The 63,170-nt window shown below is 29.1% G+C and overlaps 3 protein-coding genes and 1 pseudogene across 3 annotated transcripts in view; 1 reads left to right on the forward strand and 3 right to left on the reverse strand.

Moving 5' to 3' along the window:
* The window catches only part of LOC129314099 (receptor-like protein 19), a 6,259-nt gene extending 6,215 nt beyond the window's left edge, over positions 1 to 44 (reverse strand). Inside the window, exon 1 of the mRNA XM_054957499.1 lies at positions 1 to 44. This exon is cut by the window's left edge and continues 54 nt beyond it. Within this exon, the coding sequence (XP_054813474.1) occupies positions 1 to 44 (44 nt within the window).
* Positions 45 to 36,486: 36,442 nt separating this feature from the next.
* Positions 36,487 to 46,617, reverse strand: LOC129314194 (receptor-like protein 43). Its single transcript, XM_054957587.1, has 3 exons — positions 46,550 to 46,617; positions 37,202 to 37,297; positions 36,487 to 37,144 (listed from the first exon to the last, which is right to left on the reverse strand). The coding sequence occupies exons 1-3, from the start codon at positions 46,615 to 46,617 to the stop codon at positions 36,487 to 36,489; spliced, it is 822 nt and encodes a 273-aa protein (XP_054813562.1).
* A 114-nt stretch (positions 46,618 to 46,731) lies between these two features.
* LOC129314276 (receptor-like protein EIX2) lies at positions 46,732 to 49,743 on the reverse strand. The gene is made up of 3 exons (XM_054957705.1): positions 49,629 to 49,743; positions 48,828 to 49,586; positions 46,732 to 47,930 (listed from the first exon to the last, which is right to left on the reverse strand). The coding sequence occupies exons 1-3, from the start codon at positions 49,741 to 49,743 to the stop codon at positions 46,732 to 46,734; spliced, it is 2,073 nt and encodes a 690-aa protein (XP_054813680.1).
* A 5,961-nt stretch (positions 49,744 to 55,704) lies between these two features.
* LOC129314356 (uncharacterized) lies at positions 55,705 to 56,902 on the forward strand (annotated as a pseudogene).
* The last annotated feature ends 6,268 nt before the right edge of the window (positions 56,903 to 63,170 follow it).

The following is a 63,170-nucleotide window of genomic DNA, read 5'->3' on the forward strand; positions in this document are numbered from 1 at the left end:
AATTTTGTGTCTATATCAATGATGACAAACAATTTCAGAGACATGATTTATATCTTAACCCCCAAAAACCCACTCACACAAACTATTTGATAGCAAAATCAAAGTTCTTCATGGTGAAATTAAAAACAAAATAGATCATTGAGATTGGTAGATATTTACGTACGGCAAAAATAGGAAGGTAAAGGCAAGATAATATGGGAAGAAGATGGAAATAAGAGAATGATTTGGAAAGACGCTTATGTATTTTATAAGTAAATATAAAGATTTTTTTAATTAATTAATGACCAGGATATGATGGTCCATTTTTTTTTCAGTAAAATGAGGTAAATACTAATATACTATTATTCAAAGTAGGATTACAAAACAACATTGGACAACAATAACAAAAAGGGCACGCACCAGGCCGGCAATATAGTTACACATAAATATATAATATATAAATTAAGATAAGAATAAGAAAGAAAATATGAAAGAATCAAATTAGTTTTTTTTGAAGTCACATGATCATTAATTCATTATTATATTGTGCATTAGTTATTAGAATAATGACTATTCAACACGGCATTTTTATTAAAAGTTTTGTCAACTAATGAATATGAGAAATAAAAATTAGAACATAATAAATGTTATTTATACAAATTTTTACGCAAACAAGAGGAAATTTATGTTTAAGGTGGGGTCATTCTATACATGTTTGTATTCAAGAGGTTGATCAAAGACTAATTCACAGCCTCATAATTAGTCACAACGTGTGGAATGGGCTTTCCAACTTTTTTTCCCCTATTATTTTTGTCATATATCTCCATCCATGTGCTATTTCTTTTGTCCTAACATTTAAAATGTCTCCACAACTCCACAAAAATTGTTAATGAAAGATACTACTTACTATTATTTGGAAAAAAGAAATTGTTAAATTACGTTTTGTAGAAAACTATTTTGTTGTCACAATCTCATATTGTAATGTCTTTCATAATAGACTCATTATGGTCATGCGCATTAAAAACGGCAAAATTAATTACAAACAAGATTTTTTAAGGTCATAAATAAATTGTTTTTGAAGTCTTTTCTCATTGACTTATTACTCTTGCACACGTCAATAAGGGCAAACATATACTCCTTCCATTTCTATATATACATCAAAGAAAGCAATTGTATTAACAGTTTAAAAAAATTAGTTAATTATAATAATTATGTCTACAAATAAAAAAGTTTATACTAAAATACTCTTGTATTTAATCAAAATATATAAGGCTACATTAATTGTTTCTTGTTAATAAAAATTTTGAGTTTATGAGGAGTAATTTAGGAAAACTGTAATAAAATCTTATTCAATTATGTGATTTTGCTCATAAAAAAACAAGTAGAAACAGAGGGAATATATACACACAGTCATAGAATTCAATGATAGTTACATTCATGCACTGAGAGTTTTTAAAAATTTGTGATAAAAGAACTTTAAAAACTCATCAAACAACTCAGAATTGTTATCATTAATTCTAGTAAAAAGAATACATAAGTTATAATGTGAGAAAGTTAAACCACAAGGTTTTTTTTAAGGTATATCAACTTTAACTCACAAGAATTATTAAGATCTTTAATTATGAATGTAGTAAAATTATAATATATGAATGTAATTTTCCCTCAATTTCTTGTCATGGACAACAGTCAAATAACTGAACCAATTCTAGAGAATGTTGAGCGATACATCAAAAGGCCCAAGTCAAAGTATGTTAATATATAAATTTTAGAAAATGGATCATGATGTATAAAGTTTAGGAAGTATCTAATCAAATGGCTTAAGCTATTTTGGTAGAGTATACTATCCTTAAGCATACTTAATATAATAAATCTAATACGGTATCATGAGCCATTCGATTGGGGGACAAAAAAATGAAAAAAATGAAAGAAATGAAAGATGAAAAAAATACAAGAAGAAGTTTAAAAAAAAAAGAAAAGAAAAGAGAGAAAAAGAAGAAGAAAGGAAAAGAAATTGAATAGACCTGAGCCTCTAAGACTAAAAAAGTACAAGCCCAGGCAAAAAAATGAAAAAAAAAACAGAAAGAAAAAAAAAAGTAGTAGAGAGAATATTAGAGTATAAAAAGAAGTCTCACATCTAAAAAATTAGAAAATGGATCATGATATATAAAGCTTAAGAAGTATCTAATTAAATGGCTTAAGCTATTTTGATAGAATATACTATCTTTAAGCATACTTAATATAATAAATTTAGCAAGGCTTATTTTTCAAGATTGGCTAACTGAGCTCATATTTAATGCCCAATATGAATCCATGTACAAGGGAGAATATAAAGAAGAAGCCTAATTCCTATGCGAGTCATTGTTTCTTTTCTTTTCTTTTTGGGCCAAACATTTTTTGTTTTACTTGTATGTAATTCTTTCTTTTGAGTTTTGAACTATACATATGAAGCTTTAAAACGCACTATCGTAATATCCCAAAATCCTCGTTTCTTCACTGTTGTTATATATTCATTGCAAGAAAATTGATGATTGAATCATATTTGCACTTTGGTGGCAAAATATTGGTATCCAAAACCATATTGGATTATAACTAATATGAAATTATTGAGCCAAATCGGTTTTCTAACAGAGGTATCGATTCCAAAGATTTTTTCTACATTCACATATACTTGAATATCAGATTTCATACTTTAATGACCATAATTGTTTCTACTAGGACCAATATGAATTGATGATAATAGGAGTTATATTGTTAATGAATTTTAAGCTTATGAATTTATTAAAATCACATGAGGTTGCTTATTTTTTTTAAACAAATGAAGCAAATAATTTGAAGAATGCATAATTCATATATTTTTAAAAATATCACTTCAATAAATAGTGAAAAAAATTAGTTTTATAATACCAATATTATTATATAGATAAATAAAAATAATAGCACTAAATTATTCTAATTTTACATGATATCTGATATTTTAAATAAATTGGCCCTGGGAATTGCTTGGACTGATCACACCGATCGTGAACCTACCAATTATATCAAGAAGTCAAGAACTACTATTTAGCTTTTCTTGAGGACCGTAGATTGAATATCTTGGTTCTGTAAATCAATGAGTGTTATGCTATTTCAGCAGGTTTATCGACATGTTGTTAATGAATTTTTTTTTTAATTTTTTCCTAGCCAATAACTTTTTTCCGTTGTTTAGGTGCTAGAAGGTCATAAAACCTAAACCCATAGCATAAACTATTTATTCTTAAGTGATGATGCTTATTTAGGATTCCATTTAGTTGGCTTAAACTATAATTTGTAGCTAGGCATAAAAGCTAGTTAGGGGTACAAAAAAAGTATTTAATTTGGATAAGAGTAATTGATAAATGGAGCTTTTCTTTCCTAATTGTAGTTAGGCCAAAAGCTATATCTTGATTTTTGAAAGTTTTTAAATTAGTTACGTTGAAATCTAACTATTAGCAATATTTAATGCATTTCAAATTTATTGAATAACCTATTTGTCCTTCCATATTTCCTTCTGAAATTTGATTTTTTATTATTTATTAAAATTAAAATTTGATTTGTAATATATATATATATATATATTTATTCTTTAAATAGATCTAATTAAGTTTTTAAATATTTAAATATATTTTCTACATTAATACATTTTCTCTTTTAGTTTTATAATTTAATTTTAATTTTAATATTTTTCTTAAATGTATCAAATTGCATACTTGTGTGAGAGAGAGAGAGAGAGAGAGAGAGAGAGAGAGAGATACAACTCGTGCCCTTTTTAGTTTCTTTTTACTAGCCTATGTCCTTTTTAATTATTATATATTTAAACCTGTTTTTGAATTATATCATTCAGACAAGTTTTTTTTTTTAAAATTGACTTTTTTTTGAAAAAAATATCTAAATATAAATCACATTATAATAGCTAACTTTTATGTAAACTGTAGTTTATACAAAATGACCTTATAAAAAATTAATATTGATTAAGTCATTTAAATTTTTTAGGTCATTCTCTATAATTATTTTTTCAATTAATGGTCAAAGTAATGGATATTTAACAAAATAGGGATATTGCTTTATTTTTAATACATGAAGGAAGAGAATTTTTGAATTGAAGTGCAACTTGTTCAACTTTTTAACTTGACTAAAAATATATTAATTATAATATGTCTAGAGTAATTCATATTCATAAGGAGGAATGACATTTGGAAAAATCATTTTATTCTAGTAAAGTACTAACAAATTTTAAAATGTCTAGTTAGTCTCTTAAGTTCTTAATTGGTGCTATAAACTTATACAATCTTCCTTAAATTCCCTATGCATATGCTATAATATCTATGATGTGGATCCCCGCTTCTTCTTCTATTTGGGTCATGATAAGTATTGAAAAAGATTTATATTTTTAGATGAAAAAAAATAAAAATGAGTAAAAGCGAAGCTTTAAGAAATGACCAAATTTAAAGCAACTGAGCTTCTAGAAACTAGCGTACTTCTTAACCTTATTGATTAGGATTATTGTCAGGGGGTCAAAAGCCGGTTTTTTTTTAATTTTCTGAAAAAAAAATTCATGTTAAAACATTACATATATATTCAAGCTCAAAAATACAAATTAAAATATTTTCAAGTCCAAAATGAGTAATACAAATTCAATTTTTAGAGTACAAACGAATTTTTTAAAATATAAATTTAATTTTAAAATAAAAATTTACTTAATCATCCAAGGAAACAAATACTAGCTAAAACTATAGAAAACAGACACATGCTGAAACAAGGAGTTTCATCCTGAGCCACTTTTTTTTTTTCAAGCTTACATAGGCCGAGCCCAAAATCATTTTTATACAAAATCTCCCCAATTTTCAAAGCACTTTTCTATAAAAAAAAAGGAAGAATTTTAGTAAAGGACTAGAGATGTGACTTATCTTCAAATCACACATAATAAAATATGAAACTTCACTGTAGGACCCAAAGACTAAATTAAGATTATTTTAAAAAACATGACTAAAATGCACTTCATTTATTTAAAAAGAAAAAAAAGGAAAACCACCAACCACCGTCGCCAAAGCACCACCGTTGATGACTAGAGCCTCATTGGCAACGGCAGCCACTGGATCTCTGTCGTCGGAGCTCCAGCTGCCAGTTGAACGATTGATTGCGGTGTTGGAAAATTATGGAGAATTAAATTCTCTAAAGGTGTCCAAGGGTGGGTTTAGAACTCATGACCCCTTGATTCACCAAAAATATATAGACCACTAAGCCATTAAACCCATCTAATTATTTAATGCACATAATTATATATATAATAAACCTTATTTTCAAACCATTTGATTATTACATTATTAGTTAATCATGTAACTTTATTTGTTAATACCTTAACAAGATTTGTTAATTACTTAACTTTCATTGTTAAGTCCATAACTCCTGCAACAGAACTACATTACTTGTCTATCGCATAAATGTACTTTTTAATATCTTAATAGAACTTGTTAATTATTTAATTTTCCTTGTTAACTCCATGACTCCTACAACAGAACTACATTACTTGTTAATTCCTTAAAGGGACTTATTAATCACTTAACTTTTACTTGTTAAATTCGCAACCCCCACAGTAGAACCACATTATTTGTTAATTGCATAACTTTATTTGTTAATTCCGCAATAATATTTGTTAATTGCATAGCTTGACTTGTTAATACCTTAACAAGACTTGTTTAACCATTGTTCCAAAAAAAATAATTAAATTACTTATTAATTGCATAACTTTACTTGTTAATTCCTTAACAATACTTATTAATTGCCTATTGTCACTTGTTAAATGAACATATAATTTACAAGTCTTTTTCTTGTCATAATACTCAATTCTACTTCTTAATACCTTAACAAGTCTACCTCTTGTTAAAAGCCTAATACAGCTTGTCATTTCGTTAATTTTACTTGTTAATATTATATTTGTTTTTTTGGGTATTGCTCTCTCTCCCTCTCTCTCCCTCTCTCTCTATATATATATATAATTGAGTATCCAATGTAATGAATATTGATAAGGGAGACCTGACTGCCATTACTTTCATTATCTGACAAGCTCAATTTTTTTATGTAAGTTATATGTTCATTTAACCGACGGTGGTGCTCTAGCGACGGTATTTGGTGGTTTTTCTTTTTTCTTTTTAAATAAATGAAGGGATTTTTGTCATTTCATTTTAAAATTAATTTCAATTTATTTAGTCTTTGGATCCTACAGTAAAGTTTTAGATTTTATTGGATATGATTTGAAAATAAGTCACATCCTTGATCCTTTACTAAAATTCTCCCAAAAAAATGAGTGTAATTGCATAGCTCATTAGACTGGATCCATATTTCTGACTCTAACCTCTAGACTCCATTTCTTTTTCCTCAAGGCATTTAAAAATGTCCAATAAATGGGATCCAAAGTAATTTTTTTCCCATGAAAACCGTCCATGTGATATGGCTAACAAATCCCTGCCTATATTTGAGAATAAATTTTTTCTGTTATGAAAGATGTTGAAATTACATACTCAGTCCTTTAGTCTTATTTTAAAAGTATGCCATAATAAAAATCATTTCGTCATAGCATGTAAGTACCTGACCACAATAATTGTTTAATCCACTTAGGTACTATAAACACATTTATATTGATTTAATCGAAACGCATCTAATTGTATATGCTCGACGTCATTCAACTTGAGAAAGTTGGATGTTTATTATAAAAGTTTTCCATAGGATTCTTATCAATACTTCCATGGATAATTAAAAACAGGGCAAGGGAGGAAAAAAAATAAATTACTGATGAATTAGAAAAGGGGAGTCAGTACACACACACATATGTATATGTATGTATGTGTATGATCGTACTTAAATTTTATATGTATATGTCATTATATGTATGTATGTATATAGCATTACTTTTGTCCCAACATTTAAATTTTCCGCTCAAGAATTGCTAATGAAAGGGACTATTTATTATTCGGAGTAAAGACATTGTTAAGGTCTGTGTTGTGGTCTAGTGGACAATTCTTCAGTAGTCATAATTCAACTTTATGAAGTCTTTTGTGATTGACCCATTATTGCCATCCATATTAAGAATCGAACAAATACAAACAAGATTTTTCTAAGTCATTATTATATCCTTTTTTTTTTTGAGTCTTTCCTCATTTAAATACATTTAAATTCATCATATAAATTTAATTTAATTATTATTTTTTATTTTTTTATTTTTTCAATAAAACTTTAGGTCATTACAGCAATGTTCTCAGTGCCCTATGAGGATTGAGAATTTTGGAAAAAAATTACAAAAACTAAAAATAAAATTCAGTAAAATTATAAGAATTAATAATTTCATTTTTTCAAATATTTTCTCTTAACTATTTTCCTGCGAGAAGTTGCTTTGTAGATTGTGTACATCTGAAATTATTATCATTATACTTAAATTTTTTATCATACTAATTCTCATTAAAGTCAACTCCAATAAAAAACAACGCACAAGTTAAAATAAGAAAGTTGCGTCCAAAGTTTTTTAAAGCTATCAAATTTCTAGTCAAAAAGTTATCGGCTTTTACATGTAGGAATCATTAAGAAAATGAAATCCCATAAGTACGTTTTTTTAAAAAATAAAATAAAATTTTTAATTATAATATTTCATATTCTTTTTTAAAATTAAAAAAATTAAAAATAATTAAAAATTTATTTTAAAATATAAACATATATTTTAAAGTTTAAATTTAATTTAAAAATTAAAAATATTTTATTTTTAGGGGTAAAATAAAAATGAGTCCAAATGAATAGCCCAAGCTCTTTTTTAGGGTTTATTATGGTCGGGTTTCAAAACTTAACTTTTAAAAAAAATGGATTTTAAACCCAAGCCTTGTATTACTTTTGTCTGAACATTTAAATTTTCCACCAAGAATTGTTAATGAAAGAGACTATTTATTGTTTGGAGAAAAGAAATTGTTAAAGTATGTGTTGTAAATATTATTTTGTTGTCCTAATCCAACTTTGTAGTCTTTGATAATCAACTCTGTTGAAAACGGTAGAATTACAATAGATATTTTTTCAAATAAGAATTCAAATATTTTTAAAGTATAAAAGAACCTTTAAAATTCAAATTGCTGATAAGGGTTAAAAAACTTGAATTTTAATGGAGAAAGTTTATTTATTTCTACGTTGCAGCCACGTAAGCACCTCTATTGTACGATGGGAAACAACTGTTGGTAAATTAGCCGTGTAGTCTCATATAAGATTATATTGATAAATATTTCCCCTATATCTTTCTTGTTTGGATATGGAGAAAAAAAATGAAAAGAAAATAGCGAGAAAATCAAATTAAGGGAAAAAAATAAATTTCCTAAAACAGGAACTTTTTAACTATTTTTAAGGGTATTCCTCCCCGTTTTTCTCTCTGTCCAAATAAAAGCTAGGGAGATGGACTTCCCATTTTCCTTTACTTTATTATCATCGTTGGATCAAAATTTTAACTGTTATGATTTAATATTTTATTGCACTTATATATAATTTTGCACAAAAATATTTAATGTTGTGTCTAGATATAGAGAGATTTGGATTTAGATTTATATTTAAACCAAATTTATCATTTGGATCCATAAAAATTTATGGATTTAGATTTGATTCATATCAAAATTCAAATCTATATTTTATGAGAATTATTTTATAATTTCGATTTCCTCCAACATCCTAGTTATTTAAAATTGTAACTACTCTATTCCTATCATCTCTTTCCATTTTCATTTCTCATCCCCTTTTCCATTATCTTTGTATTTGAAATTTTTATACTATTCAAACAAATAACTTTAAATATATGAAATTTAAATATAAGATTTTAAATTTAAAATCCTAATCTAACAATCCAAATGATACTTAAATGAATTTAAATTTTTAAAATTTGATTTGAATAGTTTTCAAACTTGAAATAAAAAAGAAAACAAAAAAACCATTCGATAAAATGTGGGTAGCTCCGTGACTCAACTCATATTCCTAATTTTAGGTTCTTGGCCTTTGTTACAAGTTCAAGCCTATTTAGTCAAAACATGAACTTATTGATTTCTAGCCCTCCTTTTCACCTAAAAAAGAAGTTGCTAAACTATTTTAATCCTCTGTGTTTGTGTGTGTGTAAGAATGTGTAGAAATCTCCCAGTGTCAGTGTCATCTATATGTTCAGACTTTGCTTGCATATTGTGAACTATCTCCTACATTCCAACCCCGATAAAGAATAATGTGCATAATGATGTTTCTTTGGCAAGCCCACCCACTTTACCTTTTGATCCTTTTGAACAACAGAGATGAGTACCACAATAACAGCGATAGGGAAGAGTCTCCTTTCTCACTAATGTCTTGGAATCTCATACTCTTGCTCATGCTAGAACTGGGGACGACCTCCCACTCCTTTTTCTCAAGGTGTATATATATTAATATGCATGCATATTCTTTGTATACACTTCTGTTAGTTTGAAAATGTAACTCCGTTCCTGCATAAGATCTAACTACTGCATAACATCAGGTATGTTTCCTCCTCCATATACTCATACTAATATATAATAAGGTAGAAATATTCATAAACTGAAAGCTTGAAGTTTTGAGTTAAAATATACAGTGTCCTTTCATTATTCTTACATGTTCTATATGATCGCTCCCCATTCTCTATGTAGTCAGGGTTTTTGTGTGGTAGTGGTAGAGTGGAAAGAGTCTAAGAGAATTTGCGGAAGAATTGAGGATGGAAGGAGAGTATTATAGGAAGTAAGGCCAGGCCTTCATGTTGTTTCTAATGCAAGCTTGAGCTCGCCTTGGCACAAGGTTGAGCGGCTTCGTGGGTTGTTCCGACAAGAGGTGGCCAAGTATAGTGACAAACACTACTAGAAAAATGAAATTAGGGAGGGACAAATCTCTCGCTGAATTTCATTTTCCCTAGCTAAATTACATTTTAACAAGAGATTTTGTCCTTCGCTAAATTCGTAGCTAAAAAAGGCTTGCTAAATTTAGTAAGGGATTGTATTTCCCTCACTAATACTATTCAAAATTCGATAACTTTAGCGAGGGATTAGTCCCTCGCTAATCCCTCGCTAAATATGCTTATATTTAAAAATAATGATGCCACATAACCCATTATGTGTGCATCAACTTGTGACATATCATCAACAACCTTGTGCCTTATCAACCGCCATGTCACTTGTCATCTGATGCCCCATCACTTGCCACATGTGCGACAAAATACCATATCATATCATTGTCCACCTTGTACTATGTCACTTACTCTTTACCATATCATATATTCATTATATTTATGCCAAAACCAAGAGTTAAACCCTTGACATCATACATTCCAAGCCTCATGCTCTCTCTTTTTGCCGGTTGAACTGAAAAATACCTATAGTCATTATATGAAAAATTAAATATATATTATTTAATTACATAAATATATCAAATAATATATTATAAAAATACATACATATATACATATTAAATTTTATTTTCAATTATTAATATGTTAAAAATATTTATATTTTATTTAAATTATTCTTTATATTATATTTTTAATAAAATATTATTTTATTAATGAAAATCAACTTAAAATAAAGAAAATATTAAATATTAAATAATTTTATTATGAATATTTTAGTTAATTTTTAAATTTATTTTTTATTTTTAAATAAAAATAATTAAATATATAATTAAAAGTCACTGCAAAAAGTTAATTTTTTTTTGCAATAATTAGCTAGAGATAGAATCCCTTACTAAATTCCTCACTAATTGTCTTATTTTAGATAGAAATTGATAGTCCTTTACTATTTTTCTAGTTAATTCTCTTATTTTAGAGAGGGATCGGTAGTCCCTCACTAATTCTCTTATTTTAGAAAGGGATTGACAGTCTTTCACTATTTTCCTCTCTAATTTTAAGTCAAGCTACGAAATCAACATCTCTCACTAATTTTCTCACTAATTTGGTATTTTAGAGAGAAATAGATGCCTTCACTAAATTTCCTTGCTAATTTACATTTTTCTTGTAGTGAAAGCCATTGCTGTTAACCTCATTGCTAGTGTTGTCATGATGGACTCTGTGAAGGCCTCACCTGCCCTGCTCCCTCACATCTGCTCTCTGGATTAGGAACTTTCCTTAAGCTCCATCTTCATCCATCTCCACACCCCTTGGTGTATATATAGTTGCTCTTGCTTTCTTATTCAATATCCTTCCTCTATTCATTATTGATATTAATATTTAGTCCAACAGGGTGTTTATAGGACCACCATTATAAAAATAGGTTACAAGAGCGTCTATATAGAAGTATTTTTTAAAGACATTAAAGGACATTTTTGTCTTTTAACTATTCACTTAAGAATATTTTGTATTCGAAACCTTTATTACAAAAACTCTTGAGTGAATAGTTGATGGGAAAAAATACCTTTTAACCCATTTTAAAAACATTCTTAAAACATGAGGTGGATCATGCTGGACCTTTAAGATAGAAACAATCTCATAGACTATAGTTTAGGAGAGTGTTTATTACAAAAAACACTCCAATAACTATATCAAATGCATACAAGAGAGTTTCAAACATAAATTGCTCTATCAGACTTTAAAAAACAAATTTGAAAAAAAAAATATTTTATTTGAAAAAAATTAAAAGTTTATTGTCAGAAATAGGTTTTTTTTACCAACTATTTTCAAAAATAGTTTAGAAATTTTCCTAGTGATAATTACATTTAATAATTAATATAATCATCAAAATTATATATGTGTATATAGATATATAGCTTTCTCCTTCAATATCCTTTCCTCTGTTCATTATTGATATTAATGTATGGTGAAGGGAGTTTATGGAACTCGGAGTATCACTGTGTTGAATGTGACATGGAGCAAGGAAGTGAGATTTTATGAGCTGTATCTTGATGTGTAAAGTCCACCCAAGAAGGGGATGAATCGGGCTAAATAAAATTTAAAGCAGATAATGCAAGAATTAAATGGTGTAAGGAACAATATCACCAAATAGGGCTGAGCGAAGAGAGGAGAAGCTTTGCATAGAGTGTTTTTCTTGATTCAGCTCTAACCACTTGAGCCTACGTCTAGTGCCTAAGATACACTTGAGATTTTTTTCACCATTCCCACCAAGATTAAGCCGAGCTCTTGGTTGCCACAATACAATTTAGACTCCTCTTTGAGTCTATAACTCTCCTCCTTACAATTGTAATATCAACTCCTCTTAAGCTCCTCGAGCTTAAGTTCCTCCGTTTCAAGTGAGTAAAAGAAGGATGAATAGAGTAGGTTCAATAATGAACTACTACTATTTAAACTTCTCTCTAAGAATGGATATACAATTAATGAAAGTATAGAAAAAAGCAAACATACTAGCAAAAGGTAGTTAGAGAATGAATGCAAGTAGTTGGCTCAATTTACTTCTTCTACACCTCCTTCATAAATGAGTCCAATTTATCATTGATTTTGGAGATTTATCTGTTAGACTTATATGTCTACTGTTGATTACTTCAACTTAGTTTCTCAAAACTCTTTCATTTTTTTAAGGCAACGGAATAGTGTTTTTTTAGTGGGTTTGCATGTTGTTGGCGTCATAAAGAAAGTAATGGCTATATGCATTAAATGCTCTGACAAAAGGTTAAAAAAAAGGATACCGATAGAGCGAAGGCATACGAGTAGAAAGAATAAAGTAGAAGATTAATTTCACCCGTGATTGTGTATAACAATATTCTAGGATGAAAGGGAAGAGAACACAACATTTGAAGTTGAAAGGAATAGGGTTTATAGGTGATTCAAGATGCTCTATTTTTGAAATGAAAAACAGGGGTAAAAAATTCAAAGACATATTGGTAGATGTCAGGACATACCGGTATAAATATAAAGGTGTTAGATATGATAGAAAAGATCACATACTGGAAAGTGAATGACATACTGGTAGGATTAATCGTAAAAAACGTTGATTGAAAAAAAATCTATTGGTAGAACAGAAGACATTTGGGTAGAAAATAGACATTTGGGTAAGTCTCATACATACCGGTAGAACTGTCCAAAAGATGAAAATTTGAGAGGGAGAGGACATTTGGGTAGAACATAAACATACTGGTAGATATAAGATCTTCATGTAGGTTTAGGACATACTGGTAGAAAAGACAGAATCACATACGCAAGAGATATTTGGGTATGATAGAGATCTTTGGATAGAAAAGGGACATACCGGTAAGAATGACATATATCGGTAGGTTCAAGATCAGCAAAAGATTTTTAAACAAAGCCAATTCTTGGATAGAAATAACTCAAATAATTATTTCTAAATGGAATAGAAATTAAGGTTGATAATAAAAGAAATTGAACACATAAGCTGTAACACCCTAATTTTTTTTTTCAAAAACAATTTAACTCAACCATGGTAGAAAAGTGTCTACCATGGTAAACAGAAGTCAACTTATCCTATATTTTTTTTTGAAACAACTCTATAATTTAAAACACTACCATGGTAGAAAAGATTAAACCCCTTTTTAAATAATACAAAATAATTTTATACAACTAATATACATTTACAACCATAGTTAGATTACAGCCGCCTAACACATTTTATATCAATAAATTTAATATAAAACATTTTATAATTGACTTAAGCTTGCACAATAGAACATCTCAAATAAATTTTTACTTCCCACATGCCATTAGGCTAAAACCATATTTTTCATCCTTGTACTCCCAACAAGTGCAAACCATAAACCAATAACTAACAACTTAATCAATTCCCAAAACAAGCCAATTATTTGGCCTCATAATCATGCCATTTCAAACCATCCAAAATAAATTAGAGATCAAAGTTACAGTCATCCAAAATGTACCAAAAGTAAAAATAGTTTAAAGGGCATGATTACATCATTACATTCATATAATTGTCAATAAACAAAAGCCCTAGTATTGGCAATATAACACATTAAAAATCATAAATCGAATACCTAAAAGAGACAGTGAATCTATGCTACTAAGCCTCAGGGACTCCTCCACACACCACTCGTGGCTCTTCTCCTGAAAATTGTTAAACATATAATGAGACTCAAAAGTCCCAGTAACCAATGCTAATTTATGATAGTGTATACAAACAGTTAAATGTATGCTTGTTAAGTGGGAAAACAACAGTCATATAATTCCAACAAAAATACAAAAATATTACAATGCATAACAAAAAACCATCATTATCTCCATCCATTAACCTCGAGCCGTAGCCCTCACTCAGTGCTAAATTATCCGGCCAAAGGTAGATTAGCCCAAGCCCTTACAAGCCACCTATTAGACTCCAATAGGGGCGTACCACGTGGTACATAAATACAACAACAACAACAACAAATCTCCCAACACCTCTCACACTAATCAAACAAATTCATAACAATATTGTACAATTATATAATATTACAATCTTCACAATTTTCTCATTTTTAACAATATTACAATATGACATCCCACTTGGAAAAAATACTTCAAAATGCATATCCACAATTTCACAATTTTTCCATAAACATCACAAGGTAATTTCTCAACAACAATTAATAATTTTTTTAATAATCACCCAATTAACATGAAGCAACACTAAACACAAATTAAAAGCATGGTTACCTTGTGGCTTTTTTAATAAATTATTTCTTACAATTTCTCTCCCACCACAATCTTCACCAACAACACAATCTACAAATAATATATTATTTATAAATATTAGTTTCAATTATTGAAACTAATAAAATAACTCTAATAATAGGATTAGAGAATATAACATAATTTCTAATCTCAATCTTAATACAAATCTAGAGTTAGTACTATTAAGTAAAATTTCTAACTCCTCTTTTAGTCATCAATAAATATTAATAAGCTAAAATCAACCTCTAAACCAATTTCTATTCTCAAAATTTTCCTTTTTATTTCATAAATTCGCACCTAAAATACCCAAAAATTGAAAATTGAGTCTCAAGGTTAGAATCATCATCCTATAGCCATAATAATTCATTTCTCATCCTAAATAATCATCTAAACCTCAATAAATCAATATATATTTTCAGATTTAATAAAAATCTAGCATAGGGTTTGATCCATAAGCCTCAAATTCAAAGCTCACTAACAAATTTATACTCTAGAATATTTATTATACTACTAACAATCTCAACAACCACATTTATTCAACATAAATTCATCCCTCTTTCAAACCTTAAATTTTCTACCACCACAAAATCAGAAACCAAAGAGGAAGGATGGCTAAAAAAAATTTTTAGAACACTTACTTAGTCTTAAAAAGCTTGAAACCTCACCCTAAATATCATATTAAGAAGTCTCACCTTAAAAAACATAGCCCCCCAGCACCAGCGAAATCGCGCTTGCAGACGCACCCTCTGTTCGCACACAAAAGAGAAAGAAAATGAAGGGAAAATGAGAAAAGAGGGGTGTGTGGGTTTATAAAAAAGGTGTGGGTCCCACCCCTTTTGCTTTACTTTCCCTTTTTTTTTAATGTATATATGTATGTAATCACAGCACGCGGAAACATCCGCCCCTTTCCATTCTATTTTTTTTATTTGCTTTTTATTTCTACACACACACATGTATATTTATATTCCATTTCTCATTCTCTCTCTTTATTATATTTCTCTTTTTTTTTCTAATAATAATAATAATAATAATTTTTAAAATTTTAACTTAGAATTATATTCTAAGTTTGATCTAATAATCATCTCCTACTAATTTACTTACCTTTAAATATTTTCTAAAATTTATATTAACCCAAATTAACTGTTAAAAATTTAAATTAGAATGTTACATAAGTCTTATTAACTTAACTTGGCATTTTTGCTTTATAAAAACAGCTTCTCTAATTTTTTATAGTCATCAAAATTAAGGTTCAATGTGATATAGATAGCACCAATACCTCGAAGGACCATCTTTTCAGTTTCAATATCCAGCAGCAATTACATCTCTGCAAGCAATTTCATTATCCTTGGCGGGACCACATGATGATGAGGGGGAGGGTGGGCAAAATGAAAATGCACCTCCTCATTTAAAAAAAAAAATTATAAATTTGACATAGTTTTTTTGTAATCTGTATTTATATTCTTGATATTTTAAATTATTTACTTTTCAAATTTTAATATTTTGTACCCCTTTCTTTTTTAATACAAAATTAGCTTTGATAGTTAGTTGAATTAAAAAATTTTAGAAAATGAGTTCAAAAATTATAAAAAAATCCATAAAATTAAAAATAATTACCTTATAAGAAAATTAATATTGATTAAAATTTTTATGTCCTTTTTTTTTATTTTTTGTCTATTTTTTCAGAATTGTTTTATTACTTAATTGTCAAAGTTATTTATTTTATCAGTAGAGTATTTAATGCATTATTTTTAAAAGTTAAAAGAAAAAATATAAATGGTTTAGATCTTATTACATTAATTAACATTATGCTCACCCTACAAATGCATAAATCAACATTTGATTAGGTAAGCAACCAAAGAAAACGAAACATAAAAATATTTTTACTACAAGAACCATCCATCATGACAACGTTAGCCAAATGTTTTCCCTCTCAAATTTTCTGATATGATGGTGGATGCTTTCCTGTAGCCATAAGTACTGATCCAAAGTTTACTGTGTCTACGTTCTGACACGTTAAAATATATTTAAATTAATTAATCAAAAAAATTATTAAACTGCAATTTTAGTTTATTTAAATTCATTAATTATATTTAATTAATAATCATTCATTTACAATTTTTCTCAGACACATTTAGCCAACGTTAAATTAGTTAATTAATTAATAAATGTGTATTATTAAATTAATTAATTTATTAAATTTTTAATTAAAGTTTGAAAATTTATTTTAATGAATTATGGCATCAATGAATACTTATGACTGTCATCAAAATATTTACTCACTTATTTACAAATTTACAACTATATCATTTTTTGCCACAGTTATTTTGGAAATTGGGATAAAAAGTTTGTCATTAAAATATTATTTTGTGCTAGTGTAATCTATGTGGGTCTCACTAGACAAAAATTCATGGGGATCATCATTAAATTAATGTGTGTGTGTCTCCAAAAAAAAAAATTAATTCTGGATGTTTGTTGTAAAAGAAGTAATTTTAAACAACATTTTTTGCCAAAACATTTAAGATAAAATTATATTCAGTTTATTGTTTTAAGATTGTATTCAGTTATATTTCAATATACATTGAAAAAAAAAATCTTGTTAACATAATTTTTCATAATGTAAGAAGCAAAACATATCCACCATGCCATAAAAGGAGGGGGGCTTCTAAATCATCCTTAAGTCATCATTTTATCTGAACAATAATTTCTTTTTTTTTTTCCTTGCACTCAAACCATTTTAATTTAAGAATATTTTTATTTATTATAAAAGATGTTTAAATTATATATTAAATCTTTTGATCTGAAAAATATGTCAATATACACACCCAAAACTCCTGTCAAATTATATATATATATATATTTATTCTCATTCAACATTATAAAGTTGAATGATAAAATCTTAATGTTAGCCGTTCTATAAACATATATGCTTGTAATGAGTTTCTTTTCTTAAAAACAAAATTATTAAGAGCTACACACATATATAGTCAGTCATAATAATGTGTCGAATGGACTTTCTAAGTAGAAAAGTCTTTTCTAATATTTTCTTTTAATTCATGTTCCTTGTTATATTTAACAACTATATCATTCATAAACTTGAATAGCGGAGTGATGAAATTATGTGCACTCTATTTCTTGACATAAGTAAAAAAATTATTTTGTAAAAAAAATTTATCAAAGACTAATTAAGGACCACTTTGTTTAAGATTAAAAAAGAGTTAATTTTTAAATAATTTAAAGAATTTATAAAATATTTTATTTTAATTTTATAAAAATCAGATATTATTTTATATTTGATTATAATAATAAAAATTGATTATTATTTTATTTTTTATATTTTTTTTGATATCTTCATGGATATTTATTTTTAAAAAATATTTTATTATTTAATTAATTTAAAATTTTATAATATTTTCATGTATCTCTATATTTCTATGACATTCTGTCTTATATACTATTGGAAATAAAATAAGTTTCATATCTACAAATTAGAAAAAAAGATTATAAATATATAAAGTTTGGGGTGCATCTCATTAAATGACTGAAGTTATTTTGCTAAAGTAGACTATTTTTATCATAACTTAAAATAAGAATTTAGCACGGTATCAAAAGTCATTCGATTTGAAACAAAAAACATGAAAACAAGGAAAAAAAAAAGGTAAGAAGAAAAAGAATGAAAGATAAAGAGAATTTTTTTTCTTGAACTATTTTTTTGAGGAGTAATTTTATTTTTCCATTAAAAACAGTCAACTCATTGTTATTTGCCTATGTGGATTATATGTGAGCCCGTTGACCATTTGATCTGGCTTATTATTGTAGAGTTAAAGTTCTTATTTGTCCCTAACTCTTTTTTTAGGAGCACTAAAATATTGTTAAAATAAAATTTAATAAATATTTATTTCAACCTGTGAGCAATGTTTTGAAACTTGGACCAGACGTTAAATTTGAAAAAACAACAGGTTGCGGTTCTAATAGTTTAACCGATTAGACCGGTGGTCGAACTGGTGACATAAAAAATTAAATAAAAATAATATTTTCATATACAAATATATAAATAAAATATTAATTTATTGATGGTGCTTGGAATCTCGACGCCTGGATCACTTGAGTTGGAGGCAGAGGCATGTTAATACGAGCTTGCAATTCGCAATCTTGAATCAAAACGCTGGAGCTGGAGGCACAACATTATGTCACAACTTATGAGCTTTCGATTTTGATGTTAAAGGTTAGATCGCTAGAACTAAAGGCAGAGGCTAGAAGAGAAATTGAAGATTAAGCATTGGCTGTGGAGTAGAGATCATAAATTAGAGAAGAGAAGATAGAAGAGAACTAGAGATTAGAGAAAAAAATTATGAATTTAAGCAACTAAGCATAAGTTTTCTTTTTTTTTTTTTTTAATTTTTTAGGCTTGGACCGAGTTGACCCTCTCTAATTTTTAGGTCAACTTCGGTTATCTTAAAACCAGTCGAGTCAATTAGGTCCAAAGCTAAGTTGGCTTAGTTGGTTGGACCAAGCAATTTTGTGCAGTAGGTTGGCAGTTGGACTGGTCAGACCGTTTGGTCTGGTCTGGTTTTCACCTCACTGCTTGTGAGCCCTCTTATAGAGAAACTTGCATGCCACTATACTACAAGGTCATTGGCCATAAGTTTGTGCTTTACTTGGGCCCCTCAACTATAGGATATAATTTCTTAATTTAAAATAAAAAATTTAAAAACTAAAATTAGTAAGCCAAAGGCTAAACATGTATTTTGTTGCAGAAAGTTGTTGGTTGTTAATGCTTCCATAACTATTTTCTTGAAGAATTTTTTTGCATATTTAAAAATTTACAATCCATGAATTAAGCAAATATAAAAAAAATCTAATGCTTTTTGAAGACTCTAGATCGTTATTAGTTAACTATGTATTGGTGATTAGAATAATGGCTCATCACCTAACCAATTGACATGGATTGGTCCTCTGTTATGCATGTTGGGCAAAAATATAATCTAATGAATAAGATCAATAAAAATAAAGACATAAGAAATTATTTATATATTTTTTTACGTATCAAAAAGGAAATTAATTTTCACCCGTCAAGTCCAAATGATTTTTTCCTTGAAAACCTTTCATTTATGAGTAACAAACAAATCCTATTTATATATAAGAAAAAAATTGTTCCCTGTTATAACGTTCAAATTATGTAGTCAATCCTTTTATTTTAAAAATATGCCAAAATATAACTAATTTCAACATAACATTTAAGTACCTCGTCAACTATCATAAACACCTCTACAATATCAATATTCATTTGGAGAGTAAAATGTATGTGGGAATTGCACTATTTACTAGAAAATAAATAAAAAATTAAAATTACAAAAAAATATAATAAAACATGGATTTGGATCACAACATGGGGAATGGGCATTTCAAGGAGAAAAGTTGTAAGAGTATGCGTTGTAGAAAATTCTTTTGTAGTCATAATCAAATCTTGTAAAATCTTTCATAATTAACTTGTTATTCTTATACGTGTTAGTTAAAAATGGCAAAGTTGTGAATTCTTTTTTAGTTATAATTCAATTTTTTTTTAGTCTTTTGTGCTAGACTCGTTACATACACATAAAAATAAAATTATAAAATTTTGTGGAAAGTTACTCCATGCACTATAATTTTTAAAAATTTGCAATAAAATAAAAACTTCAAAAGGTTGATCAAATATATAATGTATAAATTAAGAAAATGTAAGAAAATAAAAATATCAAAAAATAAAATCAGATTTTCTTGAAGCCAGGTCACACGATCAATTGTGCATTAGTGGTTAGAATAATAATGGCCCATCATCTAATTGACATGGGCGAGTACTCTGTTATTTTCTCACATGCCGTATTAATTAATTCATGTAAGTTGCGATGTCTATTCAACAAGACATAAAAGTTTAGTCACCTAATAAATATGAGAAATATTAATAAAAATTAGGACATAATGAATTATATTTATATAATTTTTATGAATAAGACGAAACTTATTTTCATTCATGTATAGGGTCCAAACTAGTTTTTTCATGAAAACCCTCCATGTAAGAATAGCACAGAAATCCCTGTCTATATGTGAGGATATATTGTTTTTCCATTATAAGAGATATTCAAATTATAGATTCGGTTCTTTAATTAATCTTATTTAAGAATATGTCATAATAATATTGATTTCATCTTAACATGTAACTATATGGCCAAAATAATTCTTTTTATCCACTTTGTACTATAAACAGATCTATATTATTAGTTTTCAATTTAAAATTTATAGCAATTATGCTAATAAGTTTTTTCAATTTATAAAGTATCACTCATCTTTCCCATTCCATAGAATTTTTTTTTTTAAAGGCGTCTAATTGGATATGATAGTCATTCAGCTTTAAAAAGTTGGATTGAGATTACAGTTATAATTCCATAAGTTTCTTTATCAATATTCTTCCTTGGATAATTGAAAACAGGGTAAGGAAAAAAAGAAAGTGATAGGATAATGATGAATTAGAAAATTAATGTGGTTCATTTATTATCATTTATCAATATTCCATAGGTTTATTGTTTTCATATATTTCCATCCATGTGCTATTTACTTTTGTCCGAGCGTTTAAATTTTCCGCACAAGAATTGTTAATGAAAGATACTATTTATTATTATTTGAAAAAAAATGGTTAAATCACGTGTTATGGAAAATTCTTTTGTTGTCATAATCTAACATTGTAAAGTCTTTTTATAATTGGCCCGTTGATAGTCATGCGTACGGCAAAATTACAAACAAGGTTCTAAAAGTCAAATAAATTGTTTTTAAATTCTTTTTCCGTTGACTTATTAGTCTTGAATGTGCCCTGCAATAAGGGCAAACACAAACACATATAATCATAAAATTCAACGATGAAAAGTTACATTCAAGCACTGTGGTTTTTTAAAATTTGCTTGGTATTATTATAATGGATTATATACGTATGCAATTTGAATATTTTATAAATTAAAATTATATTTTAAATATTTTTATAAATATATACATGTATAAAAACATATCGTATTCTAGATTTTTAAAAATTAAAGTATTAATATATCGGATACGAATCATATCTAATATGTATATCAGTATCTGTGCATCAGAGCATCTTGGAGGCCCAGGTTAGAGTATGTAATTGTTATTTCAAGAATAAATAAGTGACACTTATTTTAAAAGCCCATGGATCCATAATCCATATATATATATATATAAAGAAGCATGCTATATGCAAGCCATTGTTCCTTTACTTTTTTTTTTTTTTGGGGTCAAACATTTGTTCTTTGGGGAAAAAAAGTGTTTTGGCTGCCCTCTTGGACTTAAAACTGCTCCATCCCTATTTCAAAAGGCTATAATCAGAATTTTTGAGCTCATCATCGATAGTACCTTTGTTCTTGCTTTTTTATTGGTGTAAAACCACATTCTTTGCAAGAAATTTGATGATTGAGTCATATCTGTTTTTTGGGTAGCAAACTGTTTGTATCTAATAAGCCACATTGGATTACGAGAGTAATTTAGAATTGAGGCTAATTAGATTCTAAACAATGTTCTCTCCTAAAGATACATTTTTACACTCATATGGACTCAAACTTTGAATCTCATAGTTCAATAGTTATAATCCCTTTTATTAGATCAATGGGCATTGGGGATGAATAAGTTGTATTATTCATGAATTTTGAGCTTATAAATTTATTGAAATCACATGTGAGGTAGTTTCAATTTTTTTAAATTAAACACATAATTTGAAGTTTGCATAACTTATATATTTGAAAATACCACTTCCATAAATAGTGAAAAATAATATAGTTTTTTTTGTGTGTATATATATATAAAGGAAAGGCACTGAGATCAACTTACTCAGTGTGACTACAAAATGAGAGGAGCTCCCTATCCCTGAGCAACTCCTCTTGGACTGAACTAAAAACAGAACATAAAAATAGGGATCCCAGAGGATTTGGTTTTGGTGATGAGCATCTCTGGACAATCAAGATTTACTAGTTTTATTTTATATTTTATTTTACATTTATTAAAATAAAAATTATGAAAAATTTAATAAATTTATCTTATTAGTAATCTGGACAATGCAATTTAATCTAAATGGTCTAATTTAATATTACAATTAAAATTTTTTATAAATTAACTATTCAAATATATTTTAGATAGTCTAAAATTAATATTAAAATTTTTAAGAATTTTTATAAATTTTTATTTTAATGAATATAACATTAAAAATAAAGATAATTTTTAAACTGACACTTCAAAAAAAATTTAGAAAAAATTGCAGTTGAAAATTTTTGTCCAGATTACAAATCGAAGTAATTTGACATGATGGTCTCGGAGAACCCCTCTGGGATGCACTTTCTCCCGTCCTACAATCAAAAGCTCCATCAACATTCATTTCCAAAGCCACCCACCTGGGCACAGGGTACGGACTCCGGCTTCCTCCTGATGGATCATCCAATAAAATTAATGTTCAAATGGTAGTGGAATGTCCATTTATTGACTTTCTTTTTAGTTAAATTAACAAGTTTGATGCTATTGTTGGTTTATTACAAGTAAACCTCATTGGTTGCAAATAATAAACTTCCCTACTGGCTTAGCTTTAGAAAAGGTTGAAGACATAAGATCTTCAACACATGGGGGATTTTGTAATTGTTTTCTCCCCCTCTAATGGTCTTTGGTGTTCAAGTGATATTATATTAAAAAAACTTCAAAGGGTCTGAATGATGTATAAATTTATTTAAGGAAATCTACGGCAAGATGTACCATTTACAAGTTTAAATAATGCCATTCATTTCTTCTACTTAGTATAATACATAGGACCCGATATCTAATTTATAAAGAATTGAAATAAATTACTATTTTGATGGAAACCTCTACCATAACAAGTTTCAACAAGCAAAAATCAAAAAAATACAATACAAATGGACTGAAAATACTTTTTCTGAATAATAAAATTGAATTACAAGAGAAATAATGATTCAAGAGCTAACCCCATCTCCCTCACACACCAATACAATAGTTACATAGTACAAGCATTAGTACAAAATAAACACCACAAAGCAACAATCTAGAACATAACAACTCACTGTTTCACTAACACACTAAAAAAAAAAGAGAAAAATGATGAAGAAAAATTACTTTTCTCTACCCCAACTTGACATTTAAGAGGCCAAAACTTTTCTCACCACTCCCAATTTCAAAAAACTCTACATCAAAAATTACAAATGATTGAACATACTTCTAGTTGCATCTAATCCCTATTCATAGAGCACTTTTTCCTCTAGAGTAAGGAATCTTTGGGTAATTCTCTTATTAATTGAAGGATAATTTTTTTGTCCACTCAAGTTGCTCTTTCCTACATTATTTCCCTTCCCATAGATTATGCTATAGGCTCTAGGAATTTTTGTAAATATTTCCTAAATCTCCAGCTTTATCATATTCATATATCAATATATATAATATAATTTATAGCAAGTCACATTATTCATAAATCATGAATATATTGACTCATTTTTCTAGCACTGGGCAATGCATGGGCTAAATATTGTAATAGCCCAATAATTTTAAATTAAATTAAAATATATAATAATACATTTTAATTGTATTGTATTAATTTATGATAAGATATCTTAATAACATATATATATATATATATATAGGATAAACAATTATCAAAAAGCAGGGTTGGTATGGTTGAATTAAAGCTCACTTTGTACTAACAAGGCTTCTGCTCGAATAGTGATTTAAAAGCCGAATTTTATTTTTGTTTCAGCCCTATGAAATTACGACTATGCCCTCCGCTTAAATCAGATATTTTTCTCTCATTTCTTTTTCCCAATTCATCGAACCCGCTAGAGACAGAGGGAAGCTCAGAGTCAAACCCGCTGCCATCTCTATTTCCTCGTCCTTCTCCGTTATTCTGTCCTTGTCGCCGGCGATCGTGGGTGCTCAGCGCTGCCTTGCAAAATGCCCAGGTCCTCCCTGATTGTTCTTATCTCTGTTTTGTTTTTCTTTGTTGTATCTGCATCGTCGGTATGCGTGAGGGGTTGAGTTGCTGGAGGCTGTGGATGATTGGAAACGTCCTTCTTGTTCTTTCTCTGTCAGTGTGTCTCCGTAGGTGTTGCCATTAGCGAGCGAGTTCCTTCCTCCTCTGTTTTGTCGTTTTCTTTCTCTTCCCCTTTCTTGATTCTTCTTCAGCGACACAGAGAGAGAGAGAGAGAGAGAGAGAGAGAGCTCGGCCCCTTCCCTTCCTCCTTTATTCGGCCGGTGACTGTGCTTTCTCCATTATCTTCGTCGGAGTTATGTTGCGCGGCTTTCTCCTTCCTCTTCTGTCCTGGTTTTCGTGCGGTGCTGCCACTAATTGAAGGTGAGGAGTTTCGAACTCCCTCCTCCTTGTTGGTCCTGTTGCTGTGCGTGCGTGTTTAAATTTCAGATATTTTGATTTCCTCTTGCTTTGCTGCTGTGTATGTTCGAACAGAGGAGAAGGGGTTTTGGCAAGCTGGAATTTTTCAGATTTATAAAGTTATGTGTAGTGTGAATTTGAATATTATTTGAATTTATTTTTAATTCAGTTGAAAGAATGAAATTTAGAAAGACTTGTTAATCTAAATATTGATATTTAAATTTTTAGGAAAGGGTATTAAGGAAAAAGAGGCTTGGTAATTGTTTGAATATGGATGCATATGATATGTTTGGTAAAATGTTTGAAAGAAAGTTGGAATTAAAAATAGAGATTTTGAAGAGAAATGAACTTGTCATTATGGTTTAAGCAATGATGCTTCCACGACGTTCGAAAAAGTGTCAGTTAGAATGAGTTTTGTTTGTTTATGAACTTCTTAAAATTTCATTAACTTTTATAAGGACACATTTGGTTTAGGTATTAGTTATCCATGGATTTAATTTGAGTTTTGTGAAAAATTTTAATTGTGAAGCTACTGTGAGACAAATTGAATTTTAAAAAATTACATGGTTGATGATTATAAATGATAATGTTATTTAAAGACTTAATTTTGAGAATGCACCTCAATAAAAATGGTTGATAGAAGAACTTTGAAATTTTAGCGTGATTAAGAATAAATAGGAATTAAGGCATGAACCATATTTAGTTGAAAACTTAAGTAATCATGGTGTTGTTGCTAATATAAAAGAGTTTATTAAACTTGAGTAAAGATCATTGAATTATCTTCTATATTGAATAGTGTTTAGAAGAAGGAAGATTTGACTCTAAAAAGTGAATTTGCATTTGGAAACATTACAGGTAAGTAGATAACATCCCAATCAATTTATATATTAGCAAATTTTCTTTATCAAAATATTGTTTTAACAATTTACGGATATTTATATAATTCTTTTGCATTAGCTACTTTTGTTATTTAAATTGTTTTATTTCTTGGAGTCGACTTATATTTTTCAGATTGATGAAAATGTTTTTACAAATTCTAGTAGTCCTTTATTTGATAAAGCCAACTATGAAAATTGGTTAACAATTCATGAGATATTAGTTATGAATTTTCATATATAGAAATATTGATGTGTTATATGTTTCATGAGAGTTTGATACTGAGAGGAAAAATTATATTTTGAAAGTGATGATTTTCTCACATGTTCGAAAGTGAATTTTAAAAAGGGACTTTATATAAAACACTGGTTGCTAGTGGCTGTCCTGTTAGTCTTTGGCGTGTCATGGTCAATGACTAACTAATTTAATTTTTGTGAGCTCTGTTCTGATGTCTATTATTCGTGGGTCTTGTGCCTGCATCTGTTTCGTGGCTTTGACCACGTCTGGTTAGTTACCCTTGTGGATTGTATGTCCACGTCTGTTTCATGGCTTTGACCACATTTGGTTAGTTACCCTTGTGTATTGTATGTCCACATTTGTTTTGTGGCTTTGACCACGTCTGGTTAATTTCCCTTGTGGGCTGTGTATACATGTCTTTTTCATGGCCTCAATTACGTCTTGTTAATTACTTTTGTAGATTGTGTGTCCACGTTTATTAATTATTCTGAAAAGTACTTGTAAATATGAATTTGATTATTTAATGATTTTATATCCCATTGGTTTTAATTAGTGATCTATTTATAATTACTCACTTCGTTTATTTGCTTCGTTGAAATCAATTGATAATATTTGATATGATAATTTAATAGTTTAGAATTGTATTTAAAGTTATATAGAATACTTTTATTCTGAATTTATTTAAATCTTCATGGAGATCGTTATGTTTTTAACTTTTCTTTTTATTCATGTTTAATTATTTATTATTGGGATGTTATTCACTGAAAAAATTTTGGTCTCCGATAGTGTAGTTGTCGGTGAACCACTTGCTGAACATTGAAGAGTCTATTACTGACTAAAAATTGAGGAGCTAAGAATTAAGTTTTCTTTTGATGTAAAGTTTTAATTATGAAATTTTATTTTATAAACTTGTTTTTAGGTGTTCTACATAGTCTATAGTTAGGTTCTTTATTTTGTTATTTAATATTCTGATTGAAACATTGTATTGTAAAATTTTCAGTAGGACCTATTTATAAGAGAAGTTCTGTCAAAATTTCAATATAAATCTAATTATGTTATATAAATAAATATTCAATATTAGATTCAGGTTTCTTTTGCTGCGTCTTAAGGGATGTATGTTTGTGTATACATCCTGTGCCAATCATGTCTAATTTTTAAGAAGTGACAGATATCTAGTTTAAAATTTTACTCTTCCTCACGAATATTTAACAGCAGCTTTTGTAGAGAACTCTTGATATCTTTTTTGGGTTTTTTCTTTGAAATATAAAATCAGCATACTTGAGCCAAAATGTTTGCTTGTAAGTTGATACCGCTAATGAGTCACGATTTTTTCTCCTTCCACTTCTACTTCATAATATGCTGCCCAGTGCAGAGAAAATAGAATAAATACTTTTAAACCATTGCAGGAAGTTCAACGCTGAATAAACGTTGATTCCTCATATCTGTTCACATACTAACAACTGTCATTCCTTTTACTTGTTAGCTGTTGAGATGCAATCAAAAGAAGAGGCAGACAGAAAAGAACTGAACAGTTGGAAAGGAATATCAAAATGATTCTGACTTGAGTCAATCGATTCCATTTAGTATTATCCATGGTCCATGTCTCCAATATCTGGAGTTGTTTGTATTGACCATCCAATTAACGTTTCATAGAGCCTCCGCTCCATGAAGCTTCTAGTTCAATACTACATTCTGCATCTTGTTATTAAACCTTATTTTGGGAGAACTAGATTGATTCATTAATTGGGTTTTGAAAATTGACAAGTTTGATGCTATTGTTAGTTTATTACCTTTAATATTTGGTTTCATTATTTTTTATTTGAAGTGATTTAAGTCCACCCAGTGTGATGAATTACTGATATTTTGTTTGGTGAAGATGCATAACTGGATTTAATGGAAAATTTCTTTTCTTCAATAATATTTGATTCTTCGACATCTTTATACTCACCATGATTTTTCTGTCAAAATTTGATGGCCTTTTTTATCCTTTGATTTTTGTTTCCTGAATGAAGATGAGCTTCTACTAAGATAAACATTAATTCTCATTGAATCACAGGCAAATTCCCCTAATCCGAGGAAATTTCCATTTATATTGCTTGAAAACAAGATTATATTGATAGGAGAAACAGTCGTGTGGTAAGCAGATGATAATGCACTTTGGTTTTCTCATAGTTCTTTTTGTCTTTTAATTTTTTAATTTTTATAAGAGTTGTCCAACTTCCTAACACCTAAGGAGCCTCTTGTGATTACTCTTGTGATAGCTTGCATGATGGTTTAATTATCTTGAATTCAGGTCTCTCAGAAGAAAGCAAAGGACTGGTGTGCTTCAAAAGGAAATATTCTCTACCTTGAGACATCTGTGAAAGAAGACTACAATATTGATTCTGCTTTTTTGTGCATTGCTAAGACTGCTCTCGCTAATGAGCAAGGGCAGGACATGTAAGTTTTGCCCTACAACTTGATTGCATGTATTCAAAATCATGCTAACATATTTGCACCCAAAAAAAAAAATATATGACTAATGGTTATCTGCCTTTTACTCTTTTGTAAGAATGATAGAACCTGAAGCAACTTTGTAGTGATAAAACTACAAAATTAGCAAATCAATGCCATTAGACAGTTATGAAATGCAGAATTGTATAAGCTCAGTAGTAAATGATAGTAAATTATCTTAGAAAACAGAGATTACAGGTAATATGTATGACAGAAGTAAAGATAGGCTCGTAGCTTTTGAGAGGCAAGAATTTCTCCCCATATTTTTTGCAGAAAATTCTTCATACCTCTCTCTGTCAGCCCCATTTATCATATTATTCTATTCCAATATTTCAATGGACTTCCGCAGGCTCTTCAAATTGTTGAATCGGCATTTGACCAAGTTAGTTTCCTTATATTTGGATTTCTCAGTAGTGGCCTATAGGCTTAATAGTTAATTTGCACTTTCTTATCCATATTTCTTCAATTATAAAAAATAACAATAGGCTCATCAATCAGTAAAGTTTTAGTTTTAGTTTCTGCTAACTCTTGTTAATGCTATGTACTTTGTGGTTAGATTATTCTTCATTTTTTTTATAATTTCATATTTTATGTACTCTGTAATTGAATTTAAATGAAGAATAATTATTTAATTATGCCCTAAAGCTTGCCCACATTGCTTTTATTAGATGTCAAAAGCTCTCAAAAAAAGCCATTAAGCAATCACAATTAATTACACAATACTGACAATTCTGTCTTGCTCAAGAGCAACAACAACAACAACAACAAGCCTTTATCCCACTAGGTGGGGTCGGCTACATGGATTGCAAGACGCCATTGTGCTCTATCATTTATTAAGCTTTTAGAAATATTATTAATTAAGAGATCACGTTCAACAACTTCCAAGAGTGTTCTTTTATGTCTTCCTCTACTTCTCTTAATCGGACTCAAAGTTATATGTTCCACTCTTCTCACTGGTGCCTCCCTTGGTCTTTTTTGTACATGCCCAAACCATCTCAATCGATTTTCTACCATTTTTTTCCTCAATAGGTGCCACCCTCACTTTTTCACGTATGTGTTCATTTCGAATTTTATCTTTACGTGTATGTTCGCACATCCATCGTAACATTCTCATCTTTGCTACTCCAACTTTATGCTCTTGCTGTCCCGTTAGAGCCCAGCATTCACTACTATATAACATTGCCGGTCTGATAGCAGTACGATAAAACTTTCCTTTAAGTTTATTAGGCACCTTACGGTCACAAATAACTCCTTTAGCTTTTCTCCAATTAAACCACCCAGCTTGAATTCTATGTGAAATACCTCCACTGATTTCGCCATCATTTTGAATAATGGCTCCCAAATATCTAAACTTTTCCACTTGAGGTATAATTTGATCTCCCAATTTCACTTCCAAATTATTTTCGAATAGTCCTTTATCAAATTTACAATATAAATATTCCGTCTTACTTCTACTCAGACGAAAACCTTTCGACTCCAATGTCCTCCTCCATAACTCAAGTTTGCAATTAACCTCTTCTCTTGTCTCTGCTATAAGAACTATATCATCCGCAAAGAGCATACATTTCGGGATTTCCTCTTGAATATGTTCCGTCAAAACATTTAAAATCAAGTTGAACAAATAAGGACTCAGAGATGATCCCTGATGTAGTCCAATTTTTATAGGAAAATCCTTTGTTTGACCACTAGGCGTTCTTATACTAGTTTTTACCCCCTCATACATATCTTGTATGACTTTAATATAAGCAATCTGTACCCCTTTTTTTCCAACACTTTCCAAAGCACTTCTCTTGGTATACGGTCATAAGCTTTTTCCAAATCAATAAAAACCATGTGTAGATCTTTATCTTTACAACGATACTTTTCCATTAATCCCCTTAGTAGATAAATCGCCTCTGTAGTTGATCTACCTGGCATAAAACCAAATTGATTCTCAGAAATACTTGTCTCCAATCTCAACCTGTGCTCAATTACTTTCTCCCACAATTTCATTGTGTGGCTCATGAATTTAATCCCTCTATAGTTAGTACAATTCTGAATATCTCCTTTATTTTTATAAATAGGAATTAATGTACTTCTCCTCCACTCATCAGGCATTTTCTTGGACCGTAAAATCACATTAAATAACTTAGTTAACCATCTCACCCCTTCTTCACCTAAACATTTCCACGCTTCGATAGATATACAATCAGGTCCGTTAGCTCTACCATTTGCCATTTTCTTAAGAGCTTCCTTTACCTCCTTATCACGTATTTTTCAATAGAATGACAAATTTTGTTCTCCTTCACCAGTTGCTAAATCCTCCAAGTTACTAGATGAATCCTCTCCATCATTGAAAAGTTTAGAAAAATAAGTCTCCCATCTATTTTTAATTTCATCATCTGTAACTAAAATTCTTCCCTCTTCATCCTTAATACACCTTACCTGTTCTAGATCTCTTGATTTTCTTTCCCTACTCTTGGCAATCTTATAAATATTTTGCTCTCCTTCCTTCGTCTCAAGGTTCTTATAAAATTCTTCAAAAGCTTTGGAACGAGCTTCACCCACAGCTCTCTTAGTTTCCTTCTTAGCCATACGGTACCTCTCCCAATTTTTCTCATTGTTACACAAATGTATGGCTTTAAAACAGTTCTTCTTATACTTGATTTTGTCCTGTACACTATTATTCCACCACCAAGACTCCTTATCTCTCGGACCAGAACCTTTCGATTCTCCCAAAACTACTTTTGCAACCTCCCGTATCTTTTTAGCCATATCCTCCTATATGATGTTAGCACTTCCCTGAGAATCCCAAATTCCTTTATCCAAAAGATTTCGCTTGAAAATATCTTGCTTCTCATCTTTTAATTGCCACCACCTAATCCTTGGTGTTACTACTTGTCGACGTTTTTTGGATTTTACTCATAATACACACATCAAGGACTAGGACCCTATGTTGTGTCGTTACAGCATCTTCAGGGATCACCTTACAATTTTTACAAAGTTTTCTATCTGTGTTCCTAACCAAAAGAAAATCAATCTGCGACCTTAAGGCTCCACTTTTGTAAGTGATGAGATGCTCATCTCTCTTCTTGAAACAAGTGTTGGCAATCTTAAAATCATACGCCAATGAGAAATCAAGAAGAGTTTGCCCTTCATTGTTTAGCTCTCCAAAACCAAAACCACCATGCACCCTCGCATACTGACCAGCTTCCCTCCCGACATGCCCATTAAAGTCTCCTCCAATAAAAATCTTTTCACTCTGTGGTATGTGTCGAATCAACCCCTCCAGATCCTCCCAAAATAATTCCTTAAGACTGGCTTCTGTCCCGACTTGCGGCGCATAAGTGCTAACAATATTAACAGTCTCACGTCCAATTATCATTTTTAAAGAAATAATTCTGTCTCCAATTCTCTAACTTCTACAACGTTCTTCTTCCACTCCTTATCTATAATGATGCCTACTCCATTGCATGCACTTACTTTTCCTGTATACCAAAGTTTGAAACCTTGAATATCCTTAGCTCCTTCTCCACGCCATTTTGTTTCTTGCAAGCAAAGGATATTGATTTTCCTTTGAATCATAACCCCTACAACCTCTATAGATTTACAATTTAATATCCCAACATTCCAAGTACCAAATCTAATTTTGCTCTTATGGACTAACTTCTTTAGCCACGTGCGTCCAGAATGACGCGGTAGCCCTTACTCATTTAACACTACATCCGGGTGCCGATGCAGCGGCTCTAACTCACTTATCACTGTACTCGAGCCATGCAGCGCGTTACTTACGGGCAACGACCTAACATTAACATTATAACGTCTATTGTCCATGTTCATGATAGATTCAACAAATTTTTACATTGGCTGTTGATGGCCTAACACAACCCTCCTCCTTTACCCGAGCTTGGGACCGGCTATAAACATAGGCGGAGTTTTTCTTGCTTAAGAGCAAAATTACTTATTTTGTATGAACATTAAAGTAAATTATCTCTCAATTCAACTAATTGTCTTTTAGCTTGGGGATTCCACTGGCAAAACCCAGCCACCCAATTTGGTGAGAGTTTCAATCTCCATTTTTGAGTCTTCTTCTAGTTAGAGATGACTCAAAAAAGTAGATTGAAACTCTCACTAAAGTTGGCGTGCCAGTGAAATCCTCAACCTAGAAGACACTAATTATAATGAGTTTTCAAATGTATTGGGAGCCGTTAAATTATGTGCACTTAAGAATTTATATTATTAGCCATATTCATCCATTTATTTCCTAGAAATGGATGAATGTGATTGTTTTGGTTCTTTATCTAATATTCTTTTGATTTATGAGTGTTGTTGTGGTGTTAAGTTTACGTATTGAGAAATTTCTCTTGATGCTTTAAGTGTTGAATGTCCAAATGCATTAATTTAATGGGGAAACATTAGGAGATAATTGATACACAAACTTTCGAATTCAATCATTCAATTAGTGTTCCAATCTCTAAATTGCAGATACTTTCAAGGTATTCCAGACGTCATTCCTGAGAATAAGCAAAAAGGTTGGTGTGCATGCTGATATAAAAATTCTTATGATTTATCTTTTGATATTCAAGTTCCTTCAAAAGAAAGTTTGAGCGAAGTGTTTCATATGGCATTTTATTGACAATGCCCTTGATTTTAGGCTACACAGAATAGGACTTGTATTTTAATTAGATAGATAGAGAGAGAGAGAGAGAGAGAGTTGCTTGATTATTTTGTTTGGTGAATGGTAATTGTTTAACTATTTAAAAATTGATTTTGAGCCTAGATATCTTATTCATAATTAAGTATCATATTTAAAGCCAATTCGACTTTTATATCATTTGTGTTATAATTGGAAGCGGATATCAATAGCAATCTAAGAGAAGCCTTGCAGCGGCGGGCAGTGGTGTCATCATCATAATGATTTATTTTGGGATAAGGTGATGAAGTATATTATAAGACATAACAAAATACTAACTTGGTTTTTTGATTGTTGATAATCTATTAGATTTCGTTATTAAACAAATGTTAATAGGAGATTAAGAAATTGTTTATAAATGCATTTATAATTTAGGCTTGGATACTTTTATAAATTCATGGTAATTCTTGAAATGTAATTTATGAAATAAATATATGATTGTGTTTCCTTTATTATCTTTAATGCATCTATGAGGAAAAGACTCATTCATCACATAGAATGCATTATATATTGGCATAACATTCATAGTTCAATTACACAGTACATGTTAATAAATTTATTCATATCAATTGCTTCATCATTGAAAAGCATAATATGATTACAAGATAGATAAATCACCGATCTTCTAAAAGCACCAACCTTTCAAATGCAAATTTAATTTGGCCTTAGCTTTCTCACTAGTACCAACGAGATTGCAAGTTATACTAGATGCTATTGATGAATTGGAAATAAGCATGCCTCCATGATCTGCTGAAGAGCAAAGGCCCCACCACTGTCCAAAATTCCACAATAAATCTAAATGCTATGCTCCCAAAGAACCAATTAATTCCATTCACATGGTCAGCTTCTTTGTGTTTGTCAATGGGGCCATCTGATGTACAATTAATGGTGAGTGGAGAACCACATAAATCATTGCCAACAAAACTTGATGCTTCAAAGCTTTGCAATTGGGTGCTTGTTGGAATTTTCCCCTTCAAATTATTAGAAGACAAGTTTAGGAAGTTTAGAAAGCTTAATTCAAACATACTTGACAAGATTTCACCTGAAAGATGATTTTTTGAAAAATCCAAAAATTTCAAATGATTTCATGTTGCCAATGTTTTGAGGGATTTGGCCAATGAAATGATTATTTGAAAGGTTCAAAAAATGGAATCCTTTAAGGTATGTAAGTTCCATTGGTATCACTCCAGATAATTCATTACTTGAAAAGTCAATATTTGTGATAAAACCAAATGGTGCTGTAATCATAAACTCTTCCTTTCAACAATAGTGTTTCAACTACCAATAATTGAACATTAATTTCATCAAAAGAAATGAAAGAGTCTAAACTTCTATTAATTATTGACATAGCACTCAAATGCTTGACACATTTTGGTACATGTCCTATCAACTCGTTTAAAATTTGTCAAAAAACTCATGCCACAAAGTTGATGAGGAATTGGACCAGAGAATTTGTTTGATCTAAGAACAAGGATCTTCAAATTTAACAACCTTTGTCCAATCCATGTTGGAATCCATTTTGAAAATTGATTCTTCCCAAGATTCAAGAAAATCAAGTTGCTTGTGTTCTTCAAAAAAGTAGGAAAGTATCCAGAAAGATAATTATTGCGAAGAGTCAATGTTTCCAACCATGGAAAGTATCCTATGGATATGTTTAAGATCCTAGTGAAACGGTGGTTCTCTAAGTTCATTGTCTTAAGATGTCACCATGTCATCCAGCAATCAGGTATTGTACCTAATAAATTATTTGATGCTAAGTTAAGAAACTTTAACGCCCTTGTCTCATCTTGTTTATGACACAAGGAGTGAGCAATTAATCCTGAAAACCAATTATTTGAAAGGTCTATGTACATCACATGCTGTGATACATAACATAATTGGCCATGTAACTTATTTGAGCTTAGAACAACAACAGAGGGATAAATTGTGTTTATTTGCATACTCAAAAGCTCTCTTTCAATTTGATTGTGACAGAGATTCAAATACTACAAATTATTGCCTATCATGTCCCAAAACTAAATTGGAAGAGAATCAAAAATTTGTGTTGGAGATATCCAAAAAAATAAAGATAGTTTAATGATTAGATCCATAAAGGAAAGTGGGGACCTAAATCCCAAGAGGTCAAAATTAAAATTTGTAACATTTGAAAAGAAGGACTCTAATTATGGCCTACTTGTAAAGTGAATTGATTTTTTGATGTTGAGAATAATTGCAAGTGGGTAACATTAACAAGGTGGGCTTCTTTGACAGCTCCTTGAAAGAGATTATCATCCAAAGAAAGCCAATTCAATTTAGAGTGTGATATTAGAATTTCAAAAGGATTTCCATGGAGTTGATTGTTTGAAAGTCTAGGATACATTAAAGATGTTAAATTTCCCAACCAACTAGGAAGTGAACCATGAATAGCGTTGAACCTAAGAGAAAGATATATCAAAGATGTAAGATTTTCCAAGGAGTTATGTATAAGATCTTGAATGGAGTTGTTAGAAAGATCAAGTTTAAAAAGATTTTTGAAAAGACCAATCTGACTAGTAAGATGGCCAGACAACTGAGTACTGGCCATATAAAAAATTTCTAATCCTTGCAAGGAACATCTAGAAAGAATTTTTAATACTTCAGAAATTTGTTGGTTGCATTTATTGCTTGAAAAAGACACTTTTTAAGTTGCAAGGATTTTTCACAGAATTTGGAATTGGCCCTCCTAAAAGATTATCACTCAAATCAAAGGTAACAAAAGAAATCAAGTTTCCAATGTTACTAGAAATTGTGCCAACCGAAGAGTTATCAGAGAGAATGAGAGACTTTAAATGATGAAAACTGTACATCCAATCAGGAATGGAAGAGTTCAACCAATTTGAAGACAAATCAAGATGTTAAAGGAGTGTTAAGTTTTGAATGCGCGCCATTTGGGATGGAACCTTGAAGAGCAATACTTAGTTGAAGATGAACCAATTTTCTCAATTGAAATATCCAATTTGGGATCAATAAAGTGACTAAAGAAGAATCATAAATACTAAGGACAACTAGAGATGAAAAGTTTGAGTTGGATGGTTGATAATGATTATTAAAATCAGAGTCTAACAAGTGCAATTTTCTTAAGGTGGGAAGTGAATGAAGAACCTGGAACCAAGCAAAGGCATTGTATAGGTTAACATTAATGAGCTCAAGTTATTAGAGAGAAGATAGAGCCGAAAGCCAATGAAGATTTTCAACAGATCTTGACATTACATATTCATCCATGGAAAATGGATAAGAATCTTCAAGTTGAAGATAGTTTAGATTTGAGAGGTTTTCAATTTCTTGAGAAATGCTTCCACTAAAACCATTACCTCCAAGGCCAAGATGGAGCAAATTGGAGAGATTTCCAATTTCATGAGGAATGCTTCCATTGAGATAAGAATTATCTCCAAGGTCAAGATAGTGCAAATTGGAGAGACTTCCAATTTGACGAGAAATGCTTCCTTCAAAATAATTACTTCCAAGATAGATCAAATTGGAGAGACTTCCAATTTGATGGGGAATGCTTCCTTCAAAATAATTACCTCCAAGGTCAAGATAGATCAAATTGGAAAGATTCCAAAAATGAAGAGGAATGCTTCTACCAAACCCAGCAGAAAATAGATTAAGATATGTCAAGTTTGCCATTGAACTAAGAAAAGCTGGAATTTGTATAAATCCAAAATCAATACCACTCAAGTCCAGGTAATTCAAATGCTTCAAATCAAGCACAGAAGAATGTAACTCACCACTAAACCATAATGTCTCATGTAATTTCTCGTATTTGAACTCTAGAGGAGGTGGAGTTCTGAGGTGAAGCTCAAGAATGTGGCTAGTGATGTTGCAAACAAGGAACTCCTAGTTGCAACAATTAATTCCACGGGGAGACCAAGAGGCAAGATTATTTGTTGGATCTGAGAGATGATGCTTCAACTTAAGCAAAGCATCCTGCTCACTTGGAATGCACTGAGCTTTAGAGGATGAACTGCAAATGCAGAAATCAACATTTGGCAAGGTAAGCAACCAAAGAAAAACAAACAGCAATATTTTTATTGCAGGAACCATTCATCATGACAACGTCAGCCAAATGCTTTGGCTCTCAAATTTTTTGATCTAACGGCTGATGCTTTCGCTGACAGAGGATTCTTGAAAGAAGAGCTAGTGTATATATAACGTCACTTGTGGATCTTTGTGGGTCTCACTGCACAAAAATTAATGTCAATCATTATAAAATTACATACGCACCCCCACATGTTGGCTCCAAAAAAACAAATTTTAATTTTGTGTGTTTGTTGCAAAAGAAATATTTTCCTATTTCTTTCTTTTTTTAAAGCCCGATCGGGTATATGAGTCAAATAGCTCAATTGATATTCAATAATCAACTTTTTTTTAATGAATATCATATTATATTAATTTTTAAGCAACATTTTTGCCAAAAATTTTACGATTAAATTATATTTGATTTATTTTGTTTTATGATTGTATTCAGTTGTAGTTCAATATACATTGCAAAAAGTTTCTTGTTACATAATTTTTCACAATGTAAGAAGCAAACATATCCACCATGCCATAAAAAAGAAAAAAATTAAATCATCTTGAAGTCATCATTTTATCTGAATAGTAACTTAATTTTTTGCCTCGCCCTTAAACCATTTTAATTTAAGGATACTTTTATCTACAAGATGATTAAATTATATATTAAATCTTTTGATTTGAAAAATATGCCAATATACATACCGAAAACTCTTGTCTAATCTAATATTATATATAGTCATTAAACATTATAAAGTTGAACGATAGAAGGTTAATTAATGTTAGCCAGTCTAACTACTGTTAGGTCTTGTTGTCAGAAATATAAAATGTTATTGAAAATAGTAGTGTTTACAACAACAAATAAAATAAATAAATAATATATAAAGTGTATCACAATTAACGTGTCGAACTTTTATTTTAAAAAAAAAACGTGTCTAATGGGCTTTCTGAGTAGAAAAGTCTTCTTTTGATTGATATTCCTCGTCGTAATTAACAACTGTACTGAACCCTTCAGAAACTTGAATATCGTGATGGTGAACATTTTAAAGTGGATGAATATTTTACTTAAAGAGCATTAATTTTTTTTGATAAATTGAAGAGCATTAATTAATTAATCTGTGTCATCCAGTTTAACTAGTATTAGGTGTTGTTGTCAGAAATATAGTATGTTATTGAAAATAGTAGCGTTTACAAAAACAAATAAAATGTAACTAACAAAATATAAAATAATATGTATAGTCTATCATAATTAACGTGTCGAACTTTTATTTTTTAAAAAAAAGGTGTGGAACGGGTTTTTGAGTAGAAAAGTCTTCTTTTGATTGATATAATGATATTCCTTATCATAATTAACTACTATACTGTACCCTTCACAAATTAACTTGAATAACGTGATGACAATTGATGAACATTTTAAATAGGATGCATATTTTACTTAAAGAGCATTAATTAATTAATCAGTGTCACCCAATCTAACTAGTATTAGGTACAGGTTTTTTTTCCCCAAAAACATAAAATATTATTAAAAATTTTAAGGTTTACAAAAATAAATAAAGCATAATGAATAATATAAAAATAAGAGAAATAACAAAAAACAAATTTTAAATCCAATTCAAAATATTAAAAATAAAAAATAAAAGAAACACATCACCATAACCATTCCAAACCTAACGGTCTCATTCCACGCATCAGATTTAACTTTATAGACAATAGAATATGGAATAAAAGGAGAGACAGATAAAAGGAAAAGCCATTGGTAGTTTCATAACATGTTTTGTTAGACATGAGGAAAGATCCAGGAAGTTGCTGATGAATATCAACATGGACATGAAGGCATTTATTGGTCACGTGACTAACAGGAATGTCAAGTTTTTATTTTTTAATGTTATTTTATTATTTCATTATTTTTTATAAAACATGAATTTTTTCTTTCTTTCTTTAAAAGATAAATTTCACAAAAATTTATAAATATCCACTTCAAAAGATTTAAATCTCTCAACAACAGTGCAACCGTAGATAGCGACCAACAAGCTTATAGCGATAATAACTGGATTGGACGTTGTCAATGATTAGGTCAGGAAATTTTGGTGGGCTGCAGATAGACCTGACTCGAAGGCTAGACTTCTTAAAAAGTTGGAATGATCAAACTCCACCCAAATTTTTTTTAAAAAAATTATATTAAAATCTCACATAAGAGAATTAATTATTGTAAGATTCATTGACGACTAAATTAAATTACATTGATAATACTACTGTAAAATTCATTGATAATTGAACTAAACTACAAGAACCTTGCAGTAATTAATTTTTTTATATGGGACCTAACTGTAATTCTTCCATTTTTTTATACATAAGGCAACTTGAATATTGAATTTTTTTAAAATTATTTTTAATTAAATAATATTTTGAGATATTTTATAGATTAAAAATAATAAAAATATGACAGTATAAATATTTTAAATTTTTTAAAAAATATTTATAATAATACATTTAAATATATAGTATTTTAGTATAAAATAACCTACAACTTAAATAATTAATTAATATTTGTTATATTTTTAAAAATAGGCCAAGTTCAAACCAGATCGAGCTTTGCCTGAATTTTTCCACGCCTAAGCTGAATAGGATTGGGCATAAAATTTTTTTTTTTTGCTAAGCCCAATCTCAAATTATTTCAGGTCGGTTTGGGTTTGGCTTAAATTACTAAACCTATCTATAATATCAAGCTTATGTCTATTTCTTGTCATAAGTTAAAAAAAAAAGGATTAAAGACTGATTAAGGAACTTTTTTTTCCAGATTAAAAGGAGTAGATATTTTATAAAATTTTTTTATTTTACATAAAGTAGATATTATTTTATATATGATTATGATAATACAAATTGATAATTATTTAATTATTTTTATATTTCATGATATCTTCGTGAATTTTTGTTTTAAAAAATATTTTGTTATTTAATTATTTAAAAATTTAATGATGTTTTTATGCATCTATGCATTTGTATGACATTCTGTCTCATACATTTTATTAAATTATTTCCTAAAACTATTTAAATTAGATTCTCAAACTAGTCAGAAATTTGTTTTTTAAAAATCTGATTATTTTTAAAAATTTAGAAAAATATCATAAAATAATTTCTTAAAAAAGAATAAGTGATTTTTTTTATAAAATAGCTTAAATATAGTCAGTCATATAATTAACGAGTGGATTGATCGTTTTTTTAGGGCACTGAAGTGTCTGGCATGGGCTTTCCAAGTAGAAAATTCTTCTCTAATTATTTTCTTCCATCAAACAATGAACAGTCTTACATTTACTATTCTTATGTGAAAAGCTTAAAAAAAGTTAGGAAAAGAAAGTGATCAGATAGAACGAAGGAGACAGAAAGTTAAATGTAAGCTATTCTATATACATATTACATACTTGTTGGTGAGAATTTATGATAAGAGACTAAAGTGACTAACAGTTAATTTAGTGTTTTTAAAGATTTTGTTGCATTTAATGATAAAAATATTGCTAGAGACAAATATGAATGTGACATAAACGTGCGTGTTCTGATCTTACTATATAAATATAATTTCATAAATTTAAACCATTTTTCTTGGACCAATGTAAGTCTGTACTCTTGTGCCCATCAACTACGGGATATATTTTTTTTAATTTAAAATAAAAAACTTTAAAACTAAAATTAAACCAAAGGCCACAGAACATGTATTTTGTTGCAGAAACTTTGCTAATACTTCCATACTATTTTCTTGAAGAAAATTTTTTGCTTATTTAAAAATTTTTAATGCACAAATTAAGATAATTTTTTTAAAAATATAATTAATTATTTTTGAAGACACTTGATTGTTATTTGTTATTATGTATTAGTGATTAGAATAATGGCATGTTATGGATTGGTCCTCTGTTATGCATGTTGTGCAAAAATATAGGCACCTAATTAATGAATAAGAGCAATAAAAATAAAACATAAGAAATTATATTTATATTTTTTTGTTTACATATTGGAAAGGAAATTTATTTTCATCGATCAAGTCCAAATGATTTTTTTCCTTCAAAACCTTCGATGTAAGAGTAACAAACAAATCCTATTTATATATAATGAAAATATTTTCCTTGTTATAAAGGATGTTCAATTTATGTAGTCAATCCTTTTATTTTAAAAATATGCCAAAATACAAATAATTTCAACATAACATTGACGTACCTCACCAAACATCATAAACACATCTACATTATCAATATTCATTTAGAGATAAATTGTATATGGGAATTTACAAGAAAATTAAATAAAAAATAAAAGAAAATTTCAGGGAGAAAATTCATCTCAATTAATCATTATGGACCATTCTATACATGTTCGCTTGTAAGAAGTTGACTAAGGACTAATTAAGAGCCATATATATAATTCTTCACAACTTGTGGAATGGGCATTCCAAAGGAGCAAATTCTTCTCAAATCTTTTTGATATTTCTCCATCCTTTTGCTATTAGTTTGGTCCCAACTTTCAAAATTTTCACACTTTAATAGCAAATGAATGAGACTATTTATTATTGGGCTAAAGTGCAAATTTTTCCTCGATGTTTTCTTAAAAGTACAATTAGTATCTTAAAATATTTAAAAGTGCAATATCACTTTGACATTTTTCAAAATGAAACAATTTTACCCTATTGTTACAAAAGGCCCACGTTGACTGTTATCTTTACTTGTTTGATTGTTATCTTTCAACTTGCATGTCACATCACTTGCCATATAAGATGGGGTCATTTTAAAGCTTAAAATAAAAATCAAAACACACTTTCTTGACTTTGTTGTATTCATTCTCACTTTGCGACTTCATTTTCATCTCCCTCAGCTTCTTCGTCTCTTATTGACATGTTGTGATATGTGATACAATAGGGCAATAGGTTCACAATTATGAATTATGTTTGCATAATCTAAGTTAAAGGATTGGAGCTTGTGGTTATATTATTTGTTATTAGCTTGTGGTCATATTACATGTTTGCAATAGGCTCAGTACATCAAAAAGGCCCCAATCAGAGTATGTTATGTTTAGTTCAATATATGCTTGACTACATATTAAGAACCGATCACTCCCCCAAAAACTTAAGCAACCACTATAATTAGGATGCCAAAGGCTGATTTTACTAATATATCCTTCACACACTTCAAATGAAAACCTTGTGTTGAAATTAGTTTAATTAGAAAAATGAAAGCATAAAGAATTGAAGTCTTGAGTGTGACTTTTTTTTTTTGTTCATCACAAGTATCCTCTTATTAAAGGCAATCATATTTGAGGCATGATCAACCACTAAATATGGGTGCTTCTCATTGTGGGGATTCAAATCTTGGTTCGCTATATTATGAGGGATTAGCCCATTTTGCTTGACTCAACTTCTTTTTGACTATTTAGTTATACTTTTGATACCATGTCAAAAATCCACTTTCCCATGGCTTATGCTGTTAAAAAAGGTTGACATTTCTCTTGGGGAATTTTATAATAGCTATTTTCTAATAGTCTTTGATTTTTTTTTTTGACCATGATAGTCTTTGGCTTTTAATAATCCGTGTTTCAGTGATATCATATTAAAATCTCACATTTAAAATCTGTGCATTTAAAATATTTTATTTGAATAGTATCTAAAATTTTAAAGATAACAGAAAGACAAGCTAATAATATTTGAAGCAGAAGTGGAAGGTTAAAAATTGACTAGCTAACTTTATTTTTAAACTACTGAGAGACGCAGACGAGAAAGAGAGGAGATGTAAGAGTAAAAAAAGTATCAATAATAAAAACATGGGGAAAAAAACAGTGCCAATGTAGTTGGAATTTCATAGTGTGTGGAATGGGCATTCGAAAGAGAAAAATTGTACAAGTATGTGTTGTGGAAAATTCTTTTGTCGCCATAATCCAATCTTGTAAAATCTTTCATAATTGACTTGTTATTTATGTGCGTGTAAAAAATGGCAAAGTTGCAATTTCTTTTTTTAGTTGTAATTCAATTTTTCTTTTTAGTCCTTTGTGCTAGACTTGTTACATATACATATAAATAAAATCATAAAATTTTATGGAAAGTTACTCCGTGCACTATAATTTTTGAAACTTTTCAATAAAAGAAAAACTTTAAAAGGTTGATCGAATAAATAATGTATAAATTAAGAAAAATATAAAAACAAAAACATTTTTTAAAAAATCAAATTAATTTTTCTTGAAGCCAGGCCACATGATCATTTGTGTATTAGTGGTTAGAATAAAAGCCCATCATCTAATTGATAACCCTGTTATTTTCTCAAATGCTGTATCCATGCAAGTTGGGATGTCCATTTCATAAAACATTAAAGCTAATTAGTCACATACTAAATATGAGCAATATTAATAAATTAGGACATAATGAATGATATATATTTATATAATTTTTATGAATAAGAGTAAACTTATTTTCATTCATATATAGGGCCCAAATGTTTTCATGAAAAACCTCCATGTAAGAATAGAAAAGAAATCCCATCTGTATTTGATTATATATTGTTTTTCTATTATAAGAGATATTCAAATTATATATTCGGTTCTTTAATTAATCTTATTTTAAGAATATGCCATCATAGTATTGATTTCATCTTAACATGTAAGTAGCTGGCCAAAATAATTCTTTTATCCACTTTGTACGATAAATAAATAAATATATATATATATATATATATATTATTAGTATTCAGTGTAAGATTACTCACTCATCTTTTTCGTTCATTTGAATATAATTAAAAAGAGGCATCTAATTGTATAGTCATACAACTTAAAAAATTGGTTGTGAACTAACAAATTTAATCTTCATGGTAAATCCTTGAGGATTTAATTTAGAGGTCCCTAGCTCGGCGCTGGGAAAAAAAATTGGTTGTGATTACAGAAAATTTTTCATAGGATTCGTTGTCATTATTCTATAGATGTTCGTACCTAAGAATATGATTAGAGATTAGATGAGAGCCTCATAATTAGTCACAACGTGAAGAAGAGGCTTTCCAACATTTTTTTCCATTACTTTTGTCCGAACATTTAATATTTTCACGCAAGAATTGTTAATGAAAAATAATATTTATTTTTATTTGGAAAAAAGAAATTATTAAATTACGCGTTGCGGAAAATTTTGTTGTTGTCATAATCTAATATTGTAAAGTCTTTCGTAATTGACTCGTCGTCATGAATATTAAAAGCGTCAAAATTACAAACAAGGTTTTTTAATGCCAAATAAATTGTTTTTAAAGTCTTTTGTTATTGACTTATTACTGTCCGTCAATAAGGGCAAACAATATATATATCATAAAATTCAATGAAAGCTTATATTCAAGCACTGTAATTTTTTAAAATTTGTGATAAAAGAACTTAAAAACTCAAATAAGTTAGAAAGATCAAAGAACTTGAATTTAGTTATGATTCGATAAAAATATTTTCTCTCAATTATTTTTATCTTATGGATAGTTACTGCATGGGTTTGTGGTTACAAGGAATATCTGAAATTATTGCCATCACATTTCAGATTTTCTATCATACTAATTCTTAATAGACTCAACTATAACAAAAATAAACACACCAGATAAAATAAGAATGTTACAAGCAAAGTTTTTTAGAGTTATCAACTTCGTTTGGTCAAAAAGTTATCAGCTTTAACTCGTGAGAATTATAATAAAGATATTTAAGAATGAATTTAATAAAATTATAATACATGAGTGAAATTAATTTTCTCTCTATTAGTTGCCATGGACAACCATCAAACCAATTCTAGAGAATGTGGAGTGATACATCAAAAAGGCCCGGTTCAATATATTCTTAGCTTGACTATGTATTAGAAAATGTGGATTGATCTTAGGTCCTCATATTGACAGTGGGATTCAAACTTATGATTTTGTGAGTTATGAGCAAATCTTTATCAATTGGACCAGCCGTTATTAGTAAATTAAATTCTTTTTGAAACCATGTGATCATTATTGTGCATTTGTACAGTTAGAGTAATGGCCTATCATCTAATTGATATGGATGAGTACTTTTATATTTTCTCACATGCCTATCATCTAATTGTATTCATGCAAGTTGGGGTGTTTATTCAATGCATTTTTATTAAAGTTTAATGACCTAATAAATATAGGTAATATTAATAAAAATTACGGCATAATAAATTATATTTAAATAATTTTTATGAATATAAGGAAACTTCATTCAAATATAGGGTCCAAACTAATTTTTTCATGAAAATCATCCATGTAAGAATAGAAAACAAATCAAATCTATATTTGAGGTACACTTTTTTTTTTAATTATAAGAGATATTCAAATTATATATTCGGTCTTTAATCGTATTTTACAATATGCCATAATAATTATATTGATTTCACCTTAGCATACAAGTACGTGCCAAAATAATTCTTTTATACACTTTGCACTAAAAACACATCTATATCGTCAGTATTCAATGTAAAATGCATCGAATTTTTGATAATTAGTTTTTATAATTTATAGTATTCACAGTTAAGCGTCGTGTTCAAAGCCCATTTGGCTTTCATATTATTTGTATTATAATGGGAATTGGATATTAATGCCAATCAAAGAGAAGTCTACTGGCGGCAGTGGCATCATCATCATAATGATTTATTTTGGTGTAAGGTGTTGAAGTATACTGTAAAATATAACAAAATACTAACTTGGTTGTTTGATTGTTGTTGATGATAGTGTTACTGGTTTTGTGAGATGTAGTATTACTTACTGAAGGTTAATGCATTGAATATATTAGGTTTCATTATTATATAGATGTTAAATTGGAGATTATGAAATTGTTCATAAATGCATTAATATTTTAGGTTTGGAGCCTTTCATAAATCCACGTTAATTCTTAAAAGGTAATTTTTGAAATAAATACATAAATGTGTTTCGTTCGGTCTTATCTTTAATGCATCTATTAGAAAAAGACTCATTCATTGCATGGAATACATTATACAATGGTTTAATATCCATAGTTCAATTACACAATGCCTGTCAAAGAATTTATTTATATCAATTATCTCATCATTGAAAAGCAAAATATGATTACAAGATAGATAAACCGCCTATCTTCTAAAGACACCAACTTTCCAAATCCAAGTTCGCCTTAGCTTTCTCACCAGTACCAACAAGATTGCAATTTATACCACATGTTATTGATAAATTTGAAATAAGCATACCTCCACGATCTACTGAAGAGCAAAGGACCCACCATTGCCCAAAATCCCACAATAAATCCAAATGCCATACTCACAAAGAACCAATTAATTCCGTTTACAACTTCTTGGTGTTTGCCATTAAAGCCGTTTGATGTACAATTGATGGTGAGCGGAGGACCACATAAATTATTGCCAATAAAACTTTATGCTTCAAAGCTTTGCAATTGGGTCCCTGTTGGAATTTTCCCCTTCAAATTATTGCAAGACAAGTCTAGAAAGCTTAGAAAGCTTAACTCAGACATGCTTGGCGGGATTTCACCTGAGATACGATTTCTTGAAAAATCCATAGACTCCAATGATTTCATATTGCCGATGTTTTGAGGAATTTGGCCAATAAAAAGGTTATTTGAAAGGTTCAAAAAATGGAGTCCCTCAAGTGTTGCAAGTTTTATTGGTATCACTCCAGATAATTCATTACTTGAAAAGTCGATACTTGTGATAAGACCAAGGATGGTGCTATAATTACAAACTCTTCCTTTCAATAATAGTGGTTCAACCACCAATAATGCATCAATATAAACGTCTTGAAAAGAAATGGATGAGTCTAAACTACTATTAATTACCGACATAACACTCAAATGCTTGACACATTTTGGTATATGTCCTGTCAACTCATTTTGTGCAAGGTCTAAAATTTGCAAAACACTCATGCCACAAAGTTGATGAGGAATTGGACCAGTGAATTTGTTCGATCTAAGAATAAGGATCTTTAAATTTGACAACCTTTGTCCAACCCATGATGGAATCCTTCCTGAAAATTGATTCCTTCTTAAATCCAAGGAAACCACGTTGCTCGTGTTCTTCAAAAAAGTAGGAAAGTTTCCAGAAAGATTATTATTGTGAAGGTTCAATGTTGCCAAACATGGGAAGGATCCTATGGATATGTTTAAGATCCCAGTGAAATAGTTATTCTCTAAGTTCACTCTTTGAAGATATGGCCATGTCATCCAGTAATTAGGTATTTTACCTGATAAATTATTTGATGCCAAATTAAGAACTTCTAACATCATTGTCTCCTCTTGTTTATGACACAAGAAATGAGCAATCGATCCTGAAAACAAGTTGCTTGAAAGGTCTATGAACATCAGATTTTGTGATGCATAAGGTAATTGGCCATGTAATTTATTTGAGCTCAAGTCAACAATAGCAAAGGAGGAAGTTGTGTTTATATGCATTCTCAAAAGCTCCCCTTCAATTTGATTGTGAGAGAGATTCAAATACAGGAGATTATTGCCTATTGTGTCCCAAAACCAAGTTGGAATATAATCCGAAATCTTTGTGTTGGAGATGTCCAAATAATAAAGATGGTTTAGTGACTGAATCCATGAAGGAAAGTAGGGACCTAAATTCCAAGAGGCCAAACTTAACAAATCCAAGAGTCGAAATGGAGGACTCCAATTAGGGTCTACTTGTAAAGTGAATTGGCTTTTTGGTGCCAAGAATGTTTGCAAGTGGGTAAAATTAACAAGGTGTGTTTCTTTAACAACTCCTTGAAAGAGATTATATCCTAAATAAAGGTAATTCAGTTTAGAGAGAGATCCTAGAATTTCAAAAGGATTTCCATCAAGTTGATTATTTGTGAGATCAAGGAGCATCAAAGATGTTAAATTTCCCAATGAGCTATGTATGGGACCTTGAATTGAGTTTTCAGCAAGATCAAGATGAATAAGATTTTTGAAAAGACCAATTTGGTTGGTGAGATGGCCAGATAATTGAGCATCATATATAGAAAAAATTTCCAATGCTTGGGAAGCACATCCAGAAAGGATTTTTAATATTTCAGAAATTTATTGGTTGAGCTTATTGCTTGAAAAGAACAATTGTTTCAAGTTGCAAAGATTTCTCACTAAAATTGGAATTGGCCCTTCTAAAAGATTATAAGTCAAGTCAAGAGTAACAAGAGAAGTCAAGTTTCCTATGTTACTAGAAATTGTGCCAACCAAAGAGTTATCAAAGAGAATGAGAGACTTTAAATGACTAAAACTGTATAACCAATTGGGGATGGAAGAGTTGAACCCATTTTGAGACAAATCAAGATGTTGAAGGAGTGTTAAGTTTTGAATGCCATTTGGGATGGAACCTTGGAAATCATGATCACATAATTGAAGATGAACCAAATTTTTCAATTGAAATATCCATTTTGGGATCAATGAAGTGCCAAAGTAGCTACTAGAAATAACCAGGACAATTAAAGATGAAAAATTTGAGTTGGACAGTTGAAAATGATTATTAAAATCACAGTCTGACAAGTGCAACTCTCTCAAGGTGGGAAGTGAATGTAGAACCTGCAACCAATCAAAGGCATTGGATAGGTTTACTTGAATGAGCTCAAGATATTGGAGTGAAGACAGAGCTGAAAGCCAATGAAGATTTTCAATAGATGTTGACATCAGTACATATCCATCCTTGGGAAATTGATAAAAACCTTCAAGTTGAAGATAGTTTAGATTTGAGAGGTTTCCAATTTGATGAGGAATGCTTCCCCTAAAATCATTACCTCCAAGGCCAAGATGGACCAAATTAGAGAGATTTCCAATTTGATGAGGAATGCTTCCATTAAGATAATTATTTCCAAGGTCAAGGTAGATCAAATTGAAGAGACTTCCAATTTGATGAGGAATACTTCCTTCAAAATGATTAGCTCTAAGGTCAAGATAGATTAAATTGGAAAGATTCCATAAATGAAGAGGGATGCTTCCACGAAACCGAGCATGAGATAGGTTAAGATATGTCAAGCTAGCCATTGAACCAAGAAAAGTAGGAATTTGCATGTCACCGAAATCATCACCACTCAAGTCTAGGCAATTCAAATGCTTCAAATCAAGCATAGAAGAATGTAACTCACCACCAAACTTTGATGTCTCATATAACTCTGAAGGAGGTGGAGTTGTGAGGTGAAGCTCAAGAATGTGGCCTGTGATGTTGCTACAAACAACGAACTCCCAGTTGCAACAATTAATTTCATGGGGAGACCAAGAGGCAAGCCTGTTTGAAGTATCTGAAAGATGATGCTTCAACTTAAACAAGGCCTCTCATTCACTTCGAGGGCACTGAGCTTGAGAGGATGCGCTGTAAATGTATAAATCAACATCTGATAAGGTAAGCAACCAAAGAAAACCAAACACAACAATATTTTTATTGCAGGAACCATCCATCATGACAATGTCGGCCAAATGTTTTCACTCTCAAATTTTTTGATTTAATGGTGGATGCTTTCATGGACATAAACACTTGAAAGAAGGTCCAGTATTTATAATGTCACTTGTGGACCTTTGTGGGTCTCACCTGACAAAAATTCATGTCCTTCATCACAAAATTTAAAAAATTGACAGCCTTCTAATCTAACTAGTCATAACGTGTGGAATGGGCTATCCAACTTCTTTTTCTATTATTTTTGTGGTATATATCTGCATCAATGTGCTATTACTTTTGTCCTAACATTTAAAGTTTTCACACAAGAATTGTTAATGAAAGATACTATTTATTATTATTTGGAAAAAAATAAATTGTTAAATTTTGTGTTGTGGAAAATTCTTTTGTTGTCATAATCTACCATTTTAAAGTCTTTCATCATTGACTCATTAATCGTTACACGTATTAAAAATTACAAAATTACAAACAAGTTTTTTTCAAGTCAAAATATTTCTTTTTAAAGTCTTTCGCCGATATTTTATTACTCTTATGCCCTTCAATAAGTGGAATACATACAGTACTAAAATTCAATGAAGAGCGAGTGTATATATAATGTCACTTGTGGTCCCACAATATCTTTGGGGGTCTCACTCAACAAAAGTTCATGTGGATCCTTATAAAATTAATATATATACATATATATATATATATATATTGGGTCAAAAAAGATTTTAATTTGAGAGATTTACTTTTAGGTCCCACACAATATAATTAAATATTATAATGTTTATTAATAAGTGAGCAACACAAAATGACAATTAAATGTGTTATCATTTTTCTTGGCTAAATTATTGAACAACCTTGTGATATATTTAAATATAGTATGGGAGATTTGTTTGCAATTCTCCCTTTTTAGTTTTGTATGTTTGTTGTGATAGAAGTATTTTTCTATTTTCTTTAAACCTGATTGGATATATGAATCAATGGCCTAATCAATATTCAATAATAACCTTTTTTTTAATGAATATCAAATTATGTTAATTTTTAAGCAACATTTTTGCCAAAATTTTTAAGATTAAATTACATTTGTTGGATTTTGTTTTAAGATTGTATTCAGTTACATTTCAATGTACATCGCAAAAAGTTTCTTGTTAACATAATTTTTCATATTGTAAGAAGCACGCATATCCACCATGGCATTTTTTTTTTGGGGGGGGGGGGGAGGACTTCTATATCATCCTTTTCAAGGCATCCTTTTATCTCTAAACAATGATTTCTTTTTATCATGCATGCACTCAAACCACTTTTATTTTAAGGATATTTTTTTATCTATTATAAAATATGTTTAAATTATATATTAAATCTTTTGATTTGAAAAATATATCGATATATACACAGTGAAAACTCGTCTAATTATACACACACATATATATTTTCGTTGAACATTATAAAGCCGAATGATAGAATGTTAATGTTAGCCACTCTATACATATACGGTTGTGATGAGTTTTTTCCCCCTAAAAACAAAATTATTAAGAGCCACACGCACATATAATCAGTCATAAGGTGTTGGATGGGCTTTCTAAGTAGAAAAGTCTAATATTTTCTTTTGATTGATATTCCTTGCCATATTTAACAACTGTATTATTCATAGACTTGAATAGTGTGGTGATGAAATTATGACCACTCTATTTCTTGATATAAATAAAAAAAATTATGGCTTATTTTGTAAAAAGTTGATTAAAGACTAATTAAGGATCTCTTTATTTAAGATTAAAAAGAAGTAATTTTTAAATAATTTAAATATTTTATTCTGATTTTATAAAAATCAGATATTAATTACTGCATTTTATATTTGATTAACAATACAAATTTATTATTATTTTGTCATTTTTAGAATGCACGATATCTTCTTGAATCTTTGTTTTTTAAAAATATTTTGTAATTTAATTATTTTAAAAAAGTTGATATGTTCTTGTATCTATATATGCATTTTTATGACATTCTGTCTCATACCATTAGAGATAAAAGAAGTTTCACATTAAAATTAAATTAGAAGATAGATCATGAATATATAAAATTTGGGATGTACCTAAGGTTTAAGCTATTTTGATAAAGTAAAATATTCTTGTTTTAACTTAATATAAAGAATTTATCATGATATCAAGAGTCATTTGATCGGGAACAAAAACAAGAGACCCAAGAAAAAAAGTAAGAAAAGAAAGAATGAAAAATGAAAAAAAAAACAAGAGATTAAAAGGAAGGGTTAAAGATAATTTTTCCAACCTTTTTTCGAGGAGCGTTAGGTACCTTGTATTGATAAGTGGGGCAATATTTTTCCTAAACTGTTTTTTCAAAGTGCAATCTTATCTTCTGTTAAAGAACAATTAATTTCAACGTTATCTACCTACTTGAATTATGTGTGAGCCCCATTAACTATTTGACTTGATTTATTATTGTTGGATTAAAATGTTAATTTGCCGTTGAATTCTTTTTCCAAAAACATTAGATATCCTAAAATCTTATAAAAATAAAATTTAATAAATATTTTAATAGACCCATGACTTGCGCCATGAGTTATAAGTTTGTACTTGTGCCCGTCAACTACGGAATATAATTTTTAAAATTTAAAATAAAAGCTTTAAAAACTAAAATTAGTAAACCAAAGACATCAAGAACATCCATTATGTTGCAGAAAGTAGCTGGTTGTTAATACTTCCATAACTATTTTCCTGAAGAAAGTTTTTGCTTCTTTAAAAATTTATAATGCAGAAGTTAAGAAAATATCAAGAAAATCTAATTAATTCTTTTTTAAGACACTTGATCGTTATTAGTTATCATGAATTAATGATTAGAATATTGGCCCATCATCTAATTACTTGATATGGATTGGCCCTCTGTTATGCATGCTGGGCAAAAATATAATCTAATGAATAAGAGCAATAAAATAAAGATATAAGAAATTATATTTGTATAATATTTTTTACCTATTGAAAAGGAAATTTTTTTTTTCATCCATCAAGTCCAAATGATTTTTTCCTTGAAAACCTTCGATGTAAGAGCGACAAACAAATGCTGTTTATATATAAGGAAAAATTTTTCTTTGTTATAAAGGATATTCATATTATTTAGTCAATCCTTTTATTTAAAAAATATGCCAAAATATAAATAATTTCAACATACATGACATTTAAGTACCTGGCCAAATATTATAAACACATCTACAATATCAATATTCATTTAGAGAGTAAAATGTATAGGGGAATTGCACTATTTACTAGAAAATAAATAAAAAAGAAAAGAAAATTCCAAGGTCAAAATTCATCTCAAATTGTCGTGGGCCATTCTATACATGTTTGCTTGTAAGAAGTTGATTAAGGACTAATTAAGAGCCATATAATTAGTCACAACTTGTGGAATGGGCATTCTAAGGAGAAAATTCTTTTCAAATCGTTTTGATGTTTCTCCATCTTTTGCTATTACTATGGTCCCAACTTTGAAATTTTCCACACTTGAATACTACCTGAATGAGACTATTCATTATTCAAAGAAAATAAGTTGTTAAAGTATGTACTGTGGAAAATTCTTTTATAGCCATAATCCAGCTCTTTAAAGTCTTTCATCATAATTAATTGACTTATTATTTTCTTACATGTTAAAAACGGCAAAGTTAGATTCTTTTTTATCCATAATTAAACTTTTTTTTTTGAAGTCTTTGATTATTGGCTTAATACTCTCGTGCACATCAATAACAATAAAATCATACAACTCCATGAATACAGTTACTCCAAGTATAATATAATTTTAGGTAGTGTTTGGATTGATAAGTTTAAATTTTAATTTTAGATTAAAAATCTTACATTTAAAATCCATGCATTTAAAATCCTTCATTTGCATAATGTAGACAATTTTCAAGATATATGTAGACAATTTTCTAGTGGACAATTCATCTGTAGTCATAATTCAACTTTATGAAGTCTTTTGTGATTGACCCATTATTGCCATCCATATTAAGAATCGAACAAATACAAACAAGATTTTTCCAAGTCATTATTATATCCAATTTTTTTTGAGTCTTTCCTCATTTAAATTCATTTAAATACATCATATAAATTTTAATTTAATTATTTGTTATTTATTTTTTTATTTTATTATTTTTTTCAATAAAACTTTAGGTCATTACAGCAATGTTCTCAATGCCCTATAAGGATTGAAAATATTGAAAAAAATTACAAGGACTAAAAGATATTCAATAAAATTATAAAAATTAATAATTTTATTTTTTTAAAATATTTTCTCTTAACTATTTTCCTATGGGAAGTTGCTTTGTAGATTGTGTACATCTGAAATTATTACGATTATATTTAAATTTTTTTTATCATACTAATTCTCCTTAAACTCAACTCCAATAAAAAAGAAGGCACAAGTTAAAATAAGAAAGTTGTGTCCAAAGTATTTTAAAGTTATCAAATTTCTGGTCAAAAAGTTACCGGCTTTTATACGTAGGAATCATCAAGAAAATGAAATCCCATAAGTACGTTTTCTTTTAATTTTTAAAAATTAAAATTTTTAATTATAATTTTTCATATTCTTTTTTACAAAAAATTAAAAAATAAATAAATTTTAATTTTAAAATTTAAACATATATTTTAAAGTTTAAATTTAATTTAAAAATTTAAAAATATTTTATTTTTTAAGGGGTAAAAAAAATGAGTCTAAATGAATAGACCAAGCTCTTTTTTTAGGGTTTATTATGGCTGAGTTTCAAAGCTTAACTTTTTTTTTCAAAAAAAAAAAGGATTTTAAACCCAAGCCTTGTATTACTTTTGTCTGAACATTTAAATTTTTTAACAAGAATTGTTAATTAAAGAGACTATTTATTGTTTGGAGAAAAGAAATTGTTAAAGTATGTGTTGTAAATATTATTTTGTTGTCCTAATCCAACTTTGTAGTCTTTGATAATCGACTCTGTTAAAAATGGTAAAATTACAATAGAGATTTTTTCAAATAAGAATTCAAATATTTTTAAAGTATAAAAGAACCTTTAAAATTCAAATTGCTTATAAGGGTTAAAATAACTTGAATTTTAATGGAGAAAGTTTATTTATTTCTACATTGCAGCCACGGAAGCACCTTTATTAAAAGATGGGAAATAACTGTTGGTAAATTAACCGTGTGGTCTCATATAAGATTATATTGGTAAATATTTTCCCTATATCTTTCTTGTTTGGATATGGAAAAAAAAAGTGAAAAGAAAATAGGGAGAAAATCAAATTAAGAGAAAAATAAATAAATTTCTTAAAACAGGAACTTTTTAACTATTTTTAAGGGTATTCCTCCCTGTTTTTCTCTCTATCCAAATAAAAGCTAGGGAGATGGACTTCTCATTTTCCTTTAGTTTATGATCATCGTTGGATCAAAATTTCAACCGTTATGATTTAATATTTTATTGCACTTATATTATAATTTTGCACAAAAATATTTAATGTTGTGTCTAGATATAGAGAGATTTGGATTTAGATTTAGATTTAAACCAAATTTATCATTTGGATCCATAAAAATTTATGGATTTAAATGTGATTCATATCAAAATTCAAATATATATTTTATGAGAATTCTTTTATAAATTCAATTTCCTCCAACATCCTAGTTATTTAAAATTGTAACTACTTTACTCCTATCATCTCTTTCCATTTTCATTTCTCATCCCCTTTTCCATTATCTTTGAATTTGAAATTTTTATACTATTCAAACAAATAACTTTAAATATAAGATTTTAAATTTAAAATCCTAATCTAACAATCCAAATGATACTTAAATGAATATAAATTTTTAAAATTTGATCTGAATAGTTTTCAAACTTGAAATAAAAAAGTAAACAAAAAAATCATTCGATAAAATGTGGGTAGCTCCATGACTCAACTTATATTCATAATTCTAGATTATAGGCCTTTGTTACAAGTTCAAACCTATTTAGTCAAAACATGAACGTAATGATTTCTAGCCCTCCTTTTCACCAAAAAAAGAAGTTACTAAACTATTTTAATCCTTTGTGTTTTTGTGTATGTAAGAATGTGTAGAAATCTCCCAGTGTCAGCATCATCTATATCTATATATATTCCCTAGTTCAGGCTTTACTTGCATATTGTGAACTATCTCCTACATTCCAACCCCGATATAGAATAATTTGCATAATGGTGTTTCTTTGGCAAGCCCACCCACTTTACCCTTTGATCCTTTTGAACAACAGAGGTGAGTACCACAACAACAGAGAGAGGGAAGAGTCTCCTTTCTCACTAACGTCTTAGAATCTCATACTCTTGCTCATGCTAGAACTCGGGACGACCTCCCACTACTTTTTCTCAAGGTGTATATATATTAATATACATGCATATGCTCTGTATATACTTCTGTTAGTTTGAATATGTAACTCCGTTCTCGCGTAAGACCGAACCAGTGCATCACATCAGGTATGTTTCCTCCTCCATATACTCAGACTAATATATAATAAGGTAGAAGCATTCATAAACTTAAAGCTTGAAGTTTTGAGTTAAAATATACGGTGTCCTTCCATTAATCTTACATGTTTCTATATGATCGCTCCCCATTCTTTATATAGTTGGTTTTTTTTATGTGGTTATGGTAGAGTGGAAAGAGCCCAAGAGAATTTGTGGAAGGACTGAGGACAGAAGGAGAGTATTACAAGGGATTCAATTTAGTGGTGGTTGACATAGAGGCGGGAAGCATCATTTATATGAGCAAGAGGGGACCAAAAGCACAAGGTGGGAGATTCCATGTACAGGAAGTTAGGCCAGGCCTTCATGTTGTTTTGAACTCGCCTTGGCACAAGGCCAAGTATAGTGACAAAGCCATTGCTCTTGACCGCATTCCTGGTGCTGTCATGAAGGACTCTGTGAAAGCCCTACCTGCCCTGCTCTCTCGCATCTGTTCTCTTGATTGGGAACTTTCCTTGAGCTCCATCTTTGTCCATCTCCACACCCCATTGGCATATATATATATATATACACTTGCTCTTGCTTTCTCATTCAATATTCTTCCTCTGTTCATCATTATTGATGTCAATATTTAGTCTAACAGGGTGTTTATGGGACTGCCACTATAAAACTAGGTAACAGGAGTATTTGCTATCCTAAACTTTTATTACAAAACACTCTTAAGTGAATAGTTGATGGGAAAAAATGCCTTTTAACCTTTTTTAAAAACGCTCTTAAAACATGAGGTGAAATAATAATTAATAGATGCATAAGTATTTGAAAAACAATCATGCGCTTGTTTTAACATACAGCACACCAATCAACAATTGCATGTTTTAGTCAATGTTATGTAAAATTACCTTGATGTTATTACCCGTTAAAAAGTTCTAGAGTCCAAATTTAAAATGATCATATTAATTATTGTTAATTGATATGGTGTGGATCCAAATCTTTTTAATATGATCTCTTACACTTAAAAAACTGATTTTAGTGATAAATTCCTTTATCATATGTGCATAATCTCTTGCACTAATTAATATATCATATATATTTTTAGTTAATTGTAGATTTAAATCAATTATCTTTACATCATTATAGCTATTTCCTCTGTCAACCTTGAATACATTAAGTCTATATTTGGTATATTAATTTGGCAGTTCATTAAGTAGATAATTGGTTGACAAATATTTTGGACATTTGTTATTTATTAAATATATTATCTTAATCTCATAAAATTTGGCATTTATAGTGCCAAAATCCTAGAGTCCACCCCCAAAATTCTTATTTTAAGAAATATTTATCATTTATTAAATATATTATCTTAAACTTTGAAATTGGGCAATTAATGTTGATTACCTGTTATAAAATTCTACAGTCCAAATTTAAATTTCTTATTTTTAAGGTATAATGGATTTTTTTCCTATTAATAAGTTAATAAATCTGCATTCACATTTATTAGGTTACCAATTTAGATTTGGGGTCAATATTTAGTTATGATGCGCACTGTATTTTTAATCAATATTCTTATATAAATTTCCTAAAATCTTGGAGAAGAATCTGTCAAATTTAAATGATGTTCATGAAAATCTTTAGGTGGTGACTTAATTTGAAAACTCTAATTAATAATCATATTTATTGATATTATTATTAGATATTACACTTTGAAAACAGTATTCAATCATTTATACAATTTGCTTTAAAAAAGTTACATAAATAGAATGTGATTAGGTACAAAAACCATGTCCCCATTTAGTATGTTGTGAGTTTAGGAAGTCCTTTTGTTGATTTATCTTGACAACATAATCTCTTGCACTAATTAATATATCATACATTTTTGGTTAATTATAGATTTAATCAGTTATCTTTATGTCATTGTAGCTATTTCCTTGGTCAACATTGAACACATATAGTCTATATTTGGTATATTAATTTGGAAGTTTATTAAGCACATAATTGATTGATAGATGATTTGGATATTTATTATTTATTAAATATATTATCTTAATCTCATAAAATTTGGTATTTATAGTACTAAAAGTCTAGCATCCACCCCCAAAATTCTTATTTTAAGAAATATTTATTATTTATAAAATATATCATCTTAAACTTCAAAATTGGGAAATTAATGTTGATTACTTGTTAAAAAATTCTAGAGTCCGAATTTAAATTTCTTATTTTAAGCTATAATGAGTGTTTTTTTTTTCAATTTATTAGTTAATAAATATGGGTAGACATTTATTAGGTTGTCAATTTAGATTTAGGGTCAATGTTTAGAAATGGTACACACTATATTTTTAAGGCTAAAATATACTTTTAATCCTCTAACTTTACATAAGTTTTCTATTTGGTCTTTTAATTTTATAAAGTATTTTTTTAATTTTTTAACTCTAATATTGTTATTTTTAAATGATTATTTTTTGCGTCAATCATCATTATTTTAAAAAAATTAAACTTAATATGTTAATATTTGATAATATTTTATTAATATTTGAAAGTTTAATGTAAAATTTTGTTAGAATAAAACTAATAATATTAGGGTTGAAGGACTAAAAATATACTTTATAAAGTTAAGGGAACTAAAATAAAATATTGTGTAAAGTTAAAGGATTAAATGTATACTTTAGCCTATTTTAAATTAACATTCTTATATAAATCTCCTAAACTTGAAGAATATTTCAAATTTAATAGAGAAACAGATTATAAGAAATTAGTTTTCTAAAAATAATGTGCACACCAATATCATAATATATCACTACATTTTAATATTTTTTTATGCCAGCATAATATGAAAACCAATTAAACTATCATATCTTATTTTGGTTAATTGTCAACTTAATCATTATTTTTTCTAAAACATAATTCCCCAAATTAGTGCCAATTTCCACCTATTGGGATCTGTTTACTTTGTTTTTTTTTTCGTATTTAATATTAATAGTTATACTAAATCTGAATATTTAGTCAAGATGCAAGCTTTATTTTTTTATTAATATTCTTATTTAATTCTCCTAAAAGATGAGAGAAGAATTTGGTAAAATAAATAATGTCCTTGAAAATCTTTGAGTGGTAACATAATATATGGATATAATTTGACAGTAATATATATTTACCATTGGCACTTCATCAACTTAATTTTAAGAATTACAGGAGGAATCATTAAACAAAATATTTGACCAAAATGTCATGAAATGAGATCTAAAAACATTCGGTAAAGAACTAAATCAACTGAGAGATATACGACAACAATGAGATGATGTACTACTACCAAGACTATCTTCAAGGACATGTTTATGATGGCAAGTACACTCAAAGTAGTCTATATCAAGGTGGTCAAAATTCCATAATATATGAGTTACATTGTGGTAACTCCTAAAAACAACCGTGACTAAAAAAGTAAAATAAATAATCAATATGTGATTAGTTAAATTAATTAAATGGTAATTAAATTAGTTCAAACATCACACATAAAATCATCTCTAATCTTGTCAAGAAGGGCAAATTGCAAAATAATAATGACATGACTCTTGTCTTTGATGGACTAATTGTAGTTATTATATGCCCACCATGCAGTAAACTTAGGAAGGATGCAATCTATTGAATTCCCACTTGCAAATAAGATCAAAACACATTTAGTAACCTTTCACAACAACAACAACAACATATGCAAATACTGAACATAAAATCAAGGAAATTCAAAGGCACAACTCACTAATCATCGATTATTGTAAATATGAACTCATCAACACATAGCCACAATACTTGATCTGTCGATAGTCACCAACTCTTGATACTAATCAAAAAACATCTAGATGAAAAATTTCTAATTATTCTATTAATATAAATAATAGAATTGAAATATCATATAGAAGAATATAGATGCAAAATTATTACTTATAAGTGTAGCTTGAACCACTGGCATAGCAACAACATCCAATAGAGGTTTAAAGATTAATGATGGTGTAGGAATGTTCTCACTGTACAACTAAAAGGTAATGTCTTCTTGGCATTAAAGCTGATACTTGATTGATATGGAATTGAGCACTTGCTGTACGAGAAAATTTCTAAAAGAATATGTAAGCTCTTCATATCTGGTGTGGGAAAACCTCAAAGTGTGATAGAGGATTAAATAAATAATGAATAATCCAAAATAAAGAATATCCAGCGGACCACACATGAGACACAAATAGAATTAGAATTGGAGAAAAAAGAGTCATACCTTGGCATCACACACAATGACTTAAAGCTTCCAATTATCGCAGTTGATTGAACGCTCTACAAATCCTCATACATCTTTTCAACATGCAGCTTGATAGGTTCAAAAACCTGACGTACAAAAAATGTCTTATCATAAGTGCACCGGTTAAAGTGCAATATAATAATGCGTCAAAGTCAATCTCACAAGGAATCAAGCATAATAGTAATTAGGCAATAAAGTTTTCAATTTTGTTCATGTTAAGTAAAATTAATTAGAAGCGATTGATTAAGCAAAATTTAAAAGTAAAATGAATGAAATGCAATGAAATTTTCAATCCAACAACTACAAATGTCCAATGTAACCTACACTAATCCCTTGCTAGCATCATAGATCTTGCTTTGACCCAATTAATTAATTTTAATGCTAATTTTGTTAATCTAGAGTATTAATGGCTATAAGGGCCTTTTGAACCTCAAATAACTCTCTCTCAAATTAATTATATTATTTCTAACAAAATTATCCAAGAGGCAACTTTAGTTCTAACTCACTCTAATTATATGAGGCAATTGGGTATATTTCAATCCTAATTACAAATTAGATCATAATTTAATCTCATATTATTGAATCTAAGGGTCCAAATGAGATTCTCCTTTATCAAGGAAAAATCCTAATACCCAAATTCATAGTTAATGATGGCCAAACATTAAATAGACAAACAAATGCAAGATTGAGCAACCAAAATTAATATTAAGCATAACCAATGGGTAAAAACAAGCTCTAATCCACCAATAAGTTCATAGTAACTCTAAGTCAAACGTGTTTAGCTACTAACAGCTATTAAAACAGTAAAAAACATATTCAGCAAAAGATACATCAAAATGCAAAGAAAAGGAAGAAGAAAGCTTAGGAATGATGATTTTTGTCACAAATTGCAAGACCTAAGTGTTTCCCAAACTTCTCCAACTCTTTCTCCACCTTAGAATGCTCCCTGAATGCAGCTACTGGTTGAAGATGAACTAGAACAGAAATGATAGCCAAAAACCCTTAAAACACGATTTTCAGTGAAGTTGTGTGTTTTTCTGAAAGCTGGTCTGATGTAGTGATATCCAAAATTAGTGCTGTAGCATCACTGGGTAAAATTCAATTTTTTGTGGGCTTTAAAATTATCAGCTTTAGGCCTATAAATTGAGCCTCCCTATATGAATAAAACTTAGATTTAATGTCATAATTGATCCACTAACTTCAACAATTATCTTGAACTTTATCCATCTCCAATCTCACAAATAATTCACTTAATCACATAGTTGCTAATTAATTATACAAAATGACTTCCAATTGCATTAAAAATACTAATAAATTTATTAAAATATTAGAAGTCATCAATAAGTTGGAAGCAGTGACCTTAGTATACTCACTTGAATGGAGCTCGCATAACGTGCATATAAGGTAAGAGGATGTTTTTATATATAGAGTATATTCAACTTAACTTAAAATAAATTCACCATGTACAATCAATGTACAAGTATAATTGAATTTGATTGATTGTTTTGATTGACCATTGCCACAAATCCTTACATTAATGATTATATTTCCATTAGTTTATACATTCAAATCACTACAAATCCTTACATTAATTATTATATTTCCATTATCTCATAATGTGCAATTAGGAATTTATTTCGTCCCATCCCCAAGCCAAATTATATTGATATGACACTGGAAGCGACATGTGTCAACACGGGAGAATTTTATGGAGCTGACGTGGCTGCACTATATACTGTCAAGTGTGCTTTGGGATCTTGATTTTATATATATATATATATATATATAAAATAAAGAGCTACACACATATATAGTCAGTCATAATGTGTCGAATGGGCTTTCTAAGTAGAAAAGTCTCTTCTAATATTTTCTTTTAATTGATATTGCCTGTGATCCAACCCCATTTAGTAAGTAAAACTTTTTGTTGTTGTTGACATTCCTTGTTCCATTTAACAACAGTATCATTCATAAACTTGAATAGCATAGTGATGAAATTACAAGTACTCTATGTCTTGACATTAGTAAACAAAAATGGCTTAGTTTGTAAAAAAAAAAAAAGTTTATCAAAGACTAATTAATGACCACTTTATTTAAGATTAAAAAAGAGATAATTTTTAAATAGTTTAAATATTTTATAAAAAAATTTTTATTTTAATTTTATAAAAGATCAGATATTATTTTATATTTGATTATAATAATACAACTTGATTTTTTTATTTTTATTTTTTTTTTGATATCTTCGTGAAACTTTGTTTTTAAAAAATATTTTATTATTTTATTAATTTAAAATTTTATAATATTTTGATATATCTCTGTATTTTTATGACATTTTGTCTCATATACTATTGGAAATAAAAGAAGGTTCACGTCCACAAATTAAAAAAAAATATTATGAATATATAAAGTTTGGGGTGCATCTATTTAAATGACCTAAACCATTTTATTGAAGTAGACTATTGTCACAACTTAATATAAAGAATTTAGCACGGCATTAAAAGTCATTTGATTTGGAATAAAAAACAAAAGAAAAATCAGGAAAAAACTAAGACGAATGAAAGGTAAAGATTATTTTTTTCATGAACTTTTTTTTTTTGGAAAAGTGCGGGGTTGCCATGCAACTATTTTTTTGAGGAGTAATTTTATCCTTCCATTAAAAACAATCAACTCACTGTTATTTACCTATGTGGATTATGTGTGTGCCTTATTGACCATTTGACTTGGC

The sequence above is a fragment of the Prosopis cineraria genome, unplaced genomic scaffold (genome assembly GCF_029017545.1).
Source record: "Prosopis cineraria cultivar Desert tree isolate PC_DT_omini unplaced genomic scaffold, ASM2901754v1 PC1, whole genome shotgun sequence".
Lineage (NCBI taxonomy): Eukaryota > Viridiplantae > Streptophyta > Magnoliopsida > Fabales > Fabaceae > Prosopis > Prosopis cineraria.

Excerpts from the sequence above, each read along its gene's own strand:
- LOC129314194 (XM_054957587.1), bottom strand. The coding sequence starts at position 46,617 with ATGGCATTTGGATTTATTGTGGGATTTTGGGCAATGGTGGGTCCTTTG. Across the intron at positions 37,298-46,549 it reads CTCTTCAGTAGATCGTGGAG|TTCATCCTCTAAAGCTCAGT; the intron begins GTATGCTTATTT and ends CTGCATTTGCAG. Across the intron at positions 37,145-37,201 it reads ACAAATAATCTTGCCTCTTG|CCACATTCTTGAGCTTCACC; the intron begins GTCTCCCCGTGG and ends CAACATCACTAG.
- LOC129314276 (XM_054957705.1), bottom strand. The coding sequence starts at position 49,743 with ATGGATGGTTCCTGCAATAAAAATATTGTTGTGTTTGGTTTTCTTTGG. Across the intron at positions 49,587-49,628 it reads TCAAGCTCAGTGCCCTCGAA|ATACTTCAAACAGGCTTGCC; the intron begins GTGAATGAGAGG and ends ATCATCTTTCAG. Across the intron at positions 47,931-48,827 it reads AGAGTTGCACTTGTCAGACT|GTCCCTACTTTCCTTCATGG; the intron begins GTGATTTTAATA and ends CTTGGAATTTAG.